Source organism: Arachis stenosperma, chromosome 4, assembly GCF_014773155.1.
Source record: "Arachis stenosperma cultivar V10309 chromosome 4, arast.V10309.gnm1.PFL2, whole genome shotgun sequence".
Taxonomy (NCBI): Eukaryota; Viridiplantae; Streptophyta; class Magnoliopsida; order Fabales; family Fabaceae; genus Arachis; species Arachis stenosperma.
The window spans coordinates 73069386-73141474 of record NC_080380.1 but is presented as its reverse complement, the minus strand read 5'-3'; the positions used below and the strand labels follow the sequence as shown (position 1 = coordinate 73141474).

The 72089-nt window shown below is 38.2% G+C and overlaps 1 protein-coding gene and 1 non-coding gene across 2 annotated transcripts; one reads left to right on the top strand and one right to left on the bottom strand.

Moving 5' to 3' along the window:
* Positions 1 to 34384: 34384 nt before the first annotated feature.
* Positions 34385 to 35311, bottom strand: LOC130975096 (uncharacterized). Its single transcript, XM_057899928.1, has 2 exons — positions 34852 to 35311; positions 34385 to 34707 (listed from the first exon to the last, which is right to left on the bottom strand). Exons 1-2 carry the CDS (start codon positions 35309 to 35311, stop codon positions 34385 to 34387), a joined length of 783 nt encoding a protein of 260 aa, XP_057755911.1.
* An 873-nt stretch (positions 35312 to 36184) lies between these two features.
* On the top strand, positions 36185 to 36288 carry LOC130978079 (small nucleolar RNA R71). The gene has a single exon (XR_009085743.1). It is a non-coding gene; the product is annotated as a small nucleolar RNA R71 (small nucleolar RNA).
* The last annotated feature ends 35801 nt before the right edge of the window (positions 36289 to 72089 follow it).

Here is a 72089-nt window from a genome sequence, read left to right as displayed (position 1 = left end):
TATTAGAGATCATAATTTTGCCTACCATGAACCTGATGGAGAGTTGAAATAAATCCTAATCCTAATAGAAATCCTAATCCTAAATCCTAAGAGATAGGAGAGAGCCTCTCTCTCTTAAAACTACATCTAAATTGTGAAAAGTGAAAAATAATTGGGGATCTCCCTTGAATTGATGCATTCCCCCCACTTCATAACCTCTAATCTCTGCCTCTTGGACTTAGATCTAGGCCAAAAAGGGCTTCAGAAACCGCTGGGAGCGTTTTCTGTAATTTCTGGTGCGTGGCGTCTGTGACGCGGTCGGGTCATCTGGAGTTTTCCTTGTCACGTGTTCGCTTTGATCATGCGCCCGCGTCATCCGTGTTCGGCTTAAGGTGCGCGGCCGCATCAGTCACGCGTTGGCGTCGCTCCCTTTTCGCGCTGGGCATGCGGTCGTGTCGTCCATGCGTTTGTGTCGCTGTCAGTTTCTTTGAAAACTCCATTTTGTGCTTTCCTTCCATTATTGTATGTTTCCTTTCCATCCTTTAAGTCATTGCTGCCTTAGAAGCTCTGCAACTACTCAACACACAAATCACGACATCGAATGGTAATAAAGGATAATTAAAATAATTATTTTTAAAGCATAGGAAACATGTATTTCACATATATCACATAATAAGGAAGGGAAAGTAAAACCATGCAATTTACATGAATAAGTAGGTGAAGGGTTGAATAAATCACTTAAATTGAGCACAATATATATCATAAAATATGGATTTATCATCGTTCTCCCTAGGAATTACAATATAGTGTCTTGTTATTGGTTTTGAGGTATATTTTGGGGTTTTGATAAGAGGCATGAAAGATAAATGACAAAGAAGTAAACTAATAGCTAAAAAGGTCTTGGCAAGGGTTGGTGGTCAAGGATCTCTATCCTAATCACTAACCATAATATGAGAATTGGCAAGGATTAATCCCATTAAGTCATCCTCTAACCAGTAAAGGAAAGTCAAATGAGCCATATCAATCTTAGTCCATAAGTCCTAACTCTCCACTAATTCAATTAGTGAGAACTAAAGTCAATGGCTTCCAATCATCAAATACTTGGACATTAGTAACTCAAGAATTCCTAAATTACCATCTCAAGCCAAGAGCATAAAATTCTACTCTAAAATCCAACCAAGAATTTTATCAAACACTTGGAAGGAATAAAAGGAAACCATAGTAAATCAACAACAAGAACAATATCTAACAACAACTAATTGCAAAAAATTAACAACAACAATTAAAGGAAACAAGATCTAAATGAATTACCTCAAATTGCATTAAAGAAAAATAGAAGAAAGAGTGCATCAACAACAAAGTAAACAATTACAAGAATGAAATAGAAAATTAGAGAGAGGAAGAGTAGAGGAACAAGAAATTGTAAAGGAAAAGTAAATCAAAGTATGAATTAAACCTAGATCTAAGAAATCCTAATCTACTTCTAACCTAATCCTAATTCGAGAGAGAAGTGAGAGCTTCTCTCTCTAGAAACTAACTTTCCCTCCAAAACTAAGCTAAATTAAACTAATGGTAACTAAGTGTGTTGATTCCCCTTCAATCTTTGGCTTAAATAGCATCAGAAATGAGTTGGATTGGGGCCACAAGGCTTCTAAAATCACTGGCCACGAGTTGCATTAAGTGGATCATGTGCAACCATCAGCGCGTATACATACTATGCGCGTGCGCGCTTCTATGCGCGATGCAATTATGACAAATCTTATATCATTTCGAAGCCCTAGATGTTAGCTTTCTATTTGTAGGGTTTATCTTGTATTGATTTTTGGGGATCTTATCACCTTTTACCCACATTTATTCAATGAAATAGCATGGTATTATAACTTCTCCCTTAATTGTGCTTAAGGTGAAAACATGCTTCTTAGGTATTAAAATAATAAATTTAATTCACATTGATTCCATTAGATGCCTTGATATGTTTGTTAAGTGATTTCAGATTTAGGAGGCAAGGATTGGATCAAGGGAATGAAGGAAAAGCATGTAGAAATAGAGAACTCATGAAGAAATGAAGGAATCACAAAAGCTGTCAAGCCGATCTCTACGCGCTTAATCAACCATAACTTGAGCTATAGAGGTCCAAATGATGCGGTTCTATTTGCATTGGAAAGCTAACATCCGGGGCTTTGAAATGATATAAGATTTGCCATAGTTGCATCGCGCATTGGGGCACGCACGTGCATAGTACACGTACGCGCCGATGGTTGCACATGATCCACTTAATGCAACTCGTGACCAGCGATTTTAGAAGCCTGTGGGCCCAATCCAACTTATTTACGATGCTATTTAAGCCAAAGATTGAAGGGGAATTAACACACTTAGTTACCATTAGTTTAGTTTAGCTTAGTTTTGGAGGGAAAGTTAGTTTCTAGAGAGAGAAGCTCTCACTTCTCTCTAGAATTAGGATTAGGTTAGAAGTAGATTAGGATTTCTTAGATCGAAGTTTAATTCATGCTTTGATTTACTTTTCCTTTACAATTTCTTGTTCCTCTACTCTTCCTCTCTCTAATTTTCTATTTCATTCTTGTAATTATTTACTTTGTTGTTGATGCACTCTTTCTTCTTCTATTCTTCTTTAATGCAATTTGAGGTAATTCATTTAGATCTTGTTTCCTTTAATTGTTGTTGTTAATTCTTTGCAATTAGTTGTTGTTAGATGTTGTTCTTGTTGTTGATTTACTATGCTTTCCTTTTATGCCTTCCAAGTGTTTGATAAAATGCTTGGTTGGATTTTAGAGTAGAATTTTATGCTCTTGGCTTGAGATGGTAATTTAGGAACTCTTGAGTTACTAATGTCCAAGTAATTGATGATTGGAAGCCATTGACTTTAGTTCCAACTAATTGAATTAGTGGAGAGTTAGAACTTATGGACTAGGATTGATATAGCTCATTTGACTTTCCTTTACTAGTTAGAGGATGACTTAATAGGATTAATCCTTGCCAATTCTCATATTGTGGTTGGTGATTAGGATAGAGATCCTTCACCACCAACCCTTGCCAAGACCTTTTTAGCTATTAGTTTACTTCCTTGTCATTTATCTTTCATGCCTCTTATCAAAACCCCAAAATATACCTCATAACCAATAACAAGACACTATATTGTAATTCCTAGGGAGAACGACCCGAGGTTTGAATACTTCGGTTATAGATTTTAGGGGTTTGTACTTGTGACAAACAAATTTTTGTATGAAAGGATTAGTGTTTGTATCGAAACTATACTTGCAACGAGAATTCATTTGTGAATTTTTAAACCGTCAAAAATCCGTTCATCATGTATTTAGAATTACAATTAATACCACCACATTTAAGTAAATAAGACTACTCTTAAAATTAACTCAATTTCTCATGCAATACATCACTTATGTATTTTTTATTTGAATTCAAGTTCAATGAGTAATACACAAGACATCTTTTCAGAATTAAAGCAATTAAGAGAAAACTAAACTTGTCGTAGGATTCAAACTAATAAAGGATCATGCAATCAAACAAAGATAATCAGAACATAACATAGAAAAAGAGGGGAGGAATAAAAAATTAAAGGAATTCAACCACCTTAGTTATCCTAGCGGTCGCTTTATTCTTCGGGTTGTGCTCCTTAGTGAAGATGATTCGCCTCCCTTTTGGTGCCCTTGGAATAAACAGAAAACCCTTAAGCGAAGTGTCAACACAAAACTTAAAGGTTTGCTTGTCCTCAAGCAAAGAAGAACTGAAAAATAGAAAGAGACAAAATATTATGAGGAAAGAAAAATAAAAGGATAAAAGAACAAGAGAGAATTAGGATTGGGAGAGAGAAAGAAAATTAAAACTGGGCGGCGACCTAGTGTAGTTGTGCAGCGCGGGTGATGTGCGGAAAACGATCCGACACAAAACTCACTGGCAAGTGCACCAGGTCACATCAAGTAATAAAACTCACGGGAGTGAGGTCGACCCCACAGGGATTGAAGGATTGAGCAATTTTAGTTTAGTGGTTGATTTAGTCAAGCGAACAAGAGTTGATTTGAGTGATTTGTATCCGGCAGAAGCTAAATTGCATGAAATTTAAAAGGGGGGGGATAATTGCAGTAAATTAAAGAGAACAGGAAGTAAAGAAGCTGAATCTTAAAGTGCAAGTAATATAAATTGCAGAAACTTAAATTGCACGAAATGTAAATAACTGAAACTTAAAGTGCAAGAAATGTAAATTACTTGAATTATAAAAGGAATTGGGAATTGGGATTGCAGAAATTAAACAAGAGAAAACTAAATTGCAACAAGCAGGAAAGTGAAAGATGAATTTAATTGCAGCAGGTCTCAAACTAAAAATGTAAACTGGGTTGAAGAAGCATTCAATCAAAGAAATTAAAATGGAAGCCGCCAGATCTTAGGACCCAAGAGACTAGATAACTAAGTCTAGATCTCAATGCCTTTCTAGATCCAAATTCAGAGAGCGATTGAAAAATTAAAGAAGAGATCAATGTAGAAAAGTAAATCCAAAGTTCAATTTCTCCAAATGGTTCGGTAAATCAAACAGTGAGGTGAGATTGAAACAGAATTTCTTCAAATCTCAACCCAAGATTCAAGACAAGTGTAAATGAAATTGAAAACAAGAAAACTAAGAGGAAGAGAATTCAATTCTCCTTCCCCAGACTCAGAATCTAAAAATAACTCAAAACCAAAAGCTCTCCAAAACTACCCAGCAAAACTAAAAGGAAAGCTCTCTAAAAATTCTCCAAAGAAAGTTCTCCCAGAAAAAGCTTTTGGAAAACTTAAATTCTAAGCTATTTATACACTCTCTTCAAATGATCTTCAAGCCTTGAATTGGGCCCTTGCTCTTGATGGAATTGGGTTGACAAAAGCCTCTGTTGATTGCTCTTGGTGTTGGGAAGAAACCCACTCGTGAACCGGGCCATGAACCATTTAAGCTTGAATCAAAGTTTGAGGCAAACTTTGACTCAAGCTTTTTTTAGCAGATTGCCCCTTTGTGCTGCCATCCACGTTTAGCTCAACGTTTGAGGTCAAACGTGAGCTCAAACGTCGTTCCTCTATTGCTTCTCTTTTGGCCAACGTTTGGCCCAACGTTTGAGGCAAACGTTGGCACAAACGTTGGCTTATCCAAGGCTTCAAACAGAGTGCTCTTCCTTGCTAATATGGCGCCAACGTTTGACCTCAAGCTGGAGGCAAATGTTGGCGCAAGCTTTTGCTTGCTCCAGGGTTGGATTTCCTTGCTGCTTGTGGCCAACGTTTGACCTCAAGTTTGAGGCAAACGTTGGCGCAAGCTTTTGATGACTCCAGGATGAAATTTTGCAAGCCAATATTTGACCTCAAGTTTGAGGCAAACGTTGGCGCAAGCTTTTGGCCTCCCTGGGTGAAATGATGCTTCTCCTCACGTTTGATCTTAAGTTTGAGGCAAACTTTACCTCAAACGTGAGTCCTCCTCTTTTCCCTTGCCATCTTCTTTTTTTCAACCTTCTTCAAAGCTTTTTCACCTATCATCAATCAATAAAAAGCATCAAAGCTATGCTCAAAATCATGAGATTGTTTCTCTTTCATAATATATGACAATTATAACCCAAAATCTCATGAAAATGTATCAATTTATCCATCATTGATTGAATCAAAGGGAACATGAAATTCTACCAAATTGGCTTACTTATGGCTCAAGAAAGTGCATAAAATCTATTGAAAACAAAAGAAAAAGACTAGTGAAACTAGGCTAAGATGACTTGTTATCACAACACCAAACTTAAAGCTTGCTTGTCCCCAAACAAGAAAAGAATTATGCTCAAAGATTCTTTCAATTAGAATGGATTTGAAGAATAACATTTAGTGTCCTGTGAGTGAAGTAATTAAATGACAGTGGGGTGAACTCTAAATTGTATGCTCATGCAAGGGTTTCAGTGCTTACTAGTCCCCACATCTTGGAAGTCTTAGGTCTTAGGACTTTCATCCAAATGGTATCATGGAGATCTCTCTATAGGTAATCACCTTGAAGCAGCTTATAGTTTATGTGCTTTGGCCTTGACTCTAAGTGTCATGTCTCAAAGCGGCTCTTTAGATAAGCTTTCAACCAATACTCCTAAACCAGTTGGTTTTAAGGTATTAGGTGTTAAAGCACCCCTAAGGATTTATTTGCTCAAGCCTCTCTCTTTGACACAATTCGACCACAAGCATTTACTAGGATAACAACTCTTTGAGTTTTTGTTTCTTCTCTTTTTTTTCTGCCTAGTAATTGATGCTCAGAGCCTTGGGCCATGTTCTTTCATTTTTATATTTTCTTTCTTTTGTTTGCTGCTTCTTGGATCAATAAATGTTTGAGAATCTCCACAATACTTCTTTGAACTCTACGCCCTGCCTATGAGCTCCCATGCAAGTTTTCATAAGCATGCAACCTCAATACATAATTATACAACTAGAACCACCACTTCCCCTAATCTTTTGCTTGCCTCAAAATTGTTTAATTCCTCAATCCTTCTTTTCAAAGAACTGTCATGTGATGCCTTTTTGAGACAATGAGTGAAAGCAAGTTTTGGAGAGTATAGTGTTGTGAATAATCAAGTATCTCAATTATTGAATTACAGAAAAACTATATTATGCAGACAGACTGGGGTATAATATCACTTTCAATCATATGCAAAATAATCACTTAACAATACAACCTTTTGGAGTTTACTTGCTTTCCTCCTCCTCATCATCATCATTGATGGTTTTATCATTCCTCTTTCATTTCTTTGATTGATGATGCTTAATTTTTCCAAAAACTTGTACGATGCTCTGCAGTGATATTGAAAGTTGCTTGTTCCCCAAGCACTTAAAAAAAATGGTTAGCATGCATTAATTATTTGTGGGCTTTTGAACTTACTTTGGTGTGGGAAAACCAAACTTAGTACCTTGCCAGTGGTTCTCATACATCAAATTAACCATATGTGAACTCTTTTTTTTTTCTTTGCTAAAAGTAACAAAACTGAAAACTAGGAAATAGCAAAGTAGTTAACTAGTTTATCGAAATGCTTGAAGCTAGCATTATGCAGGGAGTGAGAATATGTTTTATGATGAGATTTTGGTGGAACAACAAACTTAGAATGCTTCATTATCCCTTATATTATTTTGGTGTGCAACACCAAACTTAGCTTCTTGCAATATAGATAAAGCTAATTAACCTTTTTATTGAAATAGCTGTGAAAAGAAAACTATCTCAGGTTAGGTTGCCTCCCAACAAGCGCTTCTTTATTGTCACTAGCTTGACATTCTCCATCCTCTGATCATGGAAGTTGAGAATTCTGTTGCCTTTGAGTTTCTCCTCTTACTGTGGGCTTTCTTTCCTCTATTTCTTCTTGAAGAACTTCTCTGTGGTGTTTCTCTTTGATGATTGTTTCTTTTCCCATAGCCTTCTCACTTCCTTCTATGATTGCTTTCCATTTCTCCCACCTAGCAACTTTTTTATTGTCTTTCAGGTTGTCTTCAGTGGCTCTGGGGAAAGTATTTGCCCTTTTCTCACCTATTTCTGCAAGGTGCTTAGCCAGTTGTTCCATCTGCCTCTCAATTCTTCTGATTGAAGCTTCCTGGTTCTTTGTTGTCACCTCTTGGTGCTTCATCATTCTCTCTTGCGAAGGAATTCCACATGTATTGTGTGGGTAAAATGTGGGTGTTGTAGAGGTATTCTGTTGATTTTGTGAGTTGTTATGAGACTGAGGGTGCATGTTTTGTTAGCATTGGTTTTGATTGGCATTATTGGATGGGTGACTTTGGTTGTTTGTGATCATGGGTTTGCCAATGTTGGAACCCCTTTGTTCTTGATGTTGGTATTCCCCCATTCTTAGATAAGAATGTGGCTTCCATGGTGGAAATTGTGCATTCACTGTAGCAGAATGTAGACAATCAATTTTTCTAGCTACCAGCTCCAGTTGTTGCTGAGTTTGATGGTGTTGTTGCTTGTTTTGATTCATGATTGCCTTCACTCCTTCAAGATTCATCACTTCCTTTTCTGAAATTGCATTCTGTGGTTTCTCAAACGAGTGTTGATTGTTGACTCCTTTGTTATTGAAACTTGCAGTTCTTTGGGCAGTTGTTGTTGCTTTGAGTAGGCCATCTGAGAAGTAATCCACCGCTTTTCTTGTTTCTGGGTTAATCCTTCATAGAAAGCTTGGAGACCCACTTTGTCACTTACTTTCTTGTATCTTTTCCATGCTTTGAAGAGTGGTTCTTCCTCTCCTTGTATGAATGGATGTATTCCCTCTTTCAGCTTGATGGTTTATTGGGATGAGGAGAATTTAGCTAAAAACTTGGCAACCAAATCGTCCCAACTAGTGATACTCCCTTGGGGAAGGGTTTCAAGCCATTGTGTAGCTTCATCCCTTAGTGAGAAGGGGAACAACAGGAGCTTATAGGTATCATGATTTGTACCATCGAAGTTGACAGCACCACAAGTCCTTAGAAAAACGGATATGTGCTGTTTAGGATCCTCCAATGGATTTCCGCCATAGAAGCAATTGTTCTTGATTAGTGTAATGAGTTGCGGCTTCATGTCGTGATGTTCTTCTTTCTCAGAGACTCCTTCTTCAATGATAGCCTTCCCTCCGGTTTCTCTTCTTTCCTGGGACACACAAATCAACACAAGGAATACACAGTGGTACTTTTGAAAATTGAGTGTAGTTAGTTGAGACAAAACCTCAAACAGTTAGCATGTTGATAGAGGAAAATCTTCAAACAGTTAGTAGGTTAGTCAAAAAATAAAGAAAAAGTGCTTGATCTAAACTACCACCTCACTTAATCATTGTCAATCTATTTCAATCCCCAGCAACGGCGCCAAAAACATGATGTGCGGAAAACGATCCGACACAAAACTCACCGGCAAGTGCACCGGGTCGCATCAAGTAATAAAACTCACGGGAGTGAGGTCGATCCCACAAGGATTGAAGGATTTAGCAATTTTAGTTTAGTGGTTGATTTAGTCAAGCGAACAAGAGTTGATTTGAGTGATTTGTATCCGGCAGAAGCTAAATTGCATGAAATTTAAAAGGGGGAGGGATAATTGCAGTAAATTAAAGAGAACAGGAAGTAAAGAAGCTGAATCTTAAAGTGCAAGTAATATAAATTGAAGAAACTTAGATTGCACGAAATGTAAATAACTGAAACTTAAAGTGTAAGAAATGTAAATTACTTGAATTATAAAAGGAATTGGGAATTGGGATTGCAGAAATTAAACAAGAGAAAGGTAAATTGCAACAAGCAGGAAAGTGAAAGATGAATTTAATTGCTGCAGGTCTCAAACTGAAAATGTAAATTGGCTTGAAGAAGCATTCAATCAAAGAAATCAAAATGGAAACCGGCAGATCTCAGGACCCAAGAGACTAGATAACTAAGTCTAGATCTCAATGCCTTCCTAGATCCAAATTCATAGAGCGATTGCAAAATTAAAGAAGAGATCAATGTAGAAAAGTAAATCCAAAGTTCAATTTCTCCAAATGGTTCGGTAAATCAAACAGTGAGGTGAGATTGAAACAGAATTTCTTCAAATCTCAACCCAAGATTCAAAACAAGTGTAAATGAAATTGAAAACAAGAAAACTAAGAGGAAGAAAATTCAATTCTCCTTCCCAAGACTCAGAATCTAAAAATAACTCAAAACCAAAAGCTCTCCAAAACTACCCAGCAAAACTAAAAGTAAAGCTCTCTAAAAATTTTCCAAAGAAAGTTCTCCGACAAAAAGCTTTTGGAAAACTTAAATTCTAAGCTATTTATACACTCTCTTCAAATGATCTTCAAGCCTTGAATTGGGCCCTTGCTCTTGATGGAATTGGATTGACAAAAATCTCTGTTGATTGCTCTTGGTGTTGGGAAAAAACCCACTTGTGAACCGGGCCATGAACCATTTAAGCTTGAATCAAAGTTTGAGGCAAACTTTGACTCAAGCTTTTTTTAGCAGATTGCCCCTTTGTGCTGCCATCCACGTTTGGCTCAACGTTTGAGGTCAAACGCGGTTCCTCCATTGCTTCTCTTTTGGCCAACGTTTGGCCCAACGTTTGAGGCAAACGTTGGTGCAAATGTTGGCTTATCTAAGGCTTCAAACAGAGTGCTCTTACTTGCTAATATGGCGCCAGTGTTTGACCTTAAGCTTGAGGCAAACGTTGGCGCAAGCTTTTGCTTGCTCCAGGGTTGGTTTTCCTTGCTGCTTGTGGTCAACGTTTGACCTCATGTTTGAGGCAAACGTTGGCGCAAGCTTTTGATGGCTCCAGGATGAAATTTTGCAAGCCAACGTTTGCCTCAAACGCAAGCTTTAGGCCTCCCTTGGTGAAATGATGCTTCTCCTCACGTTTGAGCTTATGTTTTAGGCAAACTTTAGCTCAAACGTGAGTCCTCCTTTTTGCCCTTGCCATCTTCTTTTCTTCAACCTTCTTCAAAGCTTTTTCACCTATCATCAATCAATCAAAAGCATCAATGCTATGCTCAAAATCATGAGATTGTTTCTCTTTCATAATATATGACAATTATAGCACAAAATCTCATGAAAATGCATCAATTTATCCATCATTGATTGAATCAAAGGGAACATGAAATTCTACCCAATTGGCTTACTTATGGCTCAAGAAAGTGCATAAAATCTATTGAAAACAAAAGAAAAAGACTAGTGAAACTAGGCTAAGATGACTTGTCATCAGCGGGCGACGCGTACGCATGGGTCGCGAATTTTTCATAATAACACATAAGCGTCATGCACGCGTCCGCGTGCCCTGGGTTTTGTGCGATTCGCGTGAAGCCAGCCGCGCGCACGCTCAACTCTCTGTTCGCGTGGCATTGGGATCCAGATTTTCGTACGACGCGTGCACGTCATTCACGTGCATGCGTTGGTTGCCATTTGTGCAGATGACATGCACGCGTGAACAGATTTTGTGCTTATAGCACACTTTCAGCCCTAAGCCAGCACAACTCTCTGCACAACACATATTTACGTCGAAATTCAAGGTCACGCGTACGCGTCAGTCACACATACGCGTGAAATGCCAAAATCACGAATGACGCGCACACGTGGAGGACGCGTAAGCGTGGGCTTATTTGTATGAAAGGAATCATTCCTGCGCCACTCCAGCGCAACACTCTGTTCATTTTTATTTTTCACGCACACCCATCTAACGTGTACGCGTCAGCGACGCTTGCGCGTCGGGTGCTCTTTTTTTTTCGATTCCTGTTCTAAAATAGCTGCATGATCAAAAAATTAGTAAGAACTCAATAAAAATCGAATAAGTAAGAAAAATACTATTACAAAAAATAACTAAGGATACGAAATTACCGGGTTGCCTCCCGACAAGCACTCTTTTACCGTCACTAGCTTGACGGTCAGCTCCTCTAAGGAGGAGGATCATAGGGGCTCAGCTCTTCACCCCTTACTTTGAACTTCTTTCCTGTGTCTCCATAACATAGCTCAATATGCTCCAGAGAGAGGATTCCAATTACTGTATAAGCCCATGCTGGATTGCTGGTCAATGCCACCTTCATTCATGGGGAGAAACCTTCAGTGGTAATCTTTTTGTTTCTCCATCCTCTGGGTACTTTCTTCTTTTTGGGAACCTCTTCCTGGGTAGATGATGCATTCCCAACACCAAACTTAGGTTTGATGTCAGGAGGAATTTTACTGATTGTTGCCAAGGGAGATTTGAGCTGCAGATTCTGCTGTGTATCATTAAGGGGTTTTTGAAGGGTTGGATCAATAAGCTCAGTCTGCATGCATGGTGCACAAAATTGTGATCTCTAACAATGGCGATCAACTTGGTATGCGCATCTACTAACTCAGCACTTTCTTCACAACTTCGCACAACTGACCAGCAAGTGCACTGGGTCGTCCAAGTAATAAACCTTACGTGAGTAAGGGTCGATCCCACGGAGATTGTTGGTATGAAGCAAGCTATGGTCATCTAGTAAATCTCAGTTAGGCGGATAATAAATGGTTATGGAGTTTTCGAATAATAATAATAAATAAACAGAAAATAAAGATAGAAATACTTATGTAAATCATTGGTGAGAATTTCAGATAAGTGTATGGAGATGCTTTGTCCCTGTTGGATCTCTGCTTTCCTACTGCCTTCCTTCAATCCTTCTTACTCCTTCCCATGGCAAGCTGTATGTAGGGCATCACCGTTGTCAATGGCTACATCCCATCCTCTAAGTAAAAATGGTCCAAATGCTCTGTCACAGCACGGCTAATCATCTGTCGGTTCTGGATCAACTCGGAATAGAATTCGTTGATTCTTTTGCGCTTGTCATCACGCCCAACAATCGCAGTTTTGAAGCTCGTCACAGTCATTCAATCCCTGAATCCTTCTCAGAATACCACAGACAAGGTTTAGACTTTTCAGATTCTCATGAATGCCGCCATCAATTCTAGCATATACCACGAAGATTCTGATTAAGGAATCTATGAGATATGCGTTCGGTCTAAGGTAGAACGGAAGTGGTTGTCAGTCACGCGTTCATAGGTGAGAATGATGATGAGTGCCACGGATCATCACATTCATCATGGTGAAGTGCAACGAATATCTTAGAACAGGAATAAATTGAATTGAATAGAAAATAGTAGTAATTGCATTAAAACTCGAGGTACAGCAGAGCTCCACACCCTTAATCTATGGTGTGTAGAAACTCCACCGTTAAAAATACATAAGTGATGGTCTAGGCATGGCCGAATGGCCAGCCCCCATGATTGTGATCAATAGTATCCTAAAATGAATAATAGATTAAAACTAAGACCAAAGATGTGGTCAAAAGACATCTAATACAATAGTAAAATGTCCTATTTATACTAGACTAGCTACTAGGGTTTATAGAAGTAAGTAATTGATGCAGAAATTCACTTCCGGGGCACACTTGGTGTGTGCTTGGGCTGAGCTTGAGCTTTACACTTGCAGAGGCTTCATTTGGAGTTGAACGACAAGTTGTAACGTGTTTTTGGCATTCAACTCTGATTCGTGACGTGTTTCTGGCGTTTGACTCTAGAATGCAGCATGGAACTGGCGTTGAGCACCAGTGTACATCATCTAATCTTGAATAAAGTATAGATTATTAAATATTGCTGGAAAGCTCCGGATGTCTGCTTTCGAACGCCATTGAGAGCGTGCCATTTGGAGTTCTGTAGCTCCTGAAAATCTATTTCGAGTGCAGGAAGGTCAGAATCCAACAGCATCAGCAGTCCTTTGTCAGCCTTCTTATCAGAGTTTTGCTCAGGTCCCTCAATTTCAGCCAGAAAATACCTGAAATCACAGAAAAACACACAAACTCATAGTAAAGTCCAGAAATATGAATTTTACATAAAAACTAATAAAAACATCCCTAAAAGTAGCTAGATCCTACTAAAACTATCTAAAAACAATGTCAAAAAGCGTATAAATTATCCGCTCATCACAACACCAAACTTAAATCGTTGCTTCTCCCCAAGCAACTGAAAATCAAATAGGATAAAAAGAAGAGAATATACTAGAAATTCCAAAATATCAATGAATATTAGTTCTAATTAGATGAGCGAGACTTGTAGCTTTTTGCTTCTGAATAGTTTTGGCATCTCACTTTTTCCTTTGAAGTTTAGAATGATTGGCATCTCTAGGAACTTAGAATTTCAGATAGTGTTATTGATTCTCCTAGTTAAGTATGTTGATTCTTGAACACAGCTACTATTATGAGTCTTGGCTGTGGCCCTAAGCACTTTGTTTTCCAGTATTACCACTGGATACATAAATGCCACAGACACATGACTGGGTGAACCTTTTCAGATTGTGACTCAGCTTTGCTAAAGTCCCCAGTTAGAGGTGTCCAGAGTTCTTAAGCACACTCTTTTTGCTTTGGATCACGACTTTAACCACTCAGTCTCAAGCTTTTCACTTGGACATGCATGCCACAAGCACATGGTTAGGGACAGCTTGATTTAGCCGCTTAGGCCTGGATTTTATTTCCTTGGGCCCTCCTATCCATTGATGCTCAAAGCCTTGGATCCTTTTTACCCTTGCCTTTTGGTTTTAAGGGCTATTGGCTTTTTTTGCTAGCTTTTTCTTTTTCTTTCTATTATAAATTTTTTTTGCCACTTTTTTTTTTCACAAGCTTTTGTTATTCACTGCTTTTTCTTGCTTCAAGAATCAAATTTATGATTTTTCAGATTATCAGTAACATTTCTCTTTGTTCATCATTCTTTCAAGAGCCAACAATTTTAACATTCATAATCAACAAGATAAAAAATATGCACTGTTCAAGCATTCATTCAGAAAACAAAAAGTATTGTCACCACATCAATATAATTAGGCTAATTTCAAGGATAAATTCGAAACTCATGTACTTCTTGTTCTTTTGAATTAGAAACATTTTTAATTTAAGAGAGGTGAAGGATTTATGGAATTATTCATAGCCTTAAGACATAGTTACTAAATACTAATGATCATGTAGAAAAGACTTAAAATATAGACAAGCATAAAATCCTCTATGTCTTTTCCTTGCCTCTGTTGCTTGATCCCTAGTAATTTTGGTGCTCTTATCCTTAGTTGCTCCCAATAATTGTGTGGAGGAAAATGTATCCCCTAAGCTATCTCAGGGATTTCTTGATGAGGTCCATGAGTGGGCTCTCTTGATGTGCAGCCAAATGCTCTATTACTGAGCTATAGACCCTTGAGATGAATCTCTCCATCTCCCATGACTCAGAGGTGGAAGAAATTGCCTTCCCTTTCCTCTTTCTTAAGGTTTCTTTGGCCTTAGGTGCCATAGGTGGTTATAGAAAAATATAAAAAAGCTATGCTTTTACCACACCAAACTTAGAATATTGCTCGCGCTCGAGCAAGAGAAGAAAGAAAAGAAAAAAAGAAGAAGAAGAAGAAGAAGAAAAAGGAGGAGAAGGAGAGATGTGTATTCAGCCAAGTGGGAGAAGAGAGGGTTGTGTTGTATGAACATGAAGAAAGATAGAGGGGTTTATATAGTGGAGGGAGAGGGGTTAAGGTTCGGCCATATTGGGTGGGTTTGGGTGGGAAAGAGATTTGGAATTTTGAAGGTAAGTGGGGTTTATGGGGAAGGGTGGATGGATGTGAGTGGTGAAGAGGTGATGGGAAGAGAAAGATTGAGGTGATTGGTGAGGGGTTTTGGGGAAGAGTGTTATTGGATTGTGTGAAGAGGAGAGAAGGTGAGTTGAGGTAGGTGGAGATCCTGTGGGATCCACAGATCCTGAGATGATCCTGTGGGGTCCATAGATCCTGAGGTGTCAAGGATTTACATCCCTGCACCAATGAGGCATGTAAAATGCCCTCTGCATGCAATCCTGGTGTTTAACGCCAGATTGATGCTTGTTTCTGGCGTTAAATGCCAGTTCCATGCTTGTTTTGGGCGTTCAACGCCAGTCTGCAGCATGTTTCTGGCGTTGAACGCCAACTTTCTTCAGTGTGCAATCCTGGCATTAAAACACCAGATTGCTGCATGTTTCTGGCATTCAATGCCAGATCCATGCTCTGTTCTGGCGTTGAACGCCAGCCAGATGCTCCTTACTGGCGTTTAAACGCCAATAAGCTCTTCCTCCAAGGTTTGCTGTTTTTGATTCTGTTTTTAATTTTAGTATTTATTTTGTGACTCCACATGATCATGAACCTAATAAAACATAAAAGAACAATAAAAGAAAAATAAAATTAGATAAATAAAAATTGGGTTGCCTCCCAATAAGCGCTTCTTTAAAGTCAATAGCTTGACAGTGGGCTCTCATGGAGCCTCACAGGTGATCAGGTCAATGTTGCAGACTCCCAACACTAAACTTAGAGTTTGAATGTGGGGGTTTAATACCAAATTTAGAGTTTGGCTGTGGCCTCCCAACACCAAACTAAGAGTCTGATTGTGGGGGCTTTGTTTGACTCTGTACTGAGAGAAGTTTTTCATGCTTCCTCTCCATGTATACAGAAGAAGACCCTTGGGTCTTAAACACAAGGTAGTCCCCATTCAATTGAAGAACTAATTCTCCTATGTTAACATCTATCACAGCTCCTGCTGTGGCTAGGAAAGGTCTTCCAAGGATGATGCATTCATCCTCCTCCTTCCTAGTGTCTAAGATTATGAAATCAGCAGGGATGTAAAGGCCTTCAACCTTCACTAACACGTCGTCTATCAATCCATAAGCTTGTCTTACTGACTTGTCTGCCATTTGTAATGAGAATATGGTAGGTTGTACCTCAATGATCCCCAGCTTCTCTATTACAGAGAGTAGCATAAGATTTATGCCTGACCCAAGGTCACACAGAGCCTTCTCAAAGGTCATGGTGCCTATGGTACAGGGTATTAAGAATTTGCCAGGATCTTGTCTCTTTTGAGGTAAAGTTTGCTGAACCCATGTATCTAGTTCACTAATGAGCAAGGGATGTTCACCTTCCCAAGTCTCATTACCAAACAACTTGGCATTTAGCTTCATGATAGCTCCTAGATATTGAGCAACTTGCTCTCCAGTTACAACTTCATCCTCTTCAGAGGAAGAATAGTTTTTAGAGCTCATGAATGGTAGAAGGAGGTTTAATGGGATCTCTATGGTCTCTATATGACCTTCGGATCCCTTTGGGTCCTCAATAGGGAGCTTCTTCTTGCTTGAGAGACGTCCCATGAGGTCTTCCTCATTGGGATTCACGTCCTCTCCTTCCTCCATAGGTTCGACCATGTTGATTATGTCTATGGCCTTGCACTCTCATTTTGGATTCTCTTAAGTATTGCTTGGGAGAGTACTAGGAGGAGTTTTAGTGACTTTCTTACTCAGCTGGCCTACTTGTGCCTCCAAATTTCTGATGAAGGACCTTATTTCACTCATGAAACTTAGAGTAGCCTTAGACAGATCAGAGACTAAGTTTTCTAAATTAGAAGTGCTCTGCTCAGAATTCTCTGTCTGTTGCTGAGAAGATGATGAATAAGGCTTGCTGTTGCTGAGCCTATTTCTTCCACCATTATTAAAGCCTTGTTGAGGCTTTTGTTGATCCTTCCATGAGAAATTTGGATGATTTCTCCATGAAGAATTATAGGTGTTTCCATAAGGTTCACCCATGTAATTCACCACTGCCATTGCAGGGTTCTCAGGATCATAAGCTTCTTCTTCAGAAGATGCCTCTTTAGTACTGTTGGATGCATTTTGCCATCCATTCAGACTTTGAAAAATCATGTTGACTTGCTGAGTCAACATTTTGTTCTGAGCCAATATGGTATCCAGAGCATCAATTTCAATAACTCCCTTCCTCTGAGGTGTCCCATTATTCATGGAATTCCTCTCAGAGGTGTACATGAACTGGTTATTTGCAACCATGTCAATAAATTCTGGAGCTTCTGCAAGCGTTTTCTTTAGGTGAATGGATCCACCTGCAGAATGGTCCAGTGACATCTTAGAGAACTCAGATAGACCATAATAGAATATATCCAAAATGGTCCACTCTGAAAGCATGTCAGAAGGACTCCTTTTGGTCATCTATTTGTATCTTTCCCAAGCTTCATAGAGGGATTCACCTTCTTTTTGTTTGAAAGTCTGAACATCCACTCTAAGCTTGCTCAGCTTTTGAGGAGGAAAGAATTAAGCCAAGAAGGCCGCAACCAGCTTATCCCATGAGTCCAGACTATCTTTAGGCTGTGAGTCCAACCATGTTCTAGCTCTGTCTCTTACAGCAAAAGGGAAAAGCATGAGCCTGTAGACTTCAGGATCTACTCTATTAGTCTCAACAGTCTCATAGATCTGCAAGAACTTAGTTAAAAACTAGTAGGGATCTTCTGATGGAAGTCCATGAAACTTGCAGTTCTATTGCATTAGAGCAACTAGTTGAGGTTTCAGCTCAAAATTGTTTACTCCAAGGGAAGGGATTGAGATGCTTCTTCCATCAAACTTGGAAGTAGGTGTAGTATAGTCACCAAGCATCCTCCTTGCATTATTATTTTCGGCTGCCATCTCCTCTTCCATTTCAAAAATTTCTGTCAGGTTGTCTCTGGATTGTTGTAATTTAGCTTCTCTTAGATTCCTCTTCGGAGTCCTTTCAGGTTCAGGATCTGCTTCAACAAGAATATTCTTGTCCTTGCTCCTGCTCATATGAAAAAGAAGGGAACAAAAAATAATAATATGGATCCTCTTTAGCACAGTAGAGAGATTCCTTTGTGTGAGTAGAAGAAGAAGAATAGAGAAAGGAAGAGAGTGGGTTCGAATTTTAAGATGGAGAGAAGTGTTAGCAAATGAATAAATAAATAGAAAGAGATGAGAGAGAGGGGTTTTCGAAAATTAACTTAAAATAAAAGAAAAATATTTTTGTTTTTATTTTAAATTAAAGTTAAAATTCGGAAATTAAGAAAAAGAATAAGATAAAAATTAAAATTTGAAACAATTAGTTAGAAAAAGAATTTTGAAAAAGAGTGAGAGATTTTTGAAAATTAGAGAGGGAAAAGTAGTTAGGTGGTTTTGAAAAAGATAAGAAATAAACAAAAATTTAATTAGTTATTTGAAAAAGATTTGAAAATCAATTTTGAAAAGATAAGAAGTTAGAAAAGATTTTGAAATTGATTTTGAAAAAGATATGATTTAAAAAGATATGATAAAAAGATATGATTAAAAAAGATATTTTGGAAAAGATTTGATTTTTTTTTTAAATAAAATTGATTACTTGACTAACAAGAAACTAAAAGATATGATTCTAGAATTTAAAGATTGAACCTTTATTAACAAGAAAGTAACAAACATTAAATTTTTGAATCAATCACATTAATTGTTAGTAAAGTTTTCAATTTTGAAATAAAGATAAGAAAAAGATTTTGAAAATAAATTTTAAAAATTTTTTGAAAATAATAAAAAATGAAAAATATTTGATTTTTGAAAAAGATTTTGAAAAGATAGGATTTTTAAAATTGAAAATTTGACTTGACTTATAAGAAATAGCTAAGTTTTAAAAATTTTTGATTAAGTCAACTCAAATTTTCGAAAATTATGAGAGAAAAAAGGAAAAGATATTTTTTTGATTTTTGAATTTTGAATGATGAGAGGAAAAACATAAAAATGACCCATAACATGAAAATTTTTGGATCAAAACCAATGATGCATGCAAGAACACTATGAATGTCAAGATGAACACTAAGAACACTTTGAAGATCAAGATGAACATCAAGACTTATTTTTGAAAGATTTTCAAGAAAAGAAAAATATGCAAGACACCAAACTTAGAAATTTTCAATGCTTAGACACTATGAATGCAAAAATGTATATGAAAAACACCATACAACACAAAACAATAAAATATGAAGATCAAACAAGAAAATTCATCAAGAACAACTTGAAGATCATGAAGAACACATGCATGAATTTTCGAAAAATGCATAGATTTTAAAAACATGCAATTGACACCAAACTTAAAAATTGACACTAGACTCAAACAAGAAACACACAATTATTTTTTATTTTTATGATTTTATGATTTTTTGTATATTTTTTTTCGAAAATTAATTTTTAGAAAAACGAAAACAAGAAAAAATTTTTGAAAAATTTTTGAAAACTTTTTGAAAAGAAAATTACCTAATCTGAGCAACAAGATGAACCGTCAGGTGTCCAAACTCGAACAATCCCCGGCAACGGCGCCAAAAACTTGGTGCACGAAATTGTGATCTCTAACAATGGCGATCAACATGGTATGCGCATCTACTAACTCAGCACTTTCTTCACAACTTCGCACAACTGACCAGCAAGTGCACTGGGTCGTCCAAGTAATAAACCTTACGTGAGTAAGGGTCGATCCCATGAAGATTGTTTGTATGAAGCAAGCTATGGTCATCTTGTAAATCTCAGTTAGGCGGATAATAAATGGTTATGGAGTTTTCAAATAATAATAATAAATAAACAGAAAATAAAGATAGAAATACTTGTGTAAATCATTGGTGAGAATTTCAGATAAGTGTATGGAGATGCTTTGTCCCTGTTGGATCTTTGCTTTCCTACTGCCTTCCTTCAATCCTTCTTACTCCTTCCCATGACAAGCTGTATGTAGGGCATCACCGTTGTCAATGGCTATATCCCATCCTCTCAGTAAAAATGGTCCAAATGCTCTGTCACAGCACGGCTAACCATCTGTCAGTTCTCGATCATGTCGGAATAGAATCCATTGATTCCTTTGCGCTTGTCATCATGCCCAACAATCGCGAGTTTGAAGCTCGTCAAAGTCATTCAGTCCCTGAGTCCTACTCGAAATACCACAGACAAGGTTTAGACTTTTCGGATTCTCATGAATGCCGCCATCAATTCTAGCTTATACCACGAAGATTCTGATTAAGGAATCTAAGAGATATGCGTTCGGTCTAAGGTAGAATGGAAGTGGTTGTCAGTCACGCATTCATAGGTGAGAATGATGATGAGTGTCACGGATCATCACATTCATCATGGTGAAGTGCAACGAATATCTTATAATAGGAATAAACTGAATTGAATAGAAAATAGTAGTAATTGCATTAAAACTCGAGGTACAGCAGAGCTCCACACCCTTAATTTATGGTGTGTAGAAACTCCACCGTTGAAAATACATAAGTGATGGTCCAGGCATGGCCGAATGGCTAGCCCCCATGAACGTGATCAATAGTCTCCTAAAATGAATAATAGATTAAAACTGAGACCAAAGATGTGGTCAAAAGACGTCTAATACAATAGTAAAATGTCCTATTTATACTAGACTAGCTACTAGGGTTTACAGAAGTAAGTAATTGATGTAGAAATTCACTTCCGGGGCCAACTTGGTGTGTGCTTGGGCTGAGCTTGAGCTTTACACTTGCAGAGGCTTCTTTTGGAGTTGAACGCCAAGTTGTAATGTGTTTTTGGCATTCAACTCTGGTTCACAACGTGTTTCTGGCGTTTGACTCCAGAATGCAGCATGGAACTGGCATTGAGTGCCAGTTTACGTCGTCTAATATTGAATAAAGTATGAACCATTATATATTGCTGGAAAGCTCTTGATGTCTACTTTCCAACGGCGTTGAGAGCGAGCCATTTGGAGTTCTGTAGCTCCAGAAAATCTATTTTGAGTGCAGCAGGAAGGTTAGAATCCAACAACATCAGTAGTCCTTTGTCAGCCTTCTTATCAAAGTTTTGCTCAGGTCCCTCAATTTCCGCCAGAAAATACCTGAAATCACAGAAAAACATACAAACTCATAGTAAAGTCCAGAAATATGAATTTTACATAAAAACTAATAAAAACATCCCTAAAAGTAGCTAGATCCTACTAAAAACAATCTAAAAACAATGCCAAAAAGCATATAAATTATCCGCTCATCAATGCACCTCTCTTCTTCACCTGCTGAATGTACATCTTTGAAAACATGGAAGACTAGTTGATCATCATGCACTCTAAGTACTAATTCGCCCACTTCTACATTAATCAGAGCTCTTCCAGTGGCTAGGAATGGTCTTCCTAGAATTATAGAGGCATTTTCATCCTATCCCGTGTCAAGAATCACAAAGTCTGCTGGGAAGAAGAACTTACCCATTTTGACTAAGATATTCTCCACTAATTCGTATGCAGGCTTCATAGATTTATCTGCCATCTGTAATGCTATCTTTGTGGGTTGTGCCTGTTGGATTTGCAGCTTCTTCATCACAGATAAGGGCATTAGATTTATGCATGCCCCCAGATCACATAGGGCTTTCTCAATGGTTGTGCTCCCAATGGTGCATCGAATTTGAAAGCTCCCTGGATCTGGCATCTTCCTTGGCAAGTTATTCTGAATTATAGCACTACATTCTTTAGTCAGGACTACTGTATCATCTCCCTTTAAATGCTTCTTCTTCGACAACAGCTCCTTCATGAACTTGACATAGATAGGCATTTGTTCCAAAACCTCAGCAAAAGGAATATTGATTTGCAACTTTCTGAAGACTTCCAAGAACTTTGAAAACTGCTTGTCCTTGGTCTTCTTTTGAAGTCTTTGAGAATATGGCATCTTAGGCTTGTACTCAGGAGCCTTTGGCAATATAGGATAAGTGTCAAGAGAGTCTGGGAATGGGTTGTCTGCATGCTTTGGAGGGGCGTGCTCCAATTCTCCCTGCTTCTCCTCTAGAGCTTCCATTTCAACTAGTTCTTCATTGGCCTTGGTCTCAGAGCCAGCTACTTTACCACTTCTCAATTAAATAACCTTGCAATCTTCTCCTGGGTTCACCACTGTATCACCTTGAAATGTACTTGCAAACCTCTCAAGTATTTGCTTGCTCAGTTGGCCCACTAGAACCTCTAAATTTCTAATGGAGGCTCTGGTTTCCTGCATAACTTGTGCTTTTGTACTTGCCACTTGTCCACTTATCAAGGTTTTAGCCTTGGATTCCTCTCTTGGATTTGGAATTGTGTTACCAGGAAGGCTATTAGTGGTCCTTTGATCAATTTCAGTCACTTTTGTGGCTAATTGACCCATTTGAATCTCCAGGTTCTTGATGGACGCTCTTGTTTCCTGTCTAAAACCTGTCAATATTGCTTCCAAATCATTGTTCTATTGGACACCGCCCTGAGAACTATTGTTGAAGTTCTGAGGTCTTTGAAGTTGGTCCCTCCATCCAAAATTTGGGTGATTTCTCTATCCCTGGTTGTATGTCTTAGAATATGGATCATTGTTGGGATTCCTAGGATCACTCCCCATGTAATTCACCTGTTCAAAAGAAGGTTGAGCATAATCATAATTATCATTTTGCACAAAATTACCTGCCATATCATAGGAGATTTCTTGTGGTGAATTTTGTGTTTGATAGGTGAGACTTGCATGCTACTCATCTGTTGAGTAAGTAGATTTATTTGTTGAGACATCAGTTTGTTCTGAGCAAGAAGAGCATTAACAGCTTCTACTTCCAACACGCCTCTCTTCTGAGGGGTCTCAGAGTTCACAGGATTCCTGTTAGATTAGTATAAATATTGGTTGCTAGCAACCAATTCAACAAGCTCAATAGTCTCCTCCAGTGTCTTCTTCTTGTGCAATGAACCTCCTGCAGAATTATCTAAGCACATCTTGGACATTTCACCCAAGACTTCATAAAAGATATCTAGTTGAGTCCACTTGGAGAACATGTCCGGAGGGCATTGCCTAGTCAGTAGCTTGTACCTCTCCCAAGCTTCATAAAGAGTCTCACCATCCTTCTGCCTGAAGGTCTGAACCTCCACCCTAAGCTTAGTAAGCTTATTTGGTGCAAAAAATTTTGTGAGAAACTCAGTAACAACCTTGTTCCAAGTTTCTAAACTCTCCTTGGGTTGGAAATCCAGCCAAAGCTTTGCTCCATCCCTTAGAGCAAACGGGAAGAGGATGAGTTTGTACACCTCTAAGTTCATTCCATTTGTCTTCACAGTATCACAAATCTACAAAAATTTAGAAATAAATTGATTTAGGTCTTCGTGGGGAAGACCATGATACTGGCAGTTTTGTTGCACCAGGGTGACTAGTTGTGGCTTCAACTCAAAGTTGTTCGCAGCTATAGGAGGCACCACAATACTTTTGCCATAAAAATCTGCAGTAGGAGCAGAGTAAGAGCCAAGTACTCTCCTTTGATGCTCATTCCCATTCTGGTTTGCCACATTGGCATTATCAGTATTATTCAGATCCATAGTGGATTCTGCAACCTTGTAAAGTCTTGCTTGTTGTAAACGCCACCTGAAAGTCCTTTCAAGTTCAGGATCAAAGTCTAAGAGATGTCCTTTGTCTCTGTTCCTACGCATAAACAAACAGAAAACAAGAAAAGATGGAAATCTCTACGTCAGAGTGCAGAGAATTCCCAGTGAGAAAACCTATGTAAAGAGATAAAAATATTTTTATTTTTATTTTTATTTTATTTTATTTTATTTTATTTTATTTTTAATAAAAGAAAAAAAAAAGAAGGAAAACGGAAAAAGGGGGGAGGAGGGTACGAACGAAAGACGAAAGAAAGAAGAAAAGAAAATTTTTTATATATAAAAAATAAAATAAATAAAAAAAAGAAGAAAAAAAGAAAAAAAATGTACGGCGTAAAGCGGAGGGAAAGTAAAGAAAAAGGAAAAGAGAAATAAAATAAAATAAAAAATAACATAAAGGGAAAGAAAGAAAAAATTAACATAAAGGAAAAAAAAAAGAAAAAATAACGTAAAAAAGAAATGCAAAATAAAAATTAATAATATAATAAAAAAATTATCTAATCTAAGCAATCAAACAACGAATAGTTGTTAATCACTATCAAATCCCCGGAAACAGCGCCAAAAACTTGATGCGGTATTTTAACACCCATAAACTAACTGGCAAGTGCAACGGGTCGTACCAAGTAATACCTTACGTGAGTAAGGGTCGATCCCACGAGGCTTGACGGATCAAGCAACAATGGTTGATTGAATTACTTAGTTAGATAAATAGAATAGTATGTTGAGTGTTCAAAGAGCATTAAACAATTGTGCAGAAATTAAAATAGTAAAGTAATTGAGTTGGGAATGAAATACGGAGAAAGCAGTTAAGGTTTCAGAGTTATCTATTTTTCCGGATTAACTTTTATTACTTACTATTTTAATCCTGTAGGATTTAATTTATGACAAACTATATGTGACCAGACCCTAATTCCTTAGACCTTTCTAGTCTCCTCTAAAATTCATTAACTGCCAATTCCTTGGTCAATTAATTCCAATTAGAAGCTGCATGATCAAATTCTAGTTTATATGCCACAAAAACTCTAATTACCTAAAGGATTATATGTCACGTATCCTGTTAAATCCAGATAATTAAAATTTAGGAGAATATGTTTTCAAGCTGTTGTTCAAGTAAAGAGCTTTTCCATGTTTTACAAGAACTCAAATAGAAAGAGGGTCATACTTCCGTTCCACCCAAATTCATAAAATAAAGAGCGAAAACATTTCTTAAATTATAAATCTATGCATAAATTAAAATAGAAAAAGCAATAAAATCAATCCATACAAATAGACAGAGCTCCTAACCTTAACAATGAAGGATTAGTTGCTCATGATTCAGAGAAAAGCTAGGATTGTGATAAATGTACAGAGTTCCAATCTGATGGCCTCCTTAGTTAACTAATGGAATCCCTTTTTATAACCAATCCTAATAAATTTAAAATCTAATTATCGAAAATTAAAAATAATACCTTTTCCTATTTTAAAAATCAAATTTGAATTTAAATTAGAATTAACTAACTACTCGGCGTCTTGTAACGTGGGGACCACTTGGCTTCACTGGATCCGCGCCAAACTTGGGTGCTAAAATGGGGCCCATAAATCACCCCCAGCGTTTTCTACGTTTTCTGCACGTGGTGCATGTCAGGCGTACGCGCCAGTCACACGTACGCGTCGATGGTCTTTTTCGCAAGTGACACAGACGCGGCGTCAGTCACGCGCATGCGTCGCTGGTCTTCTTCGCAAGTCACACGAACGCGTTGGTCACGCACATGCGTCACTGTGAAATTCTTCAAATCACGCATACGCGTCAGTCACGCGCACACGTCGCCATGGAAAGCCCAAATCACGCGCACGCGTCAGTCACGCGTACACGTCACTCCTCGCTGCCATCTCCTTTGATTCTTGTGCTGAAGAAACTCCATCAAATCCAGCCGAATGCTACCTAAAATAAACAAAATTGCAAAAGACTCAAAGTAGCATCCATCTTGGCTAAAAAATAATTAATTCTTTATTAAACTCAACAATTTAGATGCAAATTCACTAGGAAAAGATAGGAAAGATGCTCATGCATCAGTGTGTACCTAGAGAAGAGGCACAGAAGATCCTGTGGCACTGCCATGGATCACAATAGGGAGGACGTTTTGGAGGTGAGCGAACAGCCACAAGGGTCCTCCAATGTGGCTTCTACTTGCCTACTCTCTATAGAGACTCCCGAGAGTTTGTACATAACTGTGACAGCTGCCAGAGAGCTGGTAATCTGCCTCACGGTTATGCCATGCCTCAGCAAAGGATCTTAGAGATTGAGTTGTTTGATGTATGGGGTATTGACTTCTTGGGACCTTTCCCACCATCATATTCAAACACTTATATTCTGGTGGTAGTAGACTATGTATCTAAATGGGTAGAGGCAATTGTAACACCTACTAATGATACTAAGACAGTGCTGAAATTCCTCTAAAAGCATATCTTCAGCAGGTTTGGTGTCCCTAGAGTACTAATCAGTGATGGAGGCACTCATTTCTACAATAAACAGCTTGACTCTGCTCTGATCTGATATGGAATTAACCACAAAGTGGCAACACCATATCATCCACAGACAAATGGGCAGGTTGAAGTCTCAAATAGAGAACTAAAACGAATCCTGGAACGGACTGTAAATACCCGCAGAAGGGATTGGGCAAGAAGTCTAGATGATTGATGCACAGAAACTTGTCTCTCAACAAATTTCCCTTCGGCAAGTATACCGAATTGTCGTCAAGTAAAAACTCACAATAGAGTGAGGTCAAATCCCACAGGAATTGATTGGTCAAACAACTTTAGTTAGAGGAATGTTCTAGTTGAGTTGAGAGTTGCAGAAAATAAAACGGCGGGAAAGTAAATTGAAGAAAGTAAATTGAAGAATCTTAAATGGGGATTTGGGGAGATGAACATAAAAGTAAATGGCAGAATGTAAAGAGAATGGGTAAGATCAGAAATGGGGGATTCATTGGGCTTAGGAGATGTTGCATTCTCTGGATCAAGTTCATTCTCATCTCTCCCTCAATCAATGTATTCATTGATCTCCTTGGCAATCTTAGGTGATTGGATCCCAATTCCTTGGCAACCCAATCTCTCTAAGCTTGAATAATTGCCCAATTCCTTGATTTAATTGCTCAGGGGAAGAGATGAAGTATGGTTACTGATTATACCACATGTATTTCCAAATCAAAGTATTGGGAGGATTATATGTCACTGTATCCGTCCAAACCCCAATTTGGTCCAACATGAGAAAGCATTTCTAGCATGATCTCCTCATCCCTTTTCGAAGGCTCAGAGTAGATCCAATTATGGAGAGTTTCTTTTCCAAGACACTTAAGCAATTGATTTAAGATCGAAAACTTTCTAGTAAATCAAGAGAAAAGAAAGAAGAAGAAGAATGAAAACTATAATTGATCCAACAAATTACAACAGAGTTCCCTAACCCAATAAAAGGGGTTTAGTTGTTCATAGCTCTAGAAATGAAAGATGATAGAGAAGAGTACATTCTCAAGTAAACTAGAAATTGCAGGAAAAGTAAACAAACAGAGTGTAGTTCTCCAAAACGCCCAGCTCCCTTCTAGTTCAAAACTACTCCTATATATACTACTCTTCTTGATCTTCTAGTCCGCTCTTCAGGTCTTGGATATGGGCCTTTGATCTTAAGTTGAAGCAGTTACAATCTTCAGTGGGCTCAGCTTTTCTTGCAGAAAAAGTGTGAGTCAGGCATGGGTGGACGTTAGTTAGGATGTTAGTAGCGTTAACGTTAAGTGAAAATGTGGGTTCAAGAACGTTAGTGATGATAACCTTTTTCACTAATGCTCCAAACCAAATTGATCCACGTTAACTTCAACGTTAGTGGCACTAACGTGACCACTAACGTTGCCTATTAGTCCTTTGCAGACGTTATTGGCATTCACCTTTACTAATAACGTTGCCCCTTGCTTCTCTTCCCCACGTTAGTGATCCACGTTAGTGTAAGTAACGTGGCCCTTAACATGGGCATGCCCAAGCTTCGAGAGCGTTAGTGACACTTACCTTTGTCACTAATGCTTCAAACGCTCCTTCTTCCCATGTTAGTATCTCGCGTTAATTGCATTAACGTCACCACTAACGTGGTGGTGATTGCCATCTCCAACGTTAGTGACAAAGGTGAGTGTCACTAACATTGGCCTATCATTCCTTGCTCCACGTTACCCTTCACGTTAGTGGTCTTAACGTGACCACTAACGCGGGCAATATTGGCTTAGTCCAACGTTAGTGACAAAGGTGAGTGTCACTAACGTTGGCTATCACTTTCTCCTCCCACGTTAGAGTTCAGGTTAATTGGATTAACGTGGCTGAGTGTGCCCTTTTGGAATGTTAGTAGTATTCACTTTTACCACTAACGTTGGAGCTCCCCTTTTCCCCCACGTTAGCTACCACGTTAATGTAATTAACGTGGCAACTAACGTGGGCTATGATGGCTTCGAAGGTGTTATTGGCGATCACTTTTTCCATTAACGCTGCAAGCTTATTCCCATTCCACGTTAGTGGTCATGTTAATTAGATTAACGTGGCTACTAACGTGGCTCTTCCTTGCTTCCTTTGTCCTAAAATCATGCAAATAAAATGCATCAAAGCCCTGTTCCAAGTCATGAGATCATGCATTATCTATTTTATCATTCAATTCCTGCATAATTCTCATGAAATCATGTAAAGTTCACAATGTTTGCTTGAATCAAGATGTAAGTGTATTTTTATCCAAAACTTGCTTATTTACTAAGAAAATACATGAAACTACCCTATGAGATCCTTATTCATTGATCCCCCCTTCCTTTCTAGGGATCATTGTCCTCTTAGGCTAAGTGCTCTGTGAGGGGGCGACTCTTTAAGATAAGCTTTCAGCCAACACTCCCGAACCAGTTGGTTCAAGGTGCTAGGTGTTAAGACACCCCTAAGGACTTACTCCCTCAAGTCTCTTTCCCCCATACATACACACCACAGGCACATGGTTTGTTATTTTCTTTCTTGAGACCTTGGTGTCCAACAGCTCTTTGGGTTACTAAGTGCTCTATAGCAAAGGTTGCTCTTGATAGTGGACTTTCAGCTGATAATCCCGGGCTAGTTAACCCAAGTTACCAAGTGATAAGGCACCCCTGAGAGCTTATTCATCCAAGCATATCCCTTGCACAGGAGCACCACAGACACATGCCTCAAGATTCAAACCCTTGGTGCCTAGCCTTATTTCTTATTATCTTTCTTTCCTTTTCAAACTCTTATTGTTCTTTCTCTTTTTCTTATTAGGATCTTGTTGGGTGCCTAGTCTCATAGGATGTGTTTCAAGCATGGGATTTAGAGCATATAGTTTACTATATACCTTGTTGGTGAACCAACTTAGCTAATCAATTACCATACCACAAACATTTGAGAACTTACTTTACAAGATAAACCCCACTCTTATTTTTATAACATTTTCTTTTATTTGACTTAAAGGACAAGCATACATGTAAGCAAGATGAAAATGAAAGCCAGGAACTTAGACTAGCAACATAGACTTAAGTAATGGAAGCTTAAAGACAGAATTGAAAATTCCAAAGCTACTATGGAAGCATGTTCTATTTCATACATGATTTTCCTTATTTAAAACTTGAAAAAGATAGAACGAAGAGGGAACTCCACCACCTTTTACTTATGGGGATGCTCATGCTCTCTCTCTTGTTTGTCCTCTTTATGTCCACTTGCACTTCCTTGTATCCGTGTCATTCTAGCTCTTTTCCAATCTTCCAGTGCCTTCCTTACTGATTCATGACTCTTTTCGGCTCTTTCTCTTTCCTCTCGTGCTAATTCATCCTTTACGTCCTCATATCTTGTGATCCTAGGGTGCAATACAGGCAGTTGTCTGACTAAGTATCCGAGCCTGGCTTGAGTGTTTACATGATATCCAGTTTCACTCATATAGACTCCTTCCGAGAACGCTCTGTATTTATCGAAAAGATCTGCCTGTTCTCTTTGTTTCTGATGCATTTCATGAATGTGTGCACCTTGATGTGCTTGGATGTTGATTAGCTTTTGGATGGCTTCTTGTTGTTGATCTTGCTTTTGGTTCAACCTGTGGAAGGATTCACCCCACTGTCTCCCTTGTTCCAGTTGCTACTTCATCAATTACTTTTGCCACTCCCCTTGTTGATTCATCCATCTAGAGAATGATTCTTCTTGGCGATCCATCATTTGCAATTGATGCTCCTTCTGTGCCCCTTGATTCTCCATGTATTGCCTAGACAAGCCATCAATAGCTTCTTGTAATTAGTGCATGTCTAAAGTTGCTGGGGCTTGCTCCTCTGGGTTTTATCCTTCTTCAACTTGATAGGCTGGCCTCTTTCTTAATCTTCGTTGAGGTAGGGGAGGTGCAATGGCATGCATCCATCAAAAAGTAATTGGGATGCCGACTATTATCCACTCGGGGTTTCCATCTTCGAATACCACCCCAACCTTTGTGCACAGATGGAAAATGGTGCTGGGGTAGCCTAACCTTCCTCCAGAATCACTTTTCTCAGCGAACTTTCGAATGCCCTAAGCTTTGAGTTCATGAACCTTGATCTCTCCCCCTTTGAGTATACATTTTACCATTGTTGCTCTCTTACGGTTTACCTCTGAGTTGTTTCCGGCAGGAAGGATGGATCTCCTTTTAATTTCGAACCACCCCTTTGCTTCAGGGGTGAGATCCCCTCACTTAATGAATTTGGGCTTTCTATGGGAATCTCTTACCTAATCAGCTCCTGGTATGCAGATATCTTCCACAATCTGGTCATAATTGGGACTGCTATCTATTCTGGATTGATAGCTCTCTTCTGCGAATGGTATGGTTCGTAGCTTTAACACCCTCATGATGTTCATGGGACTAAAATCCACCGTTATCCCTCTTACGAAGCTTATATAAGATTCATCTGCCCTATCATACCTGACTGCGTTTGCATAAAACTCTCTTACAAGAGTTGCGTTTACTCTTGTGACCGGATCAGTGAGGAGCTCCCATCTTCTCTTTTTCACCTTCTCTGTGATTTTGGGGCACTCAGTTTTTGTGACTTGAAAGCCTAGCTCATATATGATCTCTTTATCAGCCATCCACCCAAATTTTAATGCATGGTGAAAGGTTCTAAATTTTTTCTCATCAAAAGAGGGTTGGTCCATAGGTTCCTTCCCTTTTCTTCTTTTAGAGCTCGATGATGCCATGAGTAACCTTTGATTTCGAATTTGTAGAAGTATGGATGATTGCAGCTTAAAAGATATAGCTATGATAGTGTGTGAGAAAGCTTTTGATGGGAGAAGAAGTGTTAAGTGTGTATTCTGAAAGTGAGGAATTGGAATGGAGGGGTGTAAAGTGAAGTGTATATATATATAGGAGAATGGTGGGTGATTGAAGGGTGTAGATTGATGCGCATAAACTTGTTATGCTACGATTTTAGGAAATTGCACAAACGGCAAAATTCCTTCCGGCAAGTGCACCGGTTATCGTCAAGTAAAAACTCACAATAGAGTGAGGTCGAATCCCACAAGGATTGGTTGAATGAGCAATTCGAATTAGAAGTTTGTTTAGTTGAGCGGAATCAACTTTTGGATGTGAATTGCATAAAGTAAATGTGGCAGGAAACGTAAATTGCAAGGAATTGAAATTGCATAAACTTAAATTGCGAGAATTAAGGTGCGAGAAAGTAAATTGCTGAAATTAAAAGGGAAGTGGGGGTGATTGCATGAATTGAAATTGCAGAAGGTAAATAGAAAGTGTAGATCAGAAATGGGGAGTTCATTGGGTGTTAGGAGATATTGAAATCTCCGAATCAAAACATTTTCATCTCTTCCTCAACCAATGCATTCATTGAATCTTGCTTGGCAATCTTATATGATTGGATCCCAATTCCTTGGCTCACCAATTCTCTCTAAAAACAAACAAATTCCCAATCCCTTGGTTTAAATGTTCATAAGAAGAGATGATGCTCGATCACTGATTATACCACACAGTTTCATGAACCACAATTTGGTAGGATTACATGTCACAATATCCATCCAAACCCCAATCCAATTCACTGTGAGAAAGCTTCTCTAGCATGAATCCATCATTCCTTTCCCAAGGTTCCGAAGGATTCCAATTATGGGTAGTTTCTTTCCCAAGACAACTACCCAATGGAATTAGATCGAGAAGCTTTCTAACAAAATTCAAGAGAAAAGATTGAAGAAGAAGATAAAAACTATTATTGATTCATTGAATTACAATAGAGCTCCCTAACCCAATGAAAGGGGTTTAGTGAGTCATAGCTCTGAATTCAATTACAAAGTATGAAAAATAGCAAAATGATCAAAAGTTCCAAAATGTCAAAAAAAAGGTTCTTACTAACTTCAATTCTATCCTATTTATACACTTTCTAAATTGAGCTTCTGTTGAGTTTCTTGGGCTTTGAGGCTTTTTCTTGATTTCCTTTTGCTTTGGGTTTATGATCCATAATCCTGATGAGGCTGTGATCCAATTCTGTAACATTCATTGAGCAAATTTAGTGATAAACAAGTAATGACACAAGACTCAACAAATTGAAGTTCCAGACTCATCAATTCTTCCGGCCCAATCCCATAAACCATGATATTCAATTGGGTTTCATACCATAATACGTTTAAGTTAATATTTGTGCTCAAATGCTAACTTAAACTTCAATATATTTGGCCCAGAAACCCTTTCAAAAGGTGGCGTTTAAGTTGAAGTTTAAGTTTCAGTTTAAGGTTAAACTGAAACTTAAACGTGGAATTGGAAGAAAGCAACCCAGGAGTGTAAAATGTCGAACACGTTTAAGCTTCAGTTTAAGGTTAAACTGAAGCTTAAACGTGGAAATGAAGAAAACAACCCTGGAGGAGCAATTGGGTCGAACACGTTTAACCTCCAGTTTAAGGTTAAACTGGAGGTTAAACGTGGAAAATGAGAAAGCAACCCTGGAGGAGAGAAATAGTCGAACACGTTTAACCTCCAGTTTAAGGTTAAACTGGAGGTTAAACGTGGAAATGCTCCTGGTGCCTCTCTTGCTTCTGGCGTTTAACCTCCAGTTTAAGGTTAAACTGGAGGTTAAACGTGGAATTGCTCCTTGATGAGAAAAAGTGTCGAACACGTTTAACCTCCAGTTTAAGGTTAAACTGGAGGTTAAACGTGGAAATGCTCCTTTAGTTCAATTCTCATTCTGGCGTTTAACCTCCAGTTTAAGGTTAAACTGGAGGTTAAACGTGGAAATGCTTCTTAGTGCCTTTCTCATTCTGGCGTTTAACTTCCAGTTTAAGGTTAAACTGGAGGTTAAACGCCAGTTACAGCATTTCCTCCTTTCTCATGATTCTGGCGTTTAAGCTCCAGTTTAGGCTTAAACTGGAGCTTAAACTCCACATTTGATATTCAAGCTTCTTTTATTGATTTTGTTGCTTCCTTGCCTAGCCTCTTCTTCCCTGAAATCATCCAAACAATTGCATCAAAGTCTTGCAAAATTTCATGAGAAATCATCCATTCATAGCATTCAAGTAATATAACTAAAAACTCATGGAATTTGCATCAAAATCATACTGTTTGGATGGTTCATTGCTTTGTTGTTCGTTTAACCATTCTTGGTTACTTTAAGCTCAAGAAAATGCATAAGATAACTAAAACTAACAGAAAAATGCTAGTGAAACTAGCCTAAGATGCCTTGGCATCATAGATTGATGGTACGGCTTAATAGTGGACGGTTGGGGTTTGGCATTAGATGGGCACAAGGATCACTACTTTTATGAGGTTCTTGGTTCGGTCTCCAAGGATATCCTTCTTCCAATGTTGCATGGTAACACTTCCCAAGGCACTCTCCTTGAAGAGATGTGTATAGCCCTTTTTGTGAAGTGGCCGAACCCCCTTCCTTTGGTTGTCCCATCAGTTCCCTCCAACATTCCCTTCAATTCCCTTGCAAGACAAAAGAAAAGAGAGATTAGTTTGAATTGAGGCGGAAAAATAAAAATGGGAGGCTAACTACTTTTTTTAAAATTTTTGCTTTTGACTAACTAAGTGCCATTCATGAATGCAAACCAACCGACCAACTAAGTGTTCATGCTTGCAACATTGGTGACACCAAACTTAGTTTGTGACAATGTGGTGTAAAAAGATTTGATTAAGGCTCTAAGAGTGACATAATATGAATTGTGTATGTGCCATTTTAGTGTGCCCTGAACACCAAACTTGTCATTCACTATATGCTGCATATAGAGATTCTTCTAGGTGCTTGTCAAAGTTGATTTAGAATTCATGAACCTTGCTTTATTATCTACTTTAAAAATCCTAAAAATACTGAAAGGATATAAAACATGGGTTGCCTCCCATGAAGCACTTCTTTAGCGTCATTAGCTTGATGTTTGGCGTTTGTCAGGGTGGTTGGTAATGCTTCAAATCTTCCCCTCTTGCAGTAAATCTGTCTCCATTGGCTTTATTAAGAAGCTCCACATGTTCTAAGGAAAGAATTTTGCTGATGGTGTACACTTGAGGTAGCTGAGATGGGATGGTGGGGAAATGAGGTGGGATAGGTGTAAAATAAGTAGAGATCACTTTATCTCCTGGAGAGAAATCCTCTGTAGGGATCTTCTTGTTCCTCCATCCCCTTGGGGCCTTTTTCCTTGTTTCCCTTGATGTTGCCTTGCTCCTTGTAGTTTCTTTTTCCAGGAGGATTTGTTGCTGGTCTCATATGACTCTGGTGGGTTTATCTCCTCTTAGGTTTCCCTTAGCTGTTATGCCTTCTGACTGCATTGTTTGTCAACCAAAGGGGTTTCCAGGTGTAGTATTTGTGCTTCCGTGCTTGTTTCTTCCATCAGTGCCTTATTGTGCCCTTCCCTTGATTCTTTGGTTTCTTGATCTGCTTCTTGTGAGGGTTTGAAAACACTGAAGGTGAGTTGTTCATCATGTATCCTCAATATTAGCTCTCCTCGCTCCACATCTATAAGTGCCCTGGCTGTGGCTAAGAATGGTCTCCCCAGGATGATGGGATGGATGTGATTCTCTTCCATCTCCAAGATAACAAAGTCTGTGGGAAGGAAGTAGTTCCCAACCTTCACTAACACATTTTCAAACACTCTTATTGCCTGTTTTTTAGTTTTGTCAGCCAATTTGATGATTACGTCCGTGGGTGTTAGCTCATTGATTTGAAGCTTTTTCATGAGGGATAGAGGCGTTAAGTTGATGCTTGCTCCCAGGTTACAGAGTCCCTTATCAATCATTGTTTCTCCTATAGCACAGGAGATGTGAAAACTCCTTGGGTCCTTCCTTTTTGTAGGTGGCTCTGTTTGAATGAGAGCACTACACTCCTTATTCATCACTATTGTTTGCTCGCCCTTAAGTGAACTCTTTTTGGTCAGCAGCTCCTTTATATACTTGATGTATGAGGGCATCTGCTGGAGAGCCTTGATGAACGGTATGTTTACATGAAGAGATGCAAATATGTCGAGGAACCTTGAATACACTATCCTTGATACACCACCCTTGAGCCTTTGGGGAAAAGGTGCATATGGGTTCAGAGTCTCCTCTTTTTTTAGCTCCTTCCTGTGTGTGGGATTGGGTGCTTGATTTCTCTCTTCATGCTTTTCATTTGGATTGTCTTGAAAGTGTTCTGTTTGTGTGTTTACTTCTTCCACACTCCTCTCCTCCCTTATAGTGATCATCTTGCATTCTTCCCATATAACTTTCTTTGTTTCTCCTCTTGGGTTCTTTCTGTGTCACTTAGGAAACTATCAGTAGGCTTGGGAATCTGTTGAGATAGATATCCTACTTGGGACTCCAACCTCTTGATGGTGTCTCCCTGGTTTTTGATATTGGCTTGCACTTCATCCTTGAACACTTTGTTGTCTTGGACTTCCTTACATATACCTTCAAGTAGAGTCTCAATTCTGGAGAGTCTATCTTCAGGTGGTGATGGTGGGTTGAGGTTAGGAGGTTGAGAGTGGTCATGTTGGTTCTGATATGGATGTTGAGAAGGGTGGTTAGATGGGTGTTGGTATGGTCTCTGTGTTGAGGGTTGGTAGGTTACATTGTTGTTGGGATTGTGGTTGTGGCGTCTCTGGTCTTGGCCTTGGTCTTGTTGATTTCCCCAACAAAAATTAGGGTGGTTCCTCCAACCAGAATTATAAGTTTTGGAGTATGGATCATGGGTCTACCTGGGTGAGTTTCCAATATAGTTGGCTTGTTCCCAGTTACCTTCTTCTCCTGTATTCACTTCTTCTTGAGCTGGTGATGAAGTGGTGAGTACTGCAACTTGGTTCTCTTCCATCTTCTTGGTAAGATCAGCTAACTGCTTGGTGATCACCTTATTTTGAGCCAGCAGTACATCCATATGGTTTAGCTCTATCACTTCTCGAGTGTTGCTCCTTTCAAAATCATAGAAGTAGTCATTCTCAGCTACAGTCTCAATGACATCTATGGCTTCTTCAATGGTTTTCTTCTTGTTTAGAGACCCCCCTGATGAATGGTCTACGGCCTTCTTTGATTCGTAAGAAAGACCTTCATAGAAAATGTGCAATTGAACCCATTCGTTGAACATGTCTGGTGGGCACCTTCTTGTTAAGTCCTTAAACCACTCCCATGCCTCATAGAGAGTTTCACCATCTTGTTGCCTGAAGGTTTGTACCTCAGCTCTCAACCTGTTGATTTTTTTAGGAGGGTAGAATCTCGCCAAGAATTTGTTCACCACATCTTCCCAATTTGTTAAACTCTCCTTCGGGAAAAATTCCAGCCATTTAGATGCTTTGTCCCTGAGTGAAAAGAGGAACAAAAGCAGTCTATAGGCATCAGAATGAACACCATTAGACTTCACAGTGTCACATATTCTTAGGAAGGTGGTTAGATGTTGATTGGGATCTTCTTGGGTGCTTCTTCTGAATGAACAGTTGTTCTGAACAAGGGTGAAGAGCTGGGGTTTTAATTCAAAATTATTGGCATGTATGGTTGGCTTTTGGATGCAACTTCCGTAATTTCCTGGTTTTGGATTGATGTATAAGCCTAGAACCCTTCTTTCTGGCCCAGCATGATTCACAGGGCCTTCTCTGGCATGGTTGTGAGCTTCTCCTTCATGGTTGTTTTCCAGGTTCTCCTCCATGTTTGTTTCAAAGTACTCCTCCTCTTCCTCAGCACCAATAACTCTTTTCCCTCTTGCTTCCCTTCTTTTTCTAAGGAAGGTGCTCTCAGGTTCAGAATCAAAGAAATTTGAAGCTCCACTTCTTCTCCCTGTCATACAACTAACAAATCACACAGCAAGAAAGAAAATGAAGAAATTATTCTTGTTAGAGTGGCTGTTAGTGTGAGTGGTGCAATTTATCAAACAGTTAGTGGATTAGTGAACAAAATTGTAAATAACAACAAAAAGAAAACAAAGAGGGGAGAGGGGAGAAGGAAAGAAAATAACTGAAACTAAAGGTAAATGACTAGATAAAATAAACAAGCAAAAGAAAAATGCTCAATCTATTGATCTTCCAACTTAATCATTGTTGATACAAAATCAATCCCCGGCAATGGCGCCATAAACTTGATGCACGAAAACTTGTCTCTCAACAAATTTCTCTTCGGCAAGTATACCAAATTGTCGTTAAGTAAAAACTCACAATAAAGTGAGGTCGAATCCCATAGGGATTGATTGGTCAAGCAACTTTAGTTAGAGGAATGTTCTAGTTGAGCTGAGCAGAAGTTGAGTTGAGAGTTGCAAAAAATTAAATGGCGGGAAAGTAAATTGCAGAATCTTAAATGGGAATTTGGGGAGATGAACATAAAAGTAAATGGCAGAATGTAAAGAGAATGGGTAATATCAGAAATGGGGAATTCATTGGGCTTAGGAGATGTTGCATTCTCCGGATCAAGTTCATTCTCATCTCTCCCTCAATCAATGCATTCATTGATCTCCTTGGCAATCTTAGGTAATTGGATCCCAATTCCTTGGCAACCCAATCTCTCTAAGCTTGAACAATTGCTCAATTTCTTGATTTAATTGCTCATGGAAAGAAATGAAGTATGGTCATTGATTATACCACGAGTATTTCCAAATCAAGGTATTAGGAGGATTATATGTCACTGTATCCGTTCAAACCCCAATTTGGTCCAACATGAGAAAGCATTTCTAGCATGTTCTCCTTATCCCTTTTCCAAGGCTCAGAGTAGATCCAATTATGGAGAGTTTCTTTTCCAAGACAACTAACCAATTGATTTAAGATCGAAAGCTTTCTAGTAAATCAAGAGAAAAGAAAGAAGTTGAAGAATGAAAACTATAATTGATCCATCAAATTACAACAGAGCTCCCTAACCCAACGAAAAGTGGTTTAGTTGTTTATAGATCTGGAAATGGAAGATAATAGAGAAGAGTATATTCTCAAGTAAACTAGAAATTGAAGGAAAAGTAAATATACAGAGTGTAGTTCTGCAAAACGCCCAGCTCCTTTCTAGTTCAAAACTTCTCCTATATATACTACTCTTCTTGATCTTCTAGTCCGCTCTTCAAGTCTTGGATATGGGACTTTGATCTTGAGTTGAAGCAGTTACAATCTTCAGTAGGCTCAGCTTTTCTTGCAGAAAAAGTGTGAGTCAGGCATGGGTGGACGTTAGTTAGGACGTTAGTGGCGTTAACGTTAAGTGAAAATGTGGGTTCGAGAACGTTAGTGACGATAACCTTTTTCACTAACGCTCCAAACCAAATTGATCTACGTTAACTTCAATGTTAGTGGCACTAACGTGACCACTAACATTGCCGCTTAGTCCTTCGCAGACGTTATTGGCATTCACTTTACCAATAACATTGCTTTTCAGTCTTTCGCAAACGTTATTGGCATTCATCTTTACCAATAACGTTGCCCTTTGCTTCTCTTTCCCATGTTAGTGACACTTACCTTTGTCACTAACGCTTCAAACGCCCCTTCTTCCCACGTTAGTGCCTCACGTTAATGCAATTAACGTGACCACTAACGTGATGGTGATTGCCATCTCCAACGATAGTGACAAAGGTGAGTGTCACTAATGTTGGCCTATCATTCCTTGTTCCACGTTACCCTTCACGTTAGTGGTCTTAATGTGACCACTAACGTGGGCAATATTGGCTTAGTCCAACGTTAGTGACAAAGGTGAGTGTCACTAACGTTGGCTATCGCTTTCTCCTCCCACGTAAGAGTTCACGTTAATTGGATTAACGTGACTCTTAACGTGGCTGAGTCTGCCCTTTTGGAACGTTAGAAGTATTCACTTTTACCACTAACGTTGGAGCTCCCCTTTTCCCCCCACGTTAATGTAATTAACGTGGCAACTAATGTGGGCTATGATGGCTTCGAAGGTGTTATTGGCGATCACTTCTTCCATTAACGCTGCAAGCTTATTCCCATTCCACGTTAGTGGTCACGTTAATTAGATTAACGTGGCTGCTAACGTGGCTCTTCCTTGCTTTCTTTATCCTAAAATCAAGCAAATAAAGTGCATCAAAGCTCTGTTCCAAGTCATGAGATCATGTATTATCCATTTTATCATTCAATTCCTGCATAATTCTCATGAAATCATGTAAAGTTCACAATGTTTGCTTGAATCAAGATGTAAGTGTATTTTTATCCAAAACTTGCTTATTTACTAAGAAAATGCATGAAACTACCCTAAAATAGTAAAGAAAAGGTCAGTGAAACTGGCCAAGATGCCCTAGCATCAATGATGCTCTGTGGGCATACAGAACCGCATTCAAGACTCCTATAGGAATCTCTCGATACCAGCTTGAGTATGAAAAAGCCTGTCATCTACCAGTAGAGCTGGAACACAAGGCCTACTAGGCAACCAGGTTCCTAAATCTTGATGCTCATGTAGCTGGAGAAAAGAGATTACTCCAGTTGAATGAGCTAGAGGAGTTCAGACTCAATGCTTTTGAAAATGCAAAAATTTACAAGGAGAAAGCAAAAAGGTGGCATGATAGAAAGCTGTCATCCAGAGTCTTTGAGCCAAGACAGAAGGTTCTGCTATTTAACTCTAGGCTCAGATTGTTCCCCAGGAAACTGAAATCCCGGTGGAAGGGACCATATGTGATTACAAGTGTGTCACCATGTGGATATGTAGAGCTTCAGGTTAGTGACTCTGGCAAAAAGTTCATTGTTAATGAACAGAGAGTCAAGCATTATCTTGAAGGCAATGTTGAGCAAGAATGCTCAAGACTGAGACCAGATTAAAGCTCAGTAAAGTCCAGCTAAAGACAATAAAGAAGCGCTTGTTGGGAGGCAACCCTGCCATTGGCAGAAATTAGATGTTTATAACAATTATATAAGTTATTTCATTGTGTCATTCATGTTTGTTAATACATTTCAGTAAATAATACAGAAAAATGAAGGTTCAGAATATAGAGCAAAAGAATCAAAGAGAAAAGGAGCTCACTGGCATTAAAACGCCAGTAAAAAGGCATTTTGGGCGTTAAACGCCAGAATGACTATCATTCTGGGCGTTTAATGCCAGTAAAGGTAGCATTCTGGGCATTAAATGCCAGAATGGGCAGCATTCTGGGCGTTTAACGCCAAAATGACCAGCGTCCTGGGCGTTCAGAAAAACACCCAGTGACAAAGGATTTCTGGCGTTTAACGCCAGCCAGGGTAACTGGCTGGGTGTTAAACGCCCAGATTGGTGAGCAGATGGGCATTAAACGCCAGAATAGATACCATTCTGGGCGTTTAACGCCAGAACAGCAGGGGGAGGGGAATTTCATTCCCAATTCAATTTTTTTAAATTTTCTTGCTTTAATTCATAATTTTCTGCATAAAAACATTACAAATCTTCATCTTTCAATCCCCATTTCAAAAATTATTAATCTTATAAATTCTTCTTAATTCCTTTTCAATTCTTTTTCAAAAATGTTTTTAAATCTCATTTATCTTTCAATATCTTTCCAAATCTTTTTAAATCATCCATATTATCTTTTATTTTTTAGATGCATCAACAAAAATTCAGATTTCAATTCCTCATAACTTTTTCATATCTTTCAAATTTTTAAATCTATCTTTTTCATATCATGTTTATCTTTTATCAATCATATCTTTTTATCTTTTTCTAAAATTTTGAACCCACTCCCCTCCCTTTTAAAAGCATGTCCGGCCTCCCCCCTTGAGCCATCTTTCGAATCCTTCTCTCCCTCTATTCTTTTTCTTTCTTTTCTTTTGCTTGAGGACAAGTAAAGCTCTAAGTTTGGTGTGTTTTTTTCGTGATCACTGACCAAGATCATGGCCCCTAAAGGAAAACAAACACTCCAAGAGGCAAGAAAGAAAACAATCCAAAATCACAATGGATTCATGAGAGGTTCTGCACCAAAGAATATGCAAACTATTACTTCAAAATTGTGGACAGAAGATCAGTGATCCCGGGAGTTAAATTCAATCTGAAAGAAGACGAATATTTAGAGATCCAATAACAAATTCGAAACAGAGGCTGGAAAGTCCTAGCTAATCTTGAGGCACTTGTGGGAAGAAATATGGTCCACGAATTCTATGCAAATCTGTGGTTGACAGATAAGCAAAGATTAGAGGGAACTTCCTTCCACACCTTCCGGACTATGGTCAGAGGGAAGATTATTTACTTCCACCTTGATAAAGTGAGAGAAGTCCTTAAACTTCCTCAACTACAAGATGATCTAGATTCCTTTAAAAGGAGAATGGCTAAAGATAAAAAATTGGAACAAGTTCTAGAGGATATATGCCTCCATGGAACCAAGTGGATAACCAACACAAAAGGTGTCCCAAATTCAAATTATGTATAATAAGAAAAATTCAAATTATTTATATGTGGCGGCATTACTTTAGCTCTCTGAATGAATGCTTCATGAACAGTGCATATTTTTTATAGTGAAGTTTATGAATGTTAAAATTGTTGGCTCTTGAAAGAATAATGAAAAAAGAGAAATGTTATTGATAATCTGAAAAATCAAAAAATTGATTCTTGAAGCAAGAAAAGGCAATAAAAAAAACAAAATAGGCCAAAAAAAAGCCAATGACCCTTTAAACTAAAAGGCAAGGGTAAAGAGGATCCAAGGCTTTGAGCATCAGTGGATAGGAGGGCCCAAAGGAATAAAATCCTGGCCTAAGCGGCTAAATCCAGCTGTCCCTAACCATGTGCTTGTGTTATGAAGGTCCAAGTGAAAAGCTTGGGACTGAGTGGTTAAAGTCGTGATCCAAAGAAAAAGAGTGTGCTTAAGAACTCTGGACACCTCTAATTGGGGACTCTAGCAAAGCTAAGTCATAATCTGAAAGGGTTCACTCAGTTATGTGTCTGTGGCATTTATGTATCCGGTGGTAATACTGGAAAAGAAGATGCTTAGGGTCACAGCCAGGACTCATAAGTAGCTGTGTTCAAGAATAAATATACTTCACTAGGAGAATAAATAACACTATCTGAATCATGTGTTCCTATGGATGCTAATCAATCTGAACTTCAAAGGATAAAATGAGATGCCAAAACTATTCAAAAGCAAAAAGCTCTAAGCCCCGCTCATCTAATTTGAACTTGAGCTTCATTAAAGACTCTGAGATGTTATTGCACCATAATCTTCTTTTTATCCTATTTTATTTGTCTAGTTGCTTGGGGACAGGCAACAGTTTAAGTTTAGTGCTGTGATGAGCGGATATTTTATACGCTTTTTGGTAGTGTTTTCATATAGTTTTTAGCATGTTTTATTCACTTTTTGTTGTGTTTTTATTAATTTTTATTCAAAAATCACATTTCTGGACTTCACAATGGGTATGTGTGTTTTTCTGTAATTTCAGGTATTTTCTGGCTGAAATTGAGGGACCTGAGCAAAAATCTTATTCAAAAGCTGAGAAAGGACTACAGATGCTGTTGGATTCTGACCCTCCTGCACTCGAAATGAATTTTCTAGAGCTAGAGAAACCCAATTGGCGCGCTCTCAATTACGTTGGAAAGTAGACATCTTTGGCTTTCCAGAAATGTTAATAGTTCATACTTTGCCTGAGATTTGACAGCCCAAACTGGCATTTAACGCCAGCTAGAAACCTTTTTCTGGCATGAAACGCCAGAACTGGCACCAAAACTGGAGTTAAACGCCCAAACTGGCACCAAAGCTGGAGTTTAACTCCAAGAATGGCCTATGCACATGAAAGCTTCAAAGCTCAGCCCAAACACTCACCAAGTAGACCCCAGAAGTGGATTTCTGCTCTATCTTTACTTAGTTACTCATTTTCTGTAAACCTAGGTTACTAGACTAGTATAAAAACTACTTTTAGAGATTCTTTTAGGGACTTATGACATTTTTACATTTTCATATTGTATCTTTGACGGCATGAGTCTCTAAACCCCATAGGTGGGGGTGAGGAGCTCTGCTGTGTTTCAATGGATTAATGCAATTACTACTATTTTCCATCCAATTACGCTTGCTTCTATTGTAAGATATTCACTCGTACTTCAATGTGATGAATGTGATGATTCGTGACACTCATCATCATTCTCAAATCCATGAACGCGTGCTTGACAACTACTTCCATTCTATCTGAGCTCAACGTAGTCATTGGGCGACAACTTGAGTGCGTATCTCTTGGGCTCCTGATCCATGAGTTTGACTGCTTCTCCTGACAACAGAGCATTCGAATCCGTGAGATCATGACCTTTGCGGTAAAGGCTGGAAACAATTGGCAGCATTCCTGAGATCCAGAAAGTCTAAACCTTGTCTGTGGTATTCCGAGTAAGATTTGGGAAGGGATGACTATGACGAGCTTCAAACTCGCGAATGTTAGGCGCAGTTGATGAGCGGATAATTTATACGCTTTTTGGCATTACTTTTATATAGTTTTTAGAATGATTTAGTTAGTTTTTAGTATACTTTTATTAGTTTTTAAGAAAAATTCACGTTTCTGGACTTTACTATGAGTTTGTGTATTTTTCTGTGATTTTAGGTATTTTCTGGCTGAAATTGAGGGACCTGAGCAAAATTCTTATTCAGAGGCTGACAAAGGACTGCTGATGTTGTTGGATTCTGACCTCCCTACACTCGATGTGGATTTTCTGGAGCTACAGTACTCCAAATGGCGCGCTCTTAATTTCGTTAGAAAGTAGAAATCCAGGGCTTTCCAGCAATATATAATAGTCCATACTTTGCAAGGGTTTTGATGACGTAAAATGGTGTCAAAACGCCAGCTCTATGCCCTTTTCTAGCATCAAAACGCCAGAACTGGCATAAAAGTTGGAGTTAAATGCCCAAAATGGCATCAAAGCTGGTGTTTAACTCCAAGGAAGACCTCTACATGTGAAAGCTTCAATGCTCAACCCAAGCACACACCAAGTGGGCCCGGAAGTGGATATCTGCATCATTTACCTATTTTGTAAACCCTAGTAGCTAGTTTCATTATAAATAGAACTTTTTACTATTGTATTTTCATCTTGGAATATTGGTATCTATCTTTGATCAGTTTATGCGATCTTAGACATTGGGTGCTGGCCTCACGGCCATGCCTAGACCTTTTTCTTATGTATTTTCAATGGTGGAGTTTTTACACACCATAGATTAAGGTGTGGAGCTCTGCTGTTCCTCGAGTATTAATGCAAAGTACTGTTGTTCTTCTATTCAATTCATACTTATTCTTATTCTAAGATATTCATTCGTACACAAGAACATGATGAATGTGATGATTATGTGACACTCATCACCATTCTCACTTATGAACGCGTGATTGACAACCACTTCCGTTCTACATGAAGACAAGCTTGAATGTATATCTCTTGGGTTTCTAATCAATGATTCACATCGACTCCCCTCTGACAATGGGGCATCTAAATCCGAGATTAGAGTCTTCGTGGTATAAGCTAGAATCAATTGGCAGCATTCTTGAGATCCGGAAAGTCTAAACCTTGTCTGTGGTATTCTGAGTAGGATCTAGGATGGGATGACTGTGACGAGCTTCAAACTCGCGACTGTAGGGCGTGGTGACAGACGCAAAAGGTTAGTAAATCCTATTCCTACACGATCGAGAACCAACAGCTGATTAGCCATACGATATTTGTGCATGGTATTTTTCATCCGAGACGAGCAATCCGACAGTTGATTAGCCGTACAGAAACCATAGAGGACCATTTTCACTGAGAGGACGGGAAATAGCCATTGACAACGGTGACACCCAACATACAGCTTGCCATAGAAAGGAGTATGAAGGATTGGAAGAAGGTAGTAGGAAAGCAGAGATTCAAAAGGAATAAGGCATCTCCATACACTTATCTGAAATTCCCACCAATGATTTACATAAGTATCTCTATCTTTATTTTACGTTTTATTTATATTTTATTTATCAAAACTCGATAACTATTTTAATCCGCCTGACTGAGATGCAAGGTGACCATAGCTTGCTTCAAGCCGACAATCTCCGTGGGATCGACCCTTACTCACGTAAGGTTTATTACTTGGACGACCCAGTGCACTTGCTAGTTAGTTGTGGGAAGTTGTGAAGAAGAGTGATATTACAATTGTGCGTACCAAGTTGTTGGTGCCATTGATATCACAATTTCGTGCACCAAGTTTTTGGCGCCGTTGCCAGGGATTGTTCTAGTTTGGACAACAGACGGTTCATCTTGTTGCTCAGATTAGGTAATTTTCTTTTCAAAAAGTTTTCAAAAATCTTTCAAAAATTTTTTATTTGTTTTTGTTTTTCTAAAAAAACCCAAAAAATTTATAAAATCATAAAAACTCAAAAATATTTCATGGTTCTTGTTTGAATCTAGGGCCAAATTTTAAGTTTGGTGTCAATTGCATGATTTTAATTGCCTTGCAATTTTCAAAACACATACATTGTGTTCTTGATGATCTTCAAGTTGTTCTTGATGAATTGCCTTGTTTGATCTTTATGATTTATTGATTTGCACTGCATGATGTTCTACATATGCATTCTTGCATTCATATGGCCCAAACATGAGAAAGTACTGAGTTTGGTGTCCTCCATGTTTTATTTCTTTAAGAAAACTGAGTTCTTGATGTTCATCTTGATCTTCAAGATTGTTCTTGGTGTTCATCTTGACGTTCATAACGTTCTTGCATATATCTTGTGTTTTGATCCAAGAATTATATGTTTCGACTCATTTTGTTGTTTTTCAAAATTGAAAACATCTCTTCTTGAATAAAGAATTTAGCAAAATTAAGATCCAAGAACATAAAGCAAAGGAATTACAGAGAAAAAGCTGGGTGTTCAAAACGCCCAGTGGAGAAGGAAAACTGGCATTTAAACGCCACCCAGGGTACCTGGCTGGGCGTTTAAACGCCCAAACCATGCAGCAATTGGGCGTTAAACGCCCAAAACATGCAGCTCCTGGGTGTTTAACGCCAGGATGACACAAGGAAAGGAATTTTGTTTTCAAATCAAATCTTTTTCAATTCTTCATATATTTTTTTTCTTTTCAAAATCAAATCTTTTTCAAATCAAATATTTTCAATCATATCTTTTTCAAAGCCATACCTTCTCAAACATATCTTTTTCAAAAATCAAATCTTTTCCTCATATTTTCAAAAATCTTGATTCAAAAATTTCAAGTTTGTTACTTTCTTGTTAAGAGAGATTCAATATTTGAAATTTAGAATCATATCTTTTAGTTTCTTGTTAATCAAGTCATTAACTTTTCAAAAGTCAAATCTTGTTAATTTTATCTTTTCAACCATATCTTTTTCAAATCACATTTTTTTTAAATCCTAATTTCAAAATCTTTTTATAACTTCTTATCTTTTTCAACTTTATTTCTTATCTTTTTCAAAACCACAACCAATTTTTCAAAAATTTATTTTAAATTTTATTCTTTTTATTTTCGAAAATTCTCCCCCCTCTCTTATCTTTTTCTATTTAAACACTAACATTCCTCCTTCATTGTCAATTCAAACTCCATCTCTCTTTGTGTGTTCGAATTCTTCCTTACCTGTCTTATCCTTCCATTCTTGTTTTCCTCTGACACCTCAAGGAATCTTTATACTGTGACATAGAGGATTCCATATTTTCTTTGTTTTCTTCTCTTTCATATGAGCAGGAACGAAGATAAAGGCATACTTATTGAAGCTGATCCTGAACCTGAAAGGACTCTGAAGAGGAAGCTAAGAGCAGCCAAAGCACAAAACTCTAAAGAGGACCTCACTGAAATTTTCGAAAAGGAAGCAGCAAAAGAAACAATTATGGCCGTACCAAACAACAATGCAAGGAAGATGCTTGGTGATTTTACTATACCAACTTCCAACTTCTATGGAAGAAGCATCTCAATTCCTGCCATAGGAGCAAACAATTTTGAGCTTAAGCCTCAATTAGCTTCTCTACTGCAATAGAACTGCAAGTTTTATAGACTTCCATCAGAAGACCCTTATCAGTTTTTAACTGAGTTCTTGTAGATCTGTGATACTGTTAAGACCAATGGAGTTGATCCTGAGGTCTACAAGCTTATGCTTTTCCCTTTTGCTGTAAGGGACAGAGCTAGAACATGGTTGGACTCACAACCTAGAGATAGCCTGGACTATTGGGATAAGCTGGTCACGGCTTTCTTAGCCAAGTTCTTTCCTCCTCAAAAGCTGAGCAAGCTTAGAGTGGATGTTCAAACCTTCAGACAAAAAGATGGTGAGTCCCTCTATAAAGCTTGGGAAAGATACAAGCAACTAACCAAAAAGTGTCCTTCTGACATGCTTTCAGAATGGACCACATTAGATATATTCTATGATGGTCTTTCTGAATTTTCCAAGATGTCACTGGACCACTCTGTAGGTGGATCCATTCACCTAAAGAAAATGCCTGCAGAAGCTCAGGAACTTATTGAAATGGTTGCAAATAACAAGTTCATGTATACCTCTGAGAGGAATCCTGTGAGTAATGGGACGCCTCAAAAGAGAGGAGTTCTTGAAATTGATGCTCTAAATGCCATATTGGCTCAGAATAAAATATTGACCCAACAAGTCAATATGATCTCTCAGAGTCTGAATGGATTGCAAAATGCATCCAATAGTACTAAAGAAGCATCTTCTGAAGAAGAAGCTTATGATCCTGAGAACCCTACAATGGCAGAGGTGAATTACATGGGTGAAGCCTTTGGCAACACCTATAATCCTTCATGGAAAAATCATCCAAATTTTTCATGGAAGGATCAACAGAAGCAAGGCTTAAATAATAACAATGGTGGAAGAAATAGGTTTAGCAATAGCAAATCTTTCCCATCATCACCTCAGCAACAGACAGAGCATTCTAAGCAGAATCCTTCTAGCTTAGCAAACATAGTCTCTGATCTATCTAAGGCCACTCTTAGTTTCATGACTGAAACAAGATCCTCCATTAGAAATTTGGAGACACAAGTGGGCCAGCTGAGTAAAAGGGTTACTGAAACTCCTCCTAGCACTCTCCCAAGCAATACAGAAGAGAATCCCAAAGGATAGTGCAAGGCCATTGATATAATCAACATGCCCGAAACCTTAGAGGAGGAGGGGGATGTGAATCCCAATGAGGAAGACCTCAGGGGACGTCCAATGGTCAGTACGGAATCCCCTAATGAGGAACCAATGGAATCTGAGGCTCATATAGAGACCATAGATATTCCCTTGGACCTCCTTCTACCATTCATGAGCTCTGATGACTATTCATCTTCGGAAGAGGATGAAGACATTGTTGAAGGACAAGTTGCCCAATATTTAAGACCAATCATGAAGGTAAATGCCATGCTGTTTGGTAATGAGACTTGGGAGGAAGAGCCTCCCTTGCTCACCAATGAACTGAATACATTGGTTCAGCAAAATTTACCTCAAAAGAAACAGGATCCTGGTAAATTCTTAATATCCTGCACTATATGTACCATGACCTTTGAAAAAGCTCTGTGTGACCTGGGGTCAGGGATAAACATGATGCCACTCTCTGCAATGGAAAAACTGGGAATCTATGAGGTACAGGCTGCCAAATTCTCATTGGAGATGGCAGATAAATCTATGAAAATGGCTTATGGACTAGAAGAGGACGTGCTAGTGAAGGTTGAAGCCCTTTACTTCCCTGCTGATTTCATAATCCTAGACACTAGGAGGGATGAGGATGAATTCATCATCCTTGGAAGACCCTTCCTAGCCACAGCAAGAGATGTAAATGATGTTGACAGAGGATAGTTGATCCTTCATGTGAATGAAGAATGCCTTGTAGTAAAGACTCAAGGTTCTCCATCTGTAACCATGGAGAGTAAGCATGAAGTGCTTCTCCCAATACAGAGTCAAATAGAGCCCCCACATTCAAACTCTAAGTTTGGTGTTGGGAGGCCACAGCCAAACTCTAAGTTTGGTGTTGAGAAATCTCAACCATACTCTGATCATCTGTGAGGCTCCATGAGAGCTCACTGTCAAGCTATTGACATTAAAGAAGCGCTTATTGGGAGGCAACCCAATTTTATTCTAATTTTATCTATATTTTTTTTTCTTTTAGGTTGATGATCATGTGAAGTCACAAAGACAGTTACAAAAATAAAGAAAAAAATCAAAAACAGCATTGAAAACAGCACACCCTGAAGGAAGGACTTACTGGCATTTAAACGCCAGTAAGGGTAGCAAAACGGGCGTTTACACACCCAATCTGGCACCTTTCTGGGCGTTTAAACGCCAGAATAGGGCACCAGACTGGAGTTTAAATGCCAAAATAGGGCAACAAACTGGCATTTAGATGCCAGAACAAGAAGGAAGGCTGGTGATGAGCGGATAATTTATACGTTTTTTGGCATTTTTTAGGTAGTTTTTAGTAGGATCTAGCTACTTTTAGGGATTTTTTATTATTTTTTATGCAAAATTCACATCTCTGGACTTTACTATGAGCTTGTGTGTTTTTCTGTGATTTCAGGTATTTTTTGGCTGAAATTGAGGGACCTGTGCAAAAATCTGATAGGAGGCTGACAAAGGACTGCTGATGCTGTTGGAATCTGACCTCCCTGCACTCGAAATGGATTTTCTGGAGCCACAAAACTCCAAATGGCGCACTCTCAATGGCGTTGGAAATTAGACATCCAGAGCTTTCCAGAAATATATAATATACTATACTTTATTTGAGCTTAGATGACGCAAACTAGCGTTCAACGCCAGTTCCATGCTGCATTCTGGAGTAAAACGCCAGAAACACGTCACAAACCAGAGTTAAACGCCAAAAACACGTTACAACTTGGCGTTTAACTCCAAGAGAAGCCTCTGCACGTGTAAAGCTCAAGCTCAGCCCAAGCACACAACAAGTGGGCCCCAGGAGTGGATTTCTGCATCAATTACTTATTTCTGTAAACCCTAGTAACTAGTCTAGTATAAATAGAACTTTTTAGTATTGTATTAGACGACTTGGTCATTCTGGTTCCCTCTCTGGGGCCGAAGCCAATGAAAACTATTATCACTTATGTATTTTCAATGGTGGAGTTTCTACACACCATAGATTAAGGTGTGGAGCTCTGCTGTACCTCGAGTTTTAATGCAAAGTACTACTATTTTCTATTCAATTCATGCTTATTCTTATTCTAAGATATTCGCTACCCTTCAACCTGATGGATGTGATGATCCGTGACACTCATTATCATCCATCCCTATGAACGCGTGCCTGACAACCACTTCCGTTTTACAAGCGAAAGCTAGAGTGAATATCTCTTGGATTCCTTAACTAGAATCTTCGTGGTATAAGCTAGAATTATTGACGACCATTCTTGAGAATTCGGAAAGTCTAAACCTTGTCTGTGGTATTCCGAGTAGGATTCAGGGATTGAATGACTGTGACGAGCTTCAAACTCACGATTGTTGGGTGTAGTGACAGACGCAAAAGAATCAATGGATTCTATTCCGACATGATCGAGAACCGACAGATGATTAGCCGTGCTGTGACAGAGCATTTGGACCATTTTCACTGAGAGGATGGGAAGTAGCCATTGACAACGGTGATGCCCTACATACAGCTTGCCATGGAAAGGAGTATGAAGGATTGAAGGAAGGTAGTAAGAAAGCAGAGATTCAACAGGGACAAAGCATCTCCATACACTTATCTGAAATTTCTACCAATGATTTACATAAGTATCTCTATCTTTATTTTATACTTTATTTATTATTATTTTCGAAAACCATTTATAACCGATATTATCTGCCTGACTGCGATTTACAAGATGACCATAGCTTGCTTCATATCAACAATCTCCGTGGGATTGACCCTTACTCACGTAAGGTTTATTACTTGGACGATCCAGTGCACTTGCTAGTTAGTTGTGCGAAGTTGTGAAGAATGTGAGTGAACCATAGTAGTGTGCACCAAGTTTTTGGAGCCATTACTAAAAATCATTCGCGTTATGAAAAGAGTAAATCACAATTTTGCCTATCAAGTTTTTGGCGCCGTTGCCGGGGATTGTTCGAGTTTGGACAACTGACAGTTCATCTTGTTGCTCAGATTAGGTAATTTTCTTTTCAAAAATTTTTCAAAAATCTTTCAAAATTTTTTTTTAATTGTTTTCGTTTTTCTAAAAATACTTTTTGAAAAAAATCCAAAAAAAATTATAAAATCATAAAAATGAAAAATATTTTGTGTTTCTTGTTTGAGTCTAGAGTCAAATTTTTAAGTTTGGTGTCAATTACATGTTTTAAAAACTTTTGCATTTTTCGAAAACTCATGCATGTGTTCTTCATGATCTTCAAGTTGTTCTTGACAAGTCTTCTTGTTTGATCTTTAAATTTTCTTGTTTTGTGTCTTTTGTTGTTTTTCATATGCATTTTTGCATTCATAGTGTCTAAGCATTAAAAATCTCTAAGTTTGGTGTCTTGCATGTTTTCTTTTCTTGAAAATTTTTCAAAAATAAGTTCTTGATGTTCATCATGATCTTCAAAGTGTTCTTGGTGTTCATCTTGACATTCATAGTGTTCTTGCATGCATCATTGGTTTTGATCCAAAATTTTCATGTTTTGGGTCATTTTTGTGTTTTTCTCTCTCCTCATTAAAAATTCAAAAATCAAAAAAATATCTTTTCCCTTTTTCTCTCATAAATTTTGAAAATTTGAGTTGACTTAGTCAAAAAATTTTTAAAACTTAGATATTTCTTATAAGTCAAGTCAAATTTTCAATTTTAAAAATCCTATCTTTTCAAAATCTTTTTCAAAAATCAAATCTTTTTCAATTTTTTTATTATTTTCGAAAGTTTTAAAATTGATTTTCAAAATTTTTTTCTTAATTATATTTCAAATTTTTGAAACTTTACTAAAAATTAATGTGATTGATCTAAAAATTTGAAGTTTGTTACTTTCTTGTTAAGAAAGGTTCAATCTTTAAATTCTAGAATCATATCTTTTAGTTTCTTGTTAGTCAATTAATCAATTTTAATTTTAAAAATTAAATCTTTTTCAAAACAAATTTCAATCATATCTTTTCAATCATATCTTTTTCAAAATCATATCTTTTTTTAAAAATTTAATTTCAAATTCTTTTCTAACTTCTTATCTTTTCAAAATTGATTTTTAAATCTTTTTCAACTAACTAATTATCTTTTTGATTATTTTTTATTTTTTTTCAAAACCACCTAACTACTTTTCTCTTTCTAATTTTCGAAAATCACTTCCCTCTTTTTCAAAAATTTTCTTAATTAACTAATTGTTTCAAATTTTAATTTTAAATTTTATTTCTTCTCTTAATTTTCTAAAATCACTAACCCTTTTTCAAAATTTATTTTCGAAAACTTCTCTCTCTCTTCTTCTTCTATTTAATTATTTATTTACTAACACTTATCTTCTACTCAGGAATTCGAACCCACTCTCCCCCCTTGTGTTTGGATTCTTACCTCTTCTCCTTCCTTTATTTTTTTATTCTTCTACTCACATAAAGGAATCTCTATACTGTGACATAGAGGATTCCAGATTTTCTTTGTTTTCTTCTCTTTCATATGAGCAGGAATAAGGAAAAAGGCATTCTTGTTGATGCTTATCCTGAACCTAAAAGGACTCTGAAGAGGAAATTAAGAGAAGTTAAAATACAACAATCCAGAGACAACCTTACTGAAATTTTCAAACAAGAAAAGGATATGGCAGCCGAGCCCAACAACAATAATGCAAGAAGGATGCATGGTGATTATACTACACCTACTTCCAAATTTGATGGAAGAAGCATCTCAATCCCTGCCATTAAAGCAAACAATTTTGAGCTGAAACCTCAACTAGTTGCTCTAATGCAACAGAACTGCAAGTTTCATGGACTTCCATCAGAAGATCTCTATCAGTTTTTAACTGAGTTCTTGCAGATCTGTGAGACTGTTAAGACTAATGGAGTAGATCCTGAAGTCTACAGGCTCATGCTTTTTCCTTTTGCTGTAAGAGACAGAGCTAGAACATGGTTGGACTCACAACCTAAAGATAGTCTGGACTCTTGGGATAAGCTGGTCACGGCCTTCTTGGCTAAGTTCTTTCCTCCTCAAAAGCTGACCAAGCTTAAAGTGGATGTTCAGACCTTCAAACAAAAAGATGGTGAATCCCTCTATGAAGCTTGGAAAAGATACAAGCAGATGACCAAAAGATGTCCTTCTGACATGCTTTCAGAGTGCACCATTTTGGATATATTCTATTATGGTCTATCTGAGTTCTCTAAGATGTCACTAGACCATTCTATAGGTGGATCCATTCACCTAAAGAAAACACCTACAAAAGCTCAAGAACTCATTGACATGGTTTCAAATAACCAGTTCATGTACACTTCTGAGAGGAATTCTGTGAGTAATGGGACGCCTCAGAGGAAGGGAGTTCTTGAAATTGATGCTCTGAATGCCATATTGGCTCAGAACAAAATATTGACTCAGCAAGTCAACATGATTTCTCAAAGTTTGAATGGATGGCAAAATGCATCCAACAGTACTAAAGAGGCATCTTCTGAAGAAGAAGCTTATGATCCTGAGAACCCTGCAATAGTAGAGGTGAATTACATGGGTGAACCCTATAGGAACACCTATAATTCCTCATAATTTATACGCTTTTTGGCATTGTTTTTAGGTAGTTTTTAGTAGGATCTAGCTAATTTTAGGGATGTTTTTATTAGTTTTTATGCAAAATTCACATCTCTAGACTTTACTATGAGCTTGTGTGTTTTTCTGTGATTTCAGGTATTTTCTGGCTGACATTGAGGGACCTGAGCAAAAATCTGATAGGAGGCTGACAAAGGACTGCTGATGATGTTGGAATCTGACCTCTATGCACTTGAAATGGATTTCCTAGAGCCATAGAACTTCAAATGGCGCGCTCTCAACGGCGTTGGAAAGTAGGCATCCAGAGCTTTCCAGCAATATATAATAGTTCACACTTTATTCGAGCATAGACGATGCAAACTAGTGTTCAACGCAAGTTCCATGCTGCATTTTGGAGTAAAATGCCATAAACATGTCACAAACCAGAGTTAAACACCAAAAACACGTTACAACTTGGCGTTTAACTCCAAGAGAAGCATCTGCACGTGTAAAGGTCAAGCTCAGCCCAAGCACACACCAAGTGGGCCCCGGGAGTGGATTTCTGCATCAATTACTTATTTCTGTAAACCCTAGTAACTAGTTTAGTATAAATAGAACTTTTTAGTATTGTATTAGACGTCTTGGTCATTCTGGTTCCCTCTCTGGGGCTGAAGCCAATGAACACCATTATTACTTATGTATTTTCAACGGTGGAGTTTCTACACACCATAGATTAAGGTGTGGAGCTCTGTTGTACCTCGAGTTTTAATGCAAAGTACTACTATTTTCTATTCAATTCATGCTTATTCTTATTCTAAGATATCCGTTGCCCTTCAACCTGATGGATGTGATGATCCATGACACTCATCATCATCCGTCCCTATGAACGCGTGCCTGACAACCACTTTTGTTCTACAAGCGAAAGCTAGATGGAATATCTCTTGGATTCCTTAACCAGAATCTTCGTGGTATAAACTAGAATTATTGGCGGCCATTCTTGAGAATCCGGAAAGTTTAAACCTTGTCTGTGGCATTCCGAGTAGGATTCAGAGATTGAATGAATGTGATGAGCTTCAAACTTGCGATTGTTGGGCGTAGTGACAGACGCAAAAGAATCAATGGATTCTATTTCAATATGATCGAGAACCGACAGATGATTAGCCGTACTGTGATAGAGCATTTGGACCATTTTCACTAAGAGGATGGGAAGTAGCCATTGACAATGGTGATGCCCTACATACAGCTTGCCATGGAAAGGAGTATGATGGATTGAAGGAAGGTAGTATGAAAGCAGAGATTCAACAGGGACAAAGCATCTCCATACACTTATCTGAAATTCCCACCAATGATTTACATAAGTATCTCTATCTTTATTTTATACTTTATTTATTATTATTTTCGAAAACCATTTATAACCAATATTATCTGTCTGACTGAGATTTACAAGATGACCATAGCTTGCTTCATACCAACAATCTCCGTGGGATTGACCCTTACTCACGTAAGGTTTATTACTTGGACAACCCAATGCACTTGCTGGTTAATTGTGCGAAGTTGTGAAGAATGTGAGTGAACCATAGTAGTGTGCACCAAGTTTTTGGAGCCATTACTAAAAATCATTCGAGTTACAAAAAGAGTAAATCACAATTTTGCTTATCAACTGGCGTTTAAACGCTAGAACAGGGCAGCAGAATGGCGTTTAAACGCCATAATTGCACTCTAAGGCGTTTTGAATGACCAATTAGAGCAGGGAAGCGAATTCCTTGACCCTTCAGGATCTGTGGACCCCACAGGATCCCTACCAACCTCAACTCACTCTCTCTTCTCTTCACACCTTTCTACAACACTCTTTCCCAAATACCCTTCACCAATCACCTCCATATCTCTTCCCCAAATACCCTTAACCAATCACTTCCTTAACTCTTCCCCAAAAACCCCCACCCACCTTCAAAATTCAAAACCATCTCCCTTCCAAACCCACCTAAACTATTCGGCCACTCTCCCTATAAATACCCCCTTTCACACCATCATTTTCACACATCACAAACACCTTCGTCCCCTCTTGGCCGAACCCTATACACCCTCCATCTCAGCTATTTTCTTCTTCTTCTACAACTTTCCTTCTTCTTTTGCTTGAGGACGAGCAAATATTTTAAGTTTGGTGTGGTAAAAGCATTGCTTTTTATTTTTCCATAACCATTTATGGCACCTAAGGCCAGAGAAACCTCTAGAAAGAGGAAAAGGAAGGCAACTGCCTCCACTTCTGAGTCATGGGAGATGGAGAGATTTATCTATGCCTTAAAGCTATGAATAACCCCATGAATCCTTCACCTCTCTTAAATGAAAAATGTGCTTAATTACAAAAGAATAAGAAGTACTTGGATTTCAAATTTTATCTTGAAATTAGTTTAATTATTTTGATGTGGTGGAAATACTTTTTGTTCTCTTAATGAATGCTTGAACAGTGGATATTTTTTATCTTGTTGTTTATGAATGTTAAAGTTATTGGCTCTTGAAAGAATGATGAACAAAGAGAAATGTCATTGATAATCTGAAAAATCATGGAATTGATTCTGGAAGCAAGAAAAAGCAGTGAAAAAAAAGGGGGCGAAAAAAAAGAAAGAAAGAAAAAGAAAAAAAAAGCAAGCAAAAAAAGCCAATAGCCCTTTAAACCAAAAGGCAAGGGTAAAAAGGATCCAAGGCTTTGAGCATTAATGAATAGGAGGGCCCAAGGAAATAAAATCCAGGCCTAAGCGGCTAAATCAAGTTGTCCCTAACCATGCGCTTGTGGCATGCAGGTCCAAGCGAAAAGCTTAAGACTGCGTGTGTCTGTCTCAATCTGAAAAGGTTCACCTAGTTATGTGTCTGTCGCATTTATGTATCTGGTGGTAATACTGGAAAACAAAGTGCTTAGGGTCATGGCCAATACTCATAAAGTAGCTGTGTTCAAGAATTAATATACTAAACTAGGAGAATCAATAACACTATCTAAAATTCTATGTTCCTATAGATGCCAATCATTCTGAATTTTAAAGGAAAAAGTGAGATGCCAAAACTGTTTAGAAGCAAAAAGCTACAAGCCCCGCTCATCTAATTAGAACTAAGTTTCATTGATACTGTGGGATTTATTGTATATTCTCTTCTTTTTATCCTATTTTGTTTTCAGTTGCTTGGGGACAAGCAACAATCTAAGTTTGGTGTTGTGATGAGCGGATAATTTATACGCTTTTGGCATTTTTTATATAGTTTTTAGTATGATTTAGTTAGTTTTTTGTATACTTTTATTAGTTTTTAAGAAAAATTCACATTTTTAGACTTTACTATGAGTTTGTGTGTTTTTCTGTGATTTCAGGTATTTTCTAGCTGAAATTGAGGGACCTGAGCGAAAATCTGATTCAGAGGTTGACAAAGGACTGCTGATGCTGTTGGATTCTGACCTCCCTGCACTCGAAGTGGATTTTCTGGAGCTATAGAACTCTAAATTGAGCGCTTCCAATTGAGTTGGAAAGTAGACATCCAGGGCTTTCCAACAATATATAATTGATTATACTTTGCACGAGTTTTGATGACGTAAAATGGCGTCAAAACGCCAGCTCTCTGCTCTTTTTTGGCGTCAAAACGCCAGAACTGGCATAAAAGTTGAAGTTAAACGCCCAAACTGGCATCAAAGATGGTGTTTAACTCCAAGGGAGACCTCTACATGTGAAAGCTTCAATGCTCAGCACAAGCACACACCAAGTGGGCCCGGAATTGGATTTCTGCATCATCTACCTATTTCTGTAAACCCTAGTAGCTAGTTTCATTATAAATAGAACTTTTTACTATTGTATTTTCATCTTGGAATCTTGGTATCTATCTTTGATCAGTTTATGCGATCTTAGACATTGGGGGCTGGCCTCACGGCCATGCCTAGACCTTGTTCTTATGTATTTTCAACGGTGGAGTTTCTACTCACCATATATTAAGGTGTGGAGCTCTGCTATTCCTCGAGTTAGAATCAATTGGCAGCATTTTTGAGATCTGGAAAGTCTAAACCTTGTCTGTGGTATTCCGAGTAGGATCTGGGATGGGATGACTGTGACGAGCTTCAAACTCGTGACTATAGGGCATGGTGACAGACGCAAAAGGATGGTAAATCCTATTCCTACGCGATCGAGAACCAACAGCTTATTAGCCATACGATATCTGTGCATGCTATTTTTCATCCGAGACGAGCAATCCGACAGTTGATTAGCCGTACAGAAACCGTAGAGGACCATTTTCACTGAAAGGATGGGAAGTAGCCATTGACAACGGTGACACCCAACATACAGCTTGCCATAGAAAGGAGTATGAAGGATTGGAAGAAAGCAGTAGGAAAGCAGAGATTCAAAAGGAATGAGGCATCTCCATACACTTATCTAAAATTCCCAACAATGATTTACATAAGTATCTCTCATCTTTATTTTATGTTTTATTTATATTTTAATTATCAAAACTCTATAACTATTTTAATCCGCCTAACTGAGATGTACAAGGTGACCATAGCTTACTTGAAGCTGACAATCTCCGTGGGATCGACCCTTACTCAGGTAAGGTTTATTAGTTGGACGACCCAGTGCACTTGCTGGTTAGTTGTGCAAAGTAGTGAAGAAGAGTGATATTACAATTGTGCATACCAAGTTGTTGGCGCCATTGAGATCACAGTTTCGTGCACCAGCAGTGACAATGTGCAAAAGGATAAATGTATCATATTCAGACACAAGTGAGAAACGACAGATTATTTGCCCTACGGGAACTGTAGCTGGACCATTTTCGTTGAGAGGACGGATGATAGCCATTGACAACGGTGATCCACCAACACATAGCATGCCATAGAAGGAGCCATGCGTGTTTGGAGAAGAAGACACTAGGAAAGCAGAAATTCAAAGGGCAAAGCATCTCCAAAATCCCAACCTGTTCTCCATTACTGAATAACAAGTATCATTCATTTCATGTTCTTTTACCTTTTGCAAACAAAACCCTTTTTATTATTAAACTCCTGACTAAGAGTTACAGGATAACCATAGCTTGCTTCAAGCCAGCAATCTCCGTGGGATCGACCCTTACTAACGTAAGGTATTACTTAGACGACCCAGTGTACTTGTTGGTTAGTTGTGCGGAGTTATGAAAAGTGTGATCACAATTTCGTGCACTAGTATGCATAATGACGCATACGCGTGGATGGAAAATCACCAAGTGACGCGTACGCGTTACCCACGCGTACGCGTCGATGTTCGCACGTGACCTCATTAAAGTGAATCCGCTTGGGGAAAATTCTGGGATTCCCAGGCCCAAATCTAACTCACTTATGATGCTATTAAACCCAAGGATTAGAAGGGGATCAACACACTTTTTACCAATTAGTCACTAAGTAGTTTTAGAAGTAGTTAGAGTTAGTTTCTAGAGAAAGAAGCTATCTCTTCTCTCTAGAATTAGGATTATGTTTAGATCAAGATCTACTTCTTTTCTCTTGCTTTAATTTTCCTTTTTCATCCTCAATTACTCTCTTGTAGTTGTAGCATTCTACTTCCCTTGTATTGTTAGTTGTAGTTCATGAATTCTCTTGTAGATCTACATTTCTTTTTAATGCAATTTGTGATTTCCATGTCTTTTCATGTTTGCTTTGGTCTTTCATTATTGCTTTCTTGCCTTTGTAGTTAGATCTCTCTTTAATTCTTACAATTTGTGATGTTTACTTTTATTTCCTTCTATGTGTTTGTTGAAATGCTTCTTTTAGTTATGAGCTAGATTTTTCTCCTCTTGGCTTTGGTTGAGTAATTGGAGATTCTTGATTTATCTAATGCACTTTTGTTGATTGATAATTGGAAGTTGCCAGTTGATTTGAATTCCACTAAAGCTAGTCTTTCCTTAGGAGTTGACTAGGACTTGAGGAATCAAATTGATTTATCCACTTGATATTCCTTCATAGTTAGAGGTTGACTAAGTGGGAGCAATGGACAATTGTTCTCACAATTGATGAAGATACTGAGGATAGGACTTCAAGTTCTCATACCTTGCCAAGAGCCTTTTACATTTGAGTTCATTTATTTTCTTGCCATTTACTATTCTTGTTCCTTATTCAAAACCCCAAAATATACATCTCATAACCAATAGCAAGAACAGTTCCCTGCAATTCCTTTGAGAGACGACCTGAGGTTTGAATACTTCGGTTTATTTTTATAGGGGTTTGTTACTTGTGACAACAAAATATTTGTATGAAAAGATTCTTTGTTGGTTTAGAAACTATACTTGCAACGAGAATTCATTTGTGAAATTCTATACCATCAAAAATTCATTCAGGATGGAAAGACTAGGAATGGATCAAAGAGATGAAGAAGAAAAGCATGCAAGTGGAGAAATCATAGAAAATCAAGGATTTGGGATGCACTCATCGACGTGCACGTGCAGTAGACGCGCACGCGTGGAATATAAAGTCGCATGGCGACGCGTACACATACATGACGCGTACGCGTGGATAGCCTTCTCTCTTCACACTTCTTTTCTCATCTTCTTTCCATTTCTTTCCTTCTCCTTCCCTCTTCTCTTCTCTTACACCTCATCCAACACTTCCAAACACCAACTATAACCATTTCTTTAGTTAGTTAGTAGTTGTTTAGTTAGTTAGGTTCTCATTTTATTTTCTCTTTTTCATTATAAGTGTTGGATTATTAATTTGGTTGCTATTCATTGCTGGTTATAATTAATTGAATGCTATTTTAGCACAACTATTTTTTATATTCATTGTTGAATTTTCTTGTTGAGGTTACAATTCATTACTTGGTTTTGAGTTCTTCATGCTTAATTTTGTGAATGCCAAGTACATATGACTTTGCCTTCAAGCATTTTAATTCTTTTGAATTGCATGATTTGGCCACCATGTGTTTTGAATCCTATTCTTTGATAAGGTAATTTCTTGTTGGATGTTGAGCATTTATCTTCATGCATTGTGTTTCGTGATCATATGCATCCATATGTTTTTGGCTTGAAAGCTTTCATGCCTCTTTATTACTTGTTTGGTTGTTTTAACCTACAAGTTTAAAGCACCTCAAGCACACTAGAATGAGTGGAGTGTATAATTCTTTTGTGTAATTGTGACACCACTTTTCATGTTAGTGTATGTTATAGACTGCATGCATCTTAGAACACACACACTTAATTCACTAATGTCACACTAACTCACTCACTTCGTTCTAGTGGTTCTTACCTCATTCTAACAATGTATGCTTCCTTACTTTTGCATTTACTTCCCCTATCATCCTGTATTTTACTTTCAGGATGAATCACTATAAGTAAAAATGGAAGCGGGAGACAGAACACGCAGCAACCGGTTGACCTATCAGCTGAAGGTAGCAATTTGGAGAATCGCCATACCCCCTTGTTCATCTTAGAATGCACCGAGGACGGTGCAAAATTTTAAGTGTGGGGAGGTCGTCCGACCAGTCGACATTTTTAGGTGACAAGTTCTAATCCCAACACTTTTGCATTTCATTTTTTTGATCTTTTAGGATTTTTAGTGTATTTTCTTATTTTGCATATACATAAAAAGCTCTTGGAAAGGTATGAGAACTAGAAATCCTACCTCATTATCATCATTAATTGTGACAAGAACTATCCATTGCTCCCACTTAGTCAACCTCTAACTATGAAGGCAAGTCAAGTGGATAAATCAATTTGATTCCTCAAGTCCTACTCAACTCCTAAGGAAGACTAGCTTTAGTGGAATTCAAATCAATTAGAAACTTCTAATTATCAATCAACAAAAACATTAGATAACTCAAGAATCTCAAATTACTCAACCAAAGCCAAGAGGCAAAAAACCTAGCTCATAACTAAAAGAAACATTTCAACAAACACATAGAAGGCAATAAAAGTAAACATCACAAATTGCAAGAATTAAAGAGAGATCTAACTATAAAGGCAAGAAAGCAATAATGGAAGACCAAAGCAAACATGAAAAGACATGGAAATCACAAATTGCATTAAAAAGAAATGTAGATCTACAAGAGAATTCATAAACTACAACTAACAATACAAGAGAAGTAGAATGCTACAACTACAAGAGAGCAATTGAGGATGAAAAAGGAAAATTAAAGCAAGAGAGAAGAAGTAGATCTAGATCTAAACCTAATCCTAATTCTAGAGAGAAGAGAGAGCTTCTCTTTCTAGAAACTAACTCTAACTACTTCTAAAACTACTTAGTGACTAATTGGTAAAAAGTGTGTTGATCCCCTTCTAATCCTTGGGTTTTATAGCATCAGAAGTGAGTTGGATTTGGGCCTGGGAAGCCAGAATTTGCCCCCAGCGGATTCACTTTAATGAGGTCACGTGCGAACATCGATGGGTACGCGTGGGTCACGTGTACGCGTCGCTTGGAAATTTTCCATCCACGCGTATGTGTCACCATGCGACTTCATATTCCATGCGTGTGCGTCTGCTGCGCTTGCGCGTCGATCTTAGCATCCCAAATCCTTGGTTTCCTATGATCTCTCCACTTGCATACTTTTTCTCTTCATTCCTTTGATCCATTCCTAACCCTTTTCAACCTGAATTCACTTAACAAACACATCAAGGCATCTAGTGGAATCAAAGGTGAATCAAAATTAATTAATTAAAGGCCTAAAAAGCATGTTTTCACACTTAAGCACAATTTAAGAGACAATCATTAAACCATGCTATTTCATTGGATAAATCTGGGTAAAGTAGATAAAAACCACCCAAATTAAACACAAGAGGTACCACGAAATAGTGGTGTATCAGTTCTCTGTTAAGGTGGCTGATGGTCATAGTGTTTCAGCTTGTCCCCTCTCACTGTGAGCTTTCTTCCTGTGTTTTGATGAATAATATCTATGTGCTCCAACGAGAGTATTCTACTGATAGTGTAATAATCATCAGACTGTGGAGGTGTCTCCAACTGTTGGTAGATCAGCTTCACTTTGTCTCCCTCTGAGAACCCTTCAGTTGGAATTGTCTTGTTTCTCCACCCTTTTGGACCCTTTTTCTTGCTCTTCTTCCCTTTCTTTGATGACTCTTCTTTCCTGGCAGCAAGCTTTATGTCAGGGGTCTTCTTCTTAGTGATCAAACTTGTAACTTCTTTTTACAATCCTTCCTTAGCTTTCTTATCCTCATGATCCTTTTGTTTTTCTTCAATGTTTTTTCTTCCGCACCAAGCGTGAGTAGATGAATGATTCTTTGGGTTTTTCCTTCCAGTTTAAGTCCTCCTCAAATTCTCATGCAACCTGTCTTTTCAGCAGGATGTTGCATCTCCTTAAAGACATTTATAATTATTTGCTCATCATGTGCCCTCAAGGTCATTTCTCCTTTCTCCACATCAATGATGGCTCTTGTTGTGGCTAAGAAAGGTCTTCCCAATATGATAGAATCACTTCCTTCTTCATCTAGATCCAGAATCACAAAATCTGCTAGAAATATGAACTTTCCCACTTTGACGAGGAGATTCTCTACCACTCCATTGGGGATTACTAGTGACCTATCAGCAAGTTGCCATGACATTCTTATAGGCTTCACTTCTTCTATAGACAACCTTCTCATCATAGACAGAGGCATCAGGTTGATACCTGAACCTAAATCACACAATGCCTTATCAATTGCCATGTTACCAATGGTGCATGGTAGAAAGAAACTCCCAGGATCCTTGAGTTTTGGTGGTAGGTGATGCATTCGCATATTTGCTATTTTAACTAGATAGTTTAGTTAGCTTTAGTTTAGTTTCATTCATTATTACTAAAATAAACAAGCAATTTTGTGAGTTTTCTCTCCATGCATTCATGAACCAAGAATTAAGTGAAATTTGGCATAATCCATGAAAATGATTCAAGGAGTTTATAAACAAGTTGATGTGAATGATTCCCTTGAAATTTATTGCATAAGATGGCAAAACTTTGAGGAAGATTCTTTGGTTTATGATAGGTGATGAAGCAAGAAGACAATGGAACAAGAAAATCCTGGAGCAAGGAGGAACAAGCAAGTTGGCAACTTGGAAACCAAGTTGGCAACGCCAATGTGTGTGCCTGGAGCAAGAAAGAACACTCAAGTTGGCAACTTGGAAACCAAGTTCGCAACGTGCAAGTGTGTGCAGGAAGGATGCACGTTGTTGCTGGTGTGTTTGGCAACAACTTGGGCAACAACTCCAACAAAGTTGGCAGCTTGACAATACCTTCTTCAAGGATGCATAACTTGAACCGCAGAGATCCAATTGACATGATTCTAGTTATATTGAAAAGATGACATCCAGAGCATTCCAACGATATATAATATTTCATAATGTAGCATGAAATGGAAGCTCAAATCAAAGTCATCTTTAAGCCCCAAAAACAAGGAAATGAAGTTGAGAGTTAAGGAGGAATGAATGAGCCAAAAAGAGGGGAGTCTGGCATTATTGCTAGCGTGTTTGGCAACAACTTAGGCCAACAACGTCCAAGCTTGGTGCCCAGGAAATTCTTGAGCATGTTGCCAACGTGCATAAAGCTGGCGTGTTTGCCAGTAACGCCAGGCCATTAGGCCAGAAGCGGGAAGAATGAGCTCTGTTTCCTCTGCTCTCTTCAAAGGGGAATACTTCCTCCATTGGACCAAGAATTCAACAAGGGTAAAGCCCACATTGCTAACCCAATTGAAGATCTCCAAATGAATTTTAGGAGTAGTATAAATAGAGTAGAGTTTTGTACTTTAAGGGGGCTTCTGAATTTTTCAGACTTAGATTTTTATTTTTATTTACACTTTTTAGTTTTTTTATTTTTTTAGAAACTTTTAGATAGATTTTGTAAAAGTTACTTTCGGAAGCAATTCGGAATTTTAGTTTTCTAAGAACTTCTTCTTCTTCATTCTTCATTTCTTTACTATTTAACTTTTGAATGTCTACTTTTGTATTTGTTGTTGAATTTAGAGCTATGATTCACTAAACCCCATTTTCATTAGGGGGAGGAGCTCTGTTTATTTGAATGGGTTGACAACTATTCTTTTCCTTCTCAATTCAAGTGGTTCATCTAAGAGGAAACTCTTGTTCTTCACAGATTTCAATTACATTCGAGAGAAGGGTTGAATCTACATGAACTATATGGTGAACTTGAGAAAGAGTCCATATAATTCAGTTTAGAGTTATCCTTTCATGATTTCTTTGATCAATACACTTTGGATTGGTATGTGAGATGTAACCTCCCGTAGTTGAGATTCTGGAAGTTGTGTGGCTTTGGATTAGAAATTAAATTTCACCTCTTCTCATGACCAATTAGATCACGAGAGTGGCAATTAATTGTGTTGAGAGAAATAGAATTGCCAAGAGATTGGGATTCAATTATTCACAATCCGCCATGGATCTATACCCATGATTGAGAAAGAGATGAGCAAAGTCAATTCATGAAAATTTACATCTCTGATCCCTAATGATCTCTCCATCATTAATTCTCATCTCTTTTGTTCTTTAGTTCTTTGAATACCCACTACCCAATTCCCTTCTACATCCTTGCAATTTATCATTCTGTTATTTAATTTCTACACTTTAAATTTCTGCAATCTTTACTTTCTTGCAATTTATCTTTAACTGTTTGCAATTACATTCAAGAATCAAATCTCATGAAATTAAAACCATATTTGCTTGACTAAAAATTACCATTTAACTAAAGTTGCTTAATCTACCAATCTCCGTGGGATCGACCTCACTCTTAGTGAGTTTTATTACTTGATACGACCCGGTATACTTGCCGATTGTACGTGAAATTATAAATTTTCACGTATCAGTAGGCCTTTCTGAATTACAGCACTACATTCTTGGGTCAAGATCACGGTCTCCTTTTCATTCCAGCTTCTCTTCTTGTTTATGAGTTTCTTGAGGAATTTTGCATATAATGGCATTTGCTCCAATGCTTTAGCAAGTGGGAGATTGATTTCCAGCTTCTTGAAAATCTCTAGGAACTTGGGAAATTGCTGGTCTTTGAGCTCTCTTTGCAGCCTTTGAGGGTATGACAGAGGAGGAATATAAGGATTCACATCCTTTCTCTACTCTTGTGGTTGCTCTTCCATAACTTGCTTTCCCTTCCTTAAAGCTTATGGCTTCTCTTTCTTTTTGAAATTTTCTTTGTCATGCTTGTCCTCCTCTGCTTCTTCTTGCTGTCAACTTTGTCATTCTCTAATGTCCTTCCGCTCCTTAATTGGATTGCCTTGCTTTCTTCTTTGAGATTTGGAATGGTATCACTTGGAAAAGCGTTGTTTGGTCTTTCAACTGGTTGCTTGGACAATTGTCCGATTTGTCTTTCCAAATTTCTCATTGAGGCCTCATGATTCTTATTTGCCAATTCTTGATGCTTCATCAATTTTTCCATCATCATCTCCAAGTTGGAGATTCTTTGGGATTCTTGTAGTGGTTGTCGTTGAGTTTTGGATGTTGATGGTTGATGAAAGTTATTGTGGTTAGTTAGAGGGTTATTTGGGTGATAGTAGGTGGATGTGGGATGATTCTTTTGTGGTTTTCTGTATTGATTTTGATTAGTAGTCTGCTGGTTTTGGTCGTTTGTGCTGCGGGAATTGCTTGGGTTGGAATTTCTTTGCCATGAATTATGGTTTTCTCCCCACTTTAGATTGGGGTGGTTCTTCCAAGAGGCGTTGCAAGTGTCTCCATGGAAATCATTTGGCCTAGAACCTTGGTTGTGCATATATTGAACTTGTTCATGCTGCTGCTCTTCATAGCTTTCTTCATTTTATCCCCACACAACTGGTGGTTGGTTGGTTGAGCTCATTACAGCGAGTTGCAGTCCATCCATCCTCTTTGACATCATCTCTATTTGTTGTTGAAGTTGCTGGTGCATGATCTTACTTTGAGCCAATATTGTATCGACACCTTCAAGCTCGAATACGCCTCTTTTTGGAGTTACTTGTCTTTCAGAGGAGTAGAAGTATTCATTGTTCGCAACCATGTCTATGAGGTCATGTGCTTCTCGTGCAGTCTTCATCTTTTGCAATGATCCTCCTGAAGAGTAATCTAAGCCTTTCCTTGAACTCGTGGATAGACCTTCATAGAAATTTTGGAGCTTAACCCACTCACTAAACATTCCCTCTGCACACCTTCTAATCAATGCTTTATACCTCTTCCAGACTTATATAATGACTCTCCCACTAGCTATCTGAAAGTTTGCACATCAGTTTTCAGCTTAATGACTCTTTGAGGGGGGTAGAACTTGGCAAGGAACTTGCTAACCAAATCATCCTAGTTTGTAATGCTTTCTTTTGGGAAGGTTTCTAGCCAATGAGTGGCCTTGTCCCTTAGTGAAAATGGGAACAACAGCAGCTTATAGATGTCAAGATGGACTCCATTGGTTTTGATAGTGTCATAAATTCTAAAGAAAATAGAGAGGTGTTGGTTTGGATCTTCAGCAGCACTTCCTCCATATTGATAGTTGTTATGAACGAGAGTGATGAGTTGTGGCTTGAGCTCAGAATAATTATCATGGACATTGGGAGTTAGGATACTACTTCCACAGTTTCTTGGGTTGGGGATGGTGTAAGAGCCTAGAACTCTCTTTGGAGGTTGGCCATTGTTGTTGGCCACATCCTCTGGTGGATTAGGGAGGTTATCCTACATTTCTTGATATCCTTCTCCTAACTCTTCTTCTCCTATCACTCAATTCTCTCTTACTTCTCTTCTTAGCCTCAAGAAGGTTCTCTATGGATCAGAATTAAAGGAGGTGGATGCACCTCTTCTTCCTCTAGACATACAACACAAACAAACCAAAAACAAAAGCAGAGCACTCTATTGCTAGAGTAAAGTTATAGTTAGCAGAACTAAAATCTCAAACAGTTAGTAGGCTTAACAAAAAAAAAAGAAAAAAGCTTAATCTAGATTATCATCTACTTAATCATTGTCAATCTAAATCAATCCCCGGCAATGGCGCCAAAAACCTGATGGCAGAAAATTAAATCCGCATAAACTACCGGCAAGTATATCGGGTCGCATGATGCCAAGGCATCTTGGCTAGTTTCACAAGCCATTTTTAGTTTGTTTTAGAGTAGTTTCATGCATTTCTTAGGCAATAAGTAAATATTTGGATGAGAAATTCATGCTTGCCTTGATTCAATCAAACATTGTTAATTTTGTGCATTTTCATGAGATTTATGCAAAAAATTATTTGATGCTATGAATGATGCATTATCTTGTGATTAAGGCAATACTTTGATTCATTTTGTTTTGTTGATGATAGGTAAGAAGAAGCAAAGGAAGGGTAGAGAAGAAGAAGAGCAAGCAACGTTGGTGGCCATAGTTGGCTCACCAACGTTGATACAAACGTTGCTCCTGATAGCCTGACTGTGTCTTCTTCAAACAAGAATAACTTGAGCTAAAAAGCCCCAAATGAGGTGATTCTAAAAGCATTGAAAAGTAGGAATCTAGAGCTTTCCAAGAATATATGGCACTACATGGTGGACACTAAATTTGAGTGAGAAAACAGGTCCGGAAAGTGAAAAGATAAATATAGTATCAACCTGTAGTAAGGCCAGCTGACCTCTTCACGTTCCATGGAGTATAACTCGAGCTGCAGAGCTCCAAATGATGAGCTTTTAATGGCTTTGGAAAGTCAACATTTAGGGTTTTCCAACAATATATAATAATATTGGGTGGACAATACGTTTGAGCTTCAAAATCTGGCATTTTTACCAATATTTGTGTAAACATTGGTGTGCCAACGTTGCCTCCAACGTTGTACACCCACACCAACGACCCTATCCTCTTCAAAGGAGCATAACTTGAGTTACAGATGTCCAAATGAAGTGATTCTAGTTGGGTTAGAAAGCTGACATTCAGAACTTTTTAACCATATATAATAGTCTATAGTGGGCATGAAATTGGCAACGGTGACAAGAGGATAGAGTAACGTTCCAAGGCTTGATGTGCAACATTATGCAAAAAAAGAAAAGTTCTGGTGCCAACGTTGGAGGGAACATTAGTGCACCAATGTTACCCCCAACATTTTGCTTTTTGAAAATTGAAAAAAAACTATCCACGCGTTCACGTGCGTGACGCGCACGGGTACGTGTGCGTGACGCACACGCGTGGATAGACCAACGTTGGAGGAAACGTTGCCAAGCCAACGCTGAGGCCAACGTTCGCGATGAGATTTCAAAAATTGGAGTTGGGAACTTTGCATCGACGCGTACGCATCAATGACGCGTATGCGTGGACATACATTTTCAGCCCAACCATGCACACGCATAGGCAATGCAGACGCGTGAAGTGGTAAATTCTACCTTCCACGCGTACGCATGAACAGGCAAACGTTGGTGCCCCAACGTTGAGTCGAACGTTGCTTGAAACACCCAGAATCTATTTTCTTTAAAAGAACGTTTGACCCAACGTTTGCTTAAAAATGTTGACCCCAACGTTGATACCATAACTATGCAATTGAGCGCCTCTCTCCTCTACATCACCGAGATCCACTTCAATCTGCTTCATCAAAAGGCCAAGGCCCACATCCAAGTATTTAAAGATCCAATTAAAGATATAAATAGGGGAGTTAGGAAAATATAAGAGAGCTCTCTGGAGGCCCTGAGGAGGGCTCTGGGAGTTCAGAACTCTGATTTTCATTTTCTCTGCATTTCCTTTTAGTTTTATGTACTTTCTTTTCTTTTCTTTTCTTTTTCTTAGGGGGTTAGTGAGTTAGAAACCCAATTTGGGGAAACTCTCTACACAATTCTCTTTTCTGAAATTTTAGTTTACTTCTGCAATGTACTTTTCTTTTTTACTTTCCATTTCCAGAGCTGTAAATAACTAAACCTCTTTCATTAGGTTAGGGAGCTCTGTTATAATTCAATGGATCAATAATAGTTTTCATCTTCTTCTTTTCTCTTTTCTCTTGATTTTGTTAGAAAGCTTTTGATCTTAATTCAATTGGATAGTTGTCTTGACAGAGAAGCTATTCATAATTGGGTTTCCTCTGATCCTTGAGAAAGGGATGAGGAAATCATGCTAGAAAGACTTTTTCACATTGGATTAGGTTGGGATTTAGATGGATATTATAACATTTAATCCTACTAATACCTTGATCTATGAATCTATGTAGTACAATCAGTTACCGAACGTCATCTTTTCCCATGAGCAATTAAATCAAGACATTGGGCAATTGTTCAAGCTTAGAGAGATTGGTGAGCCAAGACGTTGTAATCCAATCACCTAAGATTGCCAAGCAAAGTCAATGAATGCATTGATTGAGGAAGAGATGAAAATGATTTGATCTGGAGAATTCAATATCTCCTAAAACCCAGTGAATCCACATTTCTGATCTTACCCATTCTCATTTACATTCTGCTGTTTATTTTGTTGCTCAACAACCCCATTCCCTTTTAATTTCTTGCAATTTACGCTTCTGCATATTAATTTCCTACAATTTCTCTTCTATCATTTAAATTCTGTTGTTTACATTCAGTTATTTACATTTCTTGCACTTTAAGTTTACTGCCAATTTAAATTCTGCAATCCTCAATTCAATTCTGATTTTGTTCAACTAGAACAATTCTCCAATTAACGTTAATCAACCAACCAATCCCTGTGGGATTCGACCTCACTCTATAGTGAGTTTTTACTTGACGATAATCCGGTGCACTTGTCGGTGGAAATTTGCTGAGAGACATGTTTTCGTGTGTGAAGTTTATGGCACCGTTGACGGAAATTGGTTTTGTATTGACACTGATAAAATTGGAGGATAACTAGATTGAACACTTTTATTTTGTTTTGTTGATTAGTTTTATTTTAGTTGTTTATTTTTGTTCTCTGCAATTTGAGTGGTTTTTCCTTGTTGATTTATCCACTAACTGTTTGTGATATTGCCTCACTAAGAATCCCTCATTTATGACAATGGAGATTCCAATTTCTTTTGGTGATTATTGTTTTAGACAGAGCTTCTTGCAAGAAAGAATGGAGCATCCATCATATTTTGGTCAATCAAATTTCATGAGAAACTTTCCACCATCACAGAATGATTCATGTTATTACGCTCATGGTTGGTGGGAGTATCAAGAACATGAAATGGGGTACTTTTCAGAGCCACAAAATGGTCCATATTTTGATGAAATTGATCACTACTCAAGTTGTGGCTGGGAAGATCAAAATCAAAGAGATGTCACTCATTCATACCCCATTCATCAAGAGCCATCACCTCTTAATTATCCAACCTCACCTCCTAGTTTTACATGTCCAAATTCTTCATCATTTGAGTATCCATCAGCACAAAATTCCTTCCCAAATCCATACAATTCATTTTACTATTCAGAAGATCCATTCCACTACACACAAAATTCTCTTCACAGTCCACAAAATTCATTCCATTACCCACAAGAGTCATACTACTTTCAGAATACACAACCACAAAACAACCAATTCCATTCACAAGCCAACCCTAACCAATCATCACAACCTATACAACCTCCTATATATTGATTTGCGAGGATGGAACTCATCATTGACGAACTCAAAAAACGTAGAATAGAAGATAAACTTGCTAGGATAGAACTCCTCCTTAAAGAAATGATAAAAATAAATAAAAAGGAGAAAATAGCAAAAAGGGAGCATGAAGAAAATTTGAGACAGATAGCACAATCCTATTCTGAAGAACAATTCATTGAAGAACTGAAATTACAAAAAGAGACAACTTCACTCTCTCCGGAAACAGAGGAGTTCATTCAATGGTCAAGAACAAGGGAGGAATCAGAAGAACAAGAAAAAGAGGCACCCATACCAAGTGAGACTCCTATGAAGAAGAAGGAGGTTGTGAGAGTATATAAGCCTAGGGCTCCATACCCACAGAGGCTACTAGAGGTGACAAAGAAACATGCAAACTCACTACCAAAAGATGCCAATGCAACATCATGTAGAAGAAGAAGAGGAAGTGAATTAAGTGTGTCTGTGATGAGCGGATAATTTATACGCTTTTTGGCATTGTTTTTAGGTAGTTTTTAGTAAGTTCAAGCTACTTTTAGGGATGTTTTCATTAGTTTTTATGTTAAATTTACATTTCTGGACTTTACTATGAGTTTGTCTGTTTTTCTGTGATTTCAGGTAATTTCTAGCTGAAATTGAGGGACTTGAGCAAAACTCTGAAAAAGGCTGACAAAAGGACTGCTGATGCTGTTGGAATCTGACCTCCCTGCACTCAAAATGGATTTTCTGGAGTTACAGAACTTCAAATGGCACGCTCTCAACGGCGTTGGAAATTAGACATCCAGAGATTTCCAGAAATATATAATAGTCCATACTTTGTTCGGAAATTGACGACGTAATGTGGCGCTCAACGCCAAGTACATGCTGCTGTCTGGAGTTAAACGCCAGAAACACGTCATAACCCGGAGTTGAACGCCAGAAACACGCTATAACTCGGCGTTCAACTCCAAGAAAAGCCTCAGCTCGTGGATAGATCAAGCTCAGCCCAAGCATACACCAAGTGGGCCCCGAAAGTGGATTTATGCATCAATTACTTACTCATGTAAACCCTAGTAGCTAGTTTAGTATAAATAAGACTTTTTACTAGT

What these genes read in the sequence shown, in the direction of transcription:
- LOC130975096 (XM_057899928.1), bottom strand. Translation starts at nt 35,311, where the DNA reads ATGATCACTATAAGGGAGGAGAGGAGTGTGGAAGAAGTAAACACACAA. An exon ending in AATGATTGATAAGGGACTCT is followed by an intron (nt 34,708 to 34,851) that starts GTAACCTGGGAG and finishes AAAATGTGTTAG; the next exon opens with TGAAGGTTGGGAACTACTTC.